The following is a 51,110-nucleotide window of genomic DNA, read 5'->3' as shown; positions in this document are numbered from 1 at the left end:
ACTCAGATTATAGTTCATGAGGACTACTTTTATGGTTATTTTATGGTGTTGGTTGGTCCTTATTGGTGATTTATAGCTGTGATCACTATGTGCATTTATCTGATGAAAATAACGTTGTTACCGATAGTTCCAGTACCCTGACATCGACCCCAACCTGCCGAGTTACTGACAAGCACTATCTCCCACATATGTCCATCCGACATTGCATAAATTCAAATGATGAGCGTGATTCAGAGGTTGCATTTTCCCTCTAAGATTACATTTTTCCTGTAGGCTGGGGTGTGGGTTAGGACGCACTGTATGATTAATGAAATATGCATTGCTGTTGACTGTATTACATCATTTCCATCTAAAAACAACTTGCTTTACAACTCACTTTTGCCACAACTGTGTTGACACCAAGAAACTGGAGCTCACATGCCCATGTGTTCAACACTTCCAGCTTCAGCCACTGGGCGCAGTGATTGGAATTTGAGGAAATAATGGAGTGAGGAAACAATGACAGAATTTGTATTTTTGGGTGAACTGTCAAGTCTTTAAGTGTGAGTTCACTCTGCCTTGCTCTCTCTTTCTCTCACTCTCTACCTGCAATTCTTCTGACAACCTACCTGTATGAAACAAGAATGTTAAACATTTCCACAAAAAAACAAAAAAAAACAAAAAACAGGACATTTTGTTTCCCCAAACTACCACAGGCATAATCCTAAAGTGAAATCCACCAATAAGAGTTGCTGGAATAATGGCCAAGCAGGGTTAATGGTTTTGTAGGCTAGCGAAGACTAGTTATCTAATGGCTAGCAATTCTAGCAAGTTAGCTAACTACTGTAGCTATTCTAATACCTAATGTTAGTTAATGTGCATTGTAAGAACATTAAAGGCAGTAATCATTTTTTTCAGTAAGAAAATACAGTAAAACTGGGGTTTTCAAACTGGGGTCAAAATTTCTGAAAAAAATACTGGTTAAAATTTTTTTTTGCAGAATTCGATACTGTTTCATTCAGCTTTCTAAAATATACAAATAAATGTCAATTGAATTAAAAAATTCCAATTAAAAATTTCTTTAGGTTTATGCACCTAACATTTCTCTAATAGTGGGCAGAAAAATGCACTCTAATCTCTGTGTGGCAGCGGGGGCGTGGTCAAGCATCTCTCCGGAGAGAGAAAGCGGTAAGGGCGCTTACACCTGAGCTAAATTATGTCTAACACCTGTCTCTAATTTCAGTGAGCGTGGGGAGAGCGGCATAAATAGAGCGACACAACACTCAGTCGGGAGAGAGACTGGATACGACAGAGCCGAGCAAAGATTTTTCTAGTAGTAAAAGTTTGTTTATGAAAGCTGTGTGTGTTAGGTTAGTGTGTGAAGGTAAACTGTAAATTGGTGTCGCCAAGAGGGGAAAATAAAGCCTGACCTGAAGAAGGAAAAACTGCTCCTCGCTTCATCTTTTACACTCTGTTTTGGCTAATAATTTTCGAATGCAATTGAAACTTTGTAATGCAGCACTTCTCATACAACTACCTCCTAAAGATGAATCGCTTATGTTGTATCCTTCCTCATTTTGTAAGTCGCGTTGGATAAACTGTCATTGCGGAGTTCTATTGTAAGGGACCCATAGTTCCCTTTAAGGATCATTGGAGTAGGGTAAACTATATTTCCTCAGACACTCAGCCAACCAAGTATGTCCACTTTGCAAAAAACAATAATTGAAGTGGCATAACAATGTGTGTGTCAAGTGTTCCTTGAATACTGGCAAGGATGGTTAGTACTTAGTGTGCTCAGAGCAACTGGATTATGAAACACCAGTTTCTGAGGCAAATATTGTTTTCTCACCATGGAAACATTCCACATGATCTATTTGATTTCATATACTGTAATTGAAAATGTTAGCACACAACTCATCCGGTACCAAGAAGCAGGGGCGTAGATTCCGAGGGGATGGGGGGAGGTAATCAGCACCCCCCCCCCACACACTCACACACCCCACACCACCCAATCAGCCATATAGAACACACTGCATACAGTATAATCTATTCATGTCAAGACTTTAATTGAAATAAATACTCAATCTGAACAATTATGGCTGTTAAATCAAATAAATAATAAATACAAAACTATCTCTAAATAAGGGAAACAATAAATCATAAAGAACTTCATATTAGCTTCACTTTCATCAATGCTCATCTCTGAGACAATGAATACAGTCAGATAGCTACAGATCACTACAGTGTCTGCCAAAACTGGACAGGGCCAGAAATTAACCAAATTAACCAAAAATGCCTCATGATATTACATCAAAATGCCCCTATAGAAAATCACCATGATGGCGCAGCGGATGGCTTCTTCGGTGTGGAGCTCCTCAGTTCTTTTGTTGTTTTTGTTTGTTTGTCTTGTGTTTAGTAATCTTTTTTCCAGTCAGTTTTAACAGAGACGAACTGCTGAACATTCGACAGCATGTACCGGACAATTTTTTCCCGGTTTTTGAATGTTCAGACATTTTGCTAGACATTTTAGTTGGAGGCGCGGCTTTGTTGTTCAGGAGATGCAGGCGAGGGAGACGAGCCGGTACGCTGGTCAAACTCCGTCGGCGCGGATTTCGAACAGCGCTGCCGAGTATTCACTTAGCGAATCTCCGCTCTCTTTCTAACAAAATGGAAGAACTACATCTCCTCACCCGAACAAACAAGGACTTTTCAACCTCTGCTGCCTTGTGTTTCACAGAAACTTGGCTGAGTGAAGCCATTCCGGACAGCGCGTTACATCTGCCGGGCTTTCAGCTGTTCAGAGCGGATTGCATCACGGAGTTAACGGGGAAAACGAGAGGCGGTGGAACATGCTTTTATATCAAGGAAAGTTGGTGTACAGATGTAATAACATTAAAGAGGATGTGCTGTCCTAATTTGGAAGCGCTCTTTATTAACTGTAAGCCTTTCTACTCGCCGCAGAAGTTTTCCTCGTTTATTCTGGTGAGTGTGTACATCGCGCAAAAACGCGTTTGAACACAGCGCTGCAACAGCTGGCTGATCAGATCACAGACATGGAACAACAATACCCGGACTCAGTTGTTATTATTATTCTTGGGGATTTTAACAAAGAAAATCTCACATGTAAACTGCCCAAATACAAACAGTACATCACATGCCCCACCAGAGACAGGAACATACTGGATCATCGTTACAAAACAATAAAGGATGCATGTCTCTCTGTCCCTAGAGCAGCTTTGGGACTCTCTGATCACTGTCTGGTTCATCTTCTTCCAACCTACAGGCAGAAATTAAAATCAACCAAGCCAGTAGTAAGGACTGTAAAGAGATGGACCAGTGAAGCAGAGCGGGAACTACAAGCCTGGTTCGATTGCACGGATTGGAGTGTTTCTGAGGCTGCGGCCACAGACCTGGACGAGCTCACAGCTACTGTTACATCATAGATCAGTTTCTGTGAGGATATGTGCATTCCTACTAGGACTTATTTAAAGTTCAACAACGACAAACCGTGGTTTACAGCAGAGCTCAGGCAGCTTCGTCAGGCCAAAGAGGATGCTTACAGGGGTGGGGATAATGTCTTGTACAATCAGGCCAGGAACACACTGAACAGGGAAATCAGAGTGGCTAAAAGGAGATACTCTGAGAAGCTGAAAAACACGTTTTCAGCTAACGACCCTGCATCAGTGTGGAGTGGCATGAAACAACTCACAAATTACAGGACTCCTACCCCAACCCTGTAGGGATCCAACAACTGGCTGACGACCTGAATGTGTTCTACTGCAGATTTGAAAGGCCCAATCTCACACCCCACACCCACTCTGAACTTCACTTCACACAAACACCTCCTGCAACCCCCCTCCTCTCCCCTCCTGCTACTTAACCTGCACTTAAGATCTGTGAAGATAATGTGAGCTGCGTCTTTCAGAAACTAAAGACGAGGAAGGCTCCAGGCCCAGATGGCATCTCACCAGCGTGTCTTCAATCCTGTGCTAACCAGCTGGCCCCCATCTTCACACAGATCTTCAATAGATCACTGGAGCAGTGTGAAGTCCCATGCTGCTTCAAATGCTCAATCATTATTCCTGTCCCAAAGAAACCAAAAATCACAGGACTTAATGACTACAGACCTGTCGCCCTGACGTCTGTGGTCATAAAATCATTTGAGAGACTGGTGTTGGCCCACCTGAAGAACATCACTGGACCCTTTTCAGATCCCCTTCAATTTGCTTATCGAGCAAACAGATCTGTGGATGATGCAGTCAACATAGGATTGCATCATATCCTGCAACATCTGGACAGACCAGGGACATATGCATGGATCCTTTTTGTGGACTTCAGTTCAGCTTTCAACACAATCATCCCAGCTATACTCCAGAATAAATTACACCAACTCTCTGTTCACATGTCTATCTGTCAGTGGATTACCAGCTTTCTGACGGACAGGCAGCAGCTTGTGAGACAGGGGAAACTCACTTCTAGCACCTGTACAATCAGCACTGGTGCCCCCCAGGGATGTGTGCTCTCCCCACTACTCTTCTCCCTCTACACTAATGACTGCATCGCCAAGGACCCCTCTGTCAAGCTCCTGAAGTTTGCAGATGACACCACTGTCATCGGCCTCATCTGAGATGACAATGAGTCTGCATACAGAAGGGAGATTGAACAGCTGGCTGTCTGGGGCAGTCAAAACAACCTTGAGCTGAACACGCTCAAAACGGTGGAGATCATTGTGGACTTTAGGAGAAACACACCAACACTGACCCCCCCTCACCATTCTAAACAGCACTGTGGCAGCAATGGAGTCATTCAGGTTCCTGGGCACTACCATCTCACCAGACCTGAAGTGGGAGACCCACATTGACTCCATTGTGAAAAAGGCCCAGCAGAAGTTGTACTTCCTTCACCAGCTGAGGAAATTCAACCTGCCACAAGCGCTGCTGATACAGTTTTACTCAGCAGTCATTGAGTCTGTCCTCTGCACTTCAATAACTGTCTGGTTTGGTTCAGCTACGAAATCATCAGACATCAGAAGACTAAAAAGGACAGTTCGGACTGCTGAGAGGATTATTGGTTGCCCCCTGCCCCCTTTTTCCCTCAGGCTATTCATCTCAGGCTATTCAGTGAAGAAAAAGGCTGGAAAAATCACTCTGGACCCCACTCACCCTGCCCACTACCTTTTTGAACTGTTGCCTTCTGGCCGACGCTTCAGAGCTCTGAGCACCAGAACCGTCAGGCACAGGAACAGTTTTTTCCCTCAGGCTATCCATCTCATGAACAGTTAAATTGCCCCATTGAGCAATAACTATGTGCAGTACACAGTTTAGTCTTTTTTTATATTTATCCAACACATTCAACCTCTTCTGCCATTTCATTCCTCTGGAAAAAACAAAAAACAAAAAACAAAAAACAAAAAACAAAAAACAAAAAACAAAAAACAAAACAAAACAAACAACAACAACAAAAACAAAAATAATAATTTGTACTGTACATAACAGATTTGAATTAGATTTGCACTACCCATGTGTATGTGTGTGTGTTTGTATGTGTGTGTGTGTACGTATGTGTATAATTAGTTTTATTTTATTTTTTATTATTATCTATGTCTTGCTGATGTTTTTGTATTGTTTTTGTATTGTTGTACACTGGAAGCTCCTGTCACCAAGACAAATTCCTTGTATGTGTAAGCATACTTGGCAATAAAGCTGATTCTGATTCTGATATAGTGAATTCATCTATTGTTTTATCTGTTAACTAACATTTGATGTTTCAGATTACTCTATTAAGCCTATCAGTTATTGGTTTAGTATGAGTTTAGTGTTTATTAGACTTAAGTTATTAGCTTCAATTTACCTTGGAGCAAATGTAGGTGTCCTTAGTGATTTTATACATGTTTATTTGGGAATGAGGGCTGACATGTTTTAATCCATAGCATGCTCTTCTCGAGATTTATTTAAAGATTTAAAAAAATAAAAAAATAATAATAAGGAAAAAAACACTTTGTGTATCCTCTCTAGATACCCCATGTCACTATAACAAGTGACTCAGCAACAAAGTTTTTTACATTTTTGTTATTTTATTTTATTTTATTATTATTATTATTTTATATATAATTTCTATAAAATTCTGCTTAAAACTACTCAAACACACATTAGGCTCATAGACTCTGGAAAAAAGCAAGCGCTTTTGGGGGACGGCAACAGTTGCTAGGATTGGTCAGAAAAACGCTTTTAAGGCAGGGCTCAGCGAAGGGTCAGTTCACAGAAATATATATATATATATACACACAACTGTCCTAGTTGTCCTTTGAAAAAATTGCTGACAATTTTGTTGACACGCAAAGTCAGTATTTAAACGAACATGCTCTTTGGCCACTGATATTAAAACTGCAGCATCCTACTTTATCAATTCATTCTTGCATTGGTGCATGTGAATGCGTAAAGGCCTGTTTCACATAAAACAAGTACGCCATATGACTGATCACCCTGGAGCAACAGGAAAATGATGTTCTCACAATGCTTAGTAAAAAAAAAAAAAAAAAAAAAAAAAAACGGTTGTTGGCAAAACATCTATAATATTATGAAATATTTTCAATTTATATGTCAAATGCAAAAATTTACTCTTTTAATATAGTGGGTCTTTTTTTATTATTTATTTATTTATTTATTTATTTATTTTTACCTTAGTCAGACAGGCAGAACCAGCGATCACAACTGACCACAGATGTGTTTTCTGGATAACCTTTGAGCATTGATTTATAATTCACAAAGAATGGACATGTTGAACATGATGCTCTCAATCAAATTCCAACAAAGTATATATATATATATATATATATATATATATATATATATATATATATATATATATATATATCAAGCTTTCTTGTGAACTTTGTAAACTTTGCTTACAAGCAAGCCGCTGAGAATGTTTCACAAATCAGGCAAATGGACCTGAAACACACACCTTTCAAGTGAGCTGTGTGAGATATCGCTGTTAAACGTCACACGGACGCAACACTTGAGCGGCCGAGGAAAAGATCAGTGGAAATCAGCGCACGTCTTCCATCGTGTTTTCAGTCAGAAGCAAGATAATTTTGTCAAACATATAGCATTCGAGTGCATGATAACTGTTTCTCGCCATTGTGATTTCTAAAACACCAGTAATTCATGACATTACATGACATGGCATATTTCAGGGTTCGTTCTGGAAGAGAGATTCAGCTAAATGACAGTGAGAAAAAGTGCAGCACTTTTTTTAAAAGTACAATTGACAACCGTACAAGTTTAGTAAAAAAAAAAAAAAAAAATTGATTTTTGGGGATATTTTTTTTTTTTTTTTTTTTTTTTTTTTTTTACATTTCCCTTGTGATAAACACTATTTAGCCTACTTCCAAAACAACGACACTGTAATCCGAGGAGAAATACACTATTTCATGTTAAGCGTTTTCTCTCCCATATAATGCATGGTTACTAATAAGAAAATATATTTTTTTTTTTTTTTTTTTTTTTTTTTTTATCAAACTAAATATAAAATACTATTTCTGACACATCATATAGCCTACTGTCTACAAACTGATTTCCCACATTTTTAACAGGAAGCCGGTTAAAATGGAAAGGATTAAGTTAATTATGGGGAAGAAAATACTTGACAGAAAAATATTGTCTTTATCGATTGCAGCTTCGTCCTTTTGGCAAAAAGTCGTGTTTATTAAAAGTATTATTTGTGTCCGTCCGCCCTGTTTTTCAAGTGTTTTCTATGTAAACAAGCTTTAGGTGGACCTCTTTAACCTTTGCGCAGCGTCTCATGCTGGAGCCCCTCTGGAAAAAAATAAATAAATAAAAAAATCCGTATTTAAAGCTGGAATGTCCCGTATTTGGCTGGTAGAAAGTTGGCAAGTAGTTTTACCTCTTTTGATCCTTACTGAGTTCTAACTTCTAACTACTAACTTCCTCTGGAGAGACAGGCTTGTGTCATACATTACAGTCTGTAGCAAACACAGAACAGAAGCTTGAGTCAGATAGTAGATGACTGGGAGCAAAATGGCCTGCACTGTTGTCCATATCTATGAGAGTCAGAGTCAGAGGTTCCTGGATCACCCTGTGATGTGAGTTTTTCTAAGTTTCCCCTGCAAACAGGACAGAATAGTGTTTGGGGGGAAAAAGTATTCATTCATGAATACACAGACTGACTGGTGACCAATGGAAAATGTTATCAATCTCTTATGCTTGTAAAGGTAAAGGTTACTGAATCATAATTCAATAGAAAACAACACTCAATTCAATATCTCAAGGAATAACATCTTATTAATTGATTCGGTGGGGTGTGCTGTGAAGCTATTATCTGTATTATCTATTTGGCTCTATGGAAACACTGTTTAAGAGGATGGAAAATACATATTTTGTAGGATATAATGTCACAGTTTTTATGGTGTTCTATACAAGTTTAGATTCATAAGACACTATGACAGGTCCTGCAAAGTGGCTATCCAATTTGGCCATGAAATAGGATAATAGGGTATGAAAACCCTAATAAGTTACTCCACTCATTTGATTGAGTAAACTCCTTTTTTTTAATCGATTGAGTAATGGTGTCTACAAAACGTATGTAATTAAGTTCAATTAACTTGGTGGACATATAGAATGAACTTAACTATTTAGGTTAAGTTGACTAGATGCAAATAAACTTAACTCAGATTTGCAATTTATTGCTGTTTCAACTATTGTTAATAATTTTAATTGAATTGATACAATTTTGGATCAAACCATAGCACAGCTCAAATCAAGATCATAACTGATTCAGTCATTAAATAAACTTAATTCTCCAAAGAAATGCATATATACCTGCGCTTTCACTGCACATGCATAAAGAGAATTAATCAACATGAGTCCAAACTGACCAAATGGGACACTGATTACCCTAATGGTGACATCACACAAAACAACTTTTTGCAACAAAACAACATAAATAATACTACAAAAGAGCTAAAACCTCTAAAAATTCATAACTTCCCTTTGACCAAGGAAGCATAATTCAATAATTCAAGCGCAAAGCAATATGGATATTCCTCATAGCATCAGTGTTGTACTCAAACGTTTGAGTTATTAACACTTAAAATCTCAAGTCAATGGATTTTCAAGATAAATAATTTCAACGAACTTAATTATTTGAGTTATTTGCCCAAAACCTGACATTTCAAGTAATACTAAATTAAGACAACTTGATATTTCCAGTAATGACAACTTTATGGTTTACAGTGTGAGGAACATCCAGACTTTGATACTGTCTTCACAGTCAGGCTGGGTAAAAATAGCAATTTTACGTTTAATCGCAATCTTCATTTGAACGATCCGATATCAAATCTTAAAATCCCAAGATTGATCTTATACTCTATGCTCAATCCTTTACAATGTGATTAAATCAGTCGCATGTGCAAACAAATTTCACGCTATGCCCCTAAAAATGTGTGATTAGCCAAGGGATGGGACATTTTCAGATTTCAGTGAAGTTCAGCACTGAGATCCTTTTACTGCATTTTATAAGTAAAAGTTTGGTTTGACTCGTTCCGTGTATGTGTGTCCAAAGATGGGATCCACGCAAACCATTTTTTCATAAATCATGTCTCTTTTAATATACTTTCAGTTCTTCAAAAACAAGAAAAATATATTTATTTCTAATCACATATAGCACGGATGCGGTAAAGAAGCTGTATGACTGCACTCTGGTTAATATTTGCTCAACCAAAACACTTCTGTGAGACGCTTGCTGAGCTGCCGCTATTCTTTAAGAGACAGTACCATTTTAGTGCCTGTTTGACACATGAATGTAAATACTTGTAAATAGTATAAATTATACATAACAAAATAAAATGTAACAATATATATATATTTAACATTTCTTTCATATGTAAGCAAAATGGACAAAACCTAAATATGCCCAAATGAATCAGAATGAAATTGAAGCGAGAGTTTGTGAATCTAATCGAATCTGGAAATCTATAACAATTCCAAGCCACTCTTCACAGAAATATATATTATTTTAGAAGTGTGTGATTAAAAACATAGCTGTAAATTTTGTATTGGTTAGATCATAAGTCTAACAAATATTCAGGGGTAGGCTGTTTGTTATTCATTCAGTATCATTCAGCCATTATTCATGCTTTTCGGAATTAGGTATTTTGCTTCAGATGCACCTCTACTATGCATATTTTTTTCACTTGAGGTAGCCTTCTATTTGTTATTAGCTACTTTAAAGGTCAAAATTATCCAGAATTTGATGCCTGGCCAAAGCATACTCAACCCCTCTTTCCCCAAATACCCGGAACCATCAGCAGACCAGATGCACTATGATAGAAAGAGAAACCTTCATGACAGCTTGTCTGACTTTTTGAGAGGTAAGAGCTTGTTTGTTTTGGCTAGACTTTAAACAGTCTCAGTCTGGCAGCGATAAAAGTTTGTGAAATTGAGATTGTGGGTGGAGAGCCATTTTCATTTCACTTCAGATTAACATTGGGTTTTGAAGAAACCCTTACTGCAAATATTGTTCTTATTAGAAGTAATTATAATATTGTTAATATTGTTAAATAGCATGGGGTAGCATGCATTTTATGGCAAGCATCTAGCTATGTTTTATTTGATATAACTCATTCATATTTTTTAGACACACATGTTCTTGTTCAAAGCAAGTGCAAATGATTTTAATTTTTTTGTCTTACCCCTGACACATGTCTATCTATATTTGGTCTGCAAATTGTTTCATTTATCTTATTTGTCTGCTGAGGCCAAAGATAGATATTTCTAGATAGTTTCATTTTTGTCTGCAAGTTTTCTACTAATAGCTTCCATTTGTTTCATTATAGACATTTATCTGATGTGATAGGGAAATCTAAAGAGGGTAAAACATCAGAAAACTGTAAACACATCGGATTTCAAGTCTAACAATTGATCAAATTACATAATAAATGCGCTAAAAGCAACTGGCCAGAGATACAAATGAAAGAGCACATTCTGAAATATACAGTACTCTCTGTTGTCAGCTTTTTTAATACCGGAGACTTACAGGTTTACAGATAGATGTTTTCCTGTCTATTGCTATGAAACAAGAGCTGTGAAGAGCTTCTGGCTGATCTTTTTAAAACAGACACGGTGCTGACACACATTATAAAGAGGCCCACTAAGAGGGCCAAAAAGGACTAAAGCAAGGTTCGTTGGGTTCACCGTGCTCTAGTCAAGTTTTAAAGATCAAAATATTAACGATATTATTTCCCTGTCTTGCAGTATGTGGTGAATTACATGTAGCAGAGGGGCCCTCATAAACACTATTGGATTAGGGAGCGTGCTTCTGGTGCTTTCTCCATCATCTTGTGCCAGCAGATAATGCAGCGCTGTGATTTATGTGTGGTGTGAAAACTGAGGCGCAGAGAGCTAAACAATTGGACACTTAAAGGAGTAACTTAACAGAAGCTAAAACACATTAGTGGAATGTTTACCCACAAAAAATAAACCAAACAAAAGCCACAATCCTCTTTAATAGGCTGTACTGATGTTTAAATTGGTCTTGATTGTTCAGCTGAAAATAAATCATAAAACATCTTTCCAAAAAATGTTTGGTATACAAAAACTCCATTAAAATGAGATGTGATCTAAAACATTTATACAGCTTTATAAAAGGCATGCCATTGAAAGGCTGCAAGTATATCCCTTACAGCCTCATTTTCATTACCGTCTGAGATTAAATACGGCTCTACTCTGAATAAGTCCTTTTGGGCCTACCCCAGCCCTATAGATATTCTGGGTTTCTCTTATCTTACATAACCAGTTCAGGCCATGGAGCACTCTACTAATTTGTTGAATTTCTTTTGACATTTGTAAAAAAAAAAAAAAAAAAAAATGTCTCCTCCTCTGTCCAAAAATGTGTTTTTTAGCTTGACTTTTACCAGGCAGCTGTCTGTCTCATAGCACTCACAATTGCTCATATCGTATTGCGCATATATTAACGAACAATGGGTATTTTGAATAAGCTGTTTGCATGACGCAGAATTCCGACTAGTAAAGGCATGTGCCAGTTGTCTTCAGAATCGAGAAATTGGTTAAAGTTCACCCAAAAATTAATACTCTCTCATTATTTACATGTTGTTTCAAACCTATATAAATTTCTTTCTTCTGGTGAACACAAAAGGAGATATTTTAAAGAATGTTGCAATCCCTACTGTACATTCCATATAATGGTGGTTAATAGTGAATCACTTTAAGCTTAAAAAAAAAAAAAACTTTAAAAAGCTTTTAAAAGCATTCAAAAGTGTCAAAAAAGTAGTTTATCTAATTTGTGCATTATAATCCAAGTCATGTTTAAATGACACATACGTAATCAGTGCTAAAGAAGTGTGTAATGGTTTCTTCATCCCTGTCTTTATATTTTTTATCGGATAATTGGGGAAAAGGTTTTAGACTTCAAGACAATTTGTGCTTTATCTCATTCGAAGCCTGCAATGCTTCAACTTGCTAGCTATACATTGCTGTCTGACAATGATGACTAATGTGTCCCACTGAAATATTATCCAGAAATGCACACATGAAATTGGAAGGTTCATCACTTCAACCTGATGTAACTGTGTAGTGCAATGGAATATCTGACAAAAGACGTGTTTTGATTAACCCCTGGCATGGTGTCGATTTAAAAGAGGCATAGTCTTTAGCATGTTCTGCATCTGGAATGTCACTCCATGTCACTATTTCTAATGAATAACTATAAGAGTGTTATTTAAAATACAATGAAAGCAGCACACATTCTTTCAGTTTTAACTTTTTTGTTGAATAATGAAAAATGTAACTTTGTCACTAAACCTACATTTGTTCTGATATTTTTGGTATACTTTCTGTGTAATAAAAAAAATAATAAAGCATTTTAGTAATATTAAAATATCAAAAAATAAAATAAATAAAAAGGTGACATTGCTTTGCAGTAGCTATGTTAAAGGAAGGTTACCCAAAACTTCTGTCATAATTTTCTAACCCTCAGGTGAAATGTCAAACCATCAATTTTTTCATCTGTGTGCAAGATTTCTATTCCCATAATAGGTTCTGAATATAAAAAAAAAAGTAAATAGTTTGTCCTTATAATTACCTAGTTCTAGATGACCAGCATAGGGATATTTAACTGTGTTAAGGCAAACTATGTTATTTTGTCTACACTTATGCTGTTTTCTTTTTGCTTTGGCATAAAAGAGCAACTGTTTTGTCTTTAGTCTGTTAGCATTTTGGCAGTAGTCAAGTGTTGCCAATAGGCTATTTAACTTGATGGTGAAATGACCTGTTTAGCCTAAATCCTCCTTTAAACAAAGTTTTATCTGTACTTCCCTTTGCTGATGAGAATAATTGATAGCATTTGGCCTTTTAAAGGGACTAACTGCCTGCTTTCAATTTCAATTTTTTGCTTTAATCTTGTATCATTTACCAGTGACTCAGCTATAATTTGCTCAGTACAAAGGGAGTGATGAGGCCGTGGTAGGCCATGCCTGACTGCTGAAAGATAACTCTTCAGCTAAAGGTTCTTCTGAGCATTAAAGATTATTTGTATGACACCGAGGTGTAGACAGTATACACTCTTACTGAAAAAAGTCTTCCTCATCAGTTCCTTTTTGGATTACCACTGACCATCACAGCAAACCCTGTTTTGCTGAAATATTTAGCACTTTTCTGCACTTGTGTTTGCATATGTGCAAATTTAGTGTGCATACATTGTGACTTTGTTTATAACACATGCTTTATGTTATTAAAAATGTGAATATGTTTCATCATATTTAAAGAAATGGATGAGATTGACTCGAGGAAACGCATCCAACAAGTGGCCATCATAAAAAGATACTCCCAAAAATGTACAAACGTAAAAAAAACATAATTCCCATACCATTTGTTATTTCATAGTTTTGATTTTTAATATTGTTCTTAAATGCGTAAAATAGTGATAATAAAGGAGTAGGTGTCTCCAAACTTTAGACTGGTAGTGCATAAGGGGTGCAACATATCTCTAATCTTCTAATCTTAGCAAGTTTAAAGAATTTTTTTTATTGAAATAAGCATGCCTTCATTGCAGTCAAGTGTACACTTGCATGACACAAATAGCCTGCTCAGTCTACTGCCGAATCCAGCAAAGGCTGTGGTCTGAATCCATCATTACTCTCTCCCATGTGGCTGCCGGGCAGTTTACTGGCAGCAGTGAGAACAGATTAAATGAATACCTAAAGGGATATCATGACCTTGCAACTTTACCTAATCTTGACGGAAAAATCAAACATGCAATTTCTCTTTCCCTGACTAAAATGAATTGGACCTATCAGCAAACCATCTTAGAAATACCTCTCACTCTGGCGTCAGACGTCAAAGCCTGCCTGTTTGTTGAATTGCTTAATAAATCTTACACATGATGAATCCTTTCTTTTAGAAAAAGATTGCTCACTATCTACTATTTATTGAGCAGGTTTGAGTCAACCTGGGCCACTGTTCTCAGTGTTTGCATGAAAGTTTGGTGCCCTCACTTGCTTTTATGTGTCAGTAGAAGGTCTTTTGAGGTCACCTCTTGTCAATTTCAATTAAAATAATAATAATAATAATAATAATAATAATAATAATAATAATAATTTTTAAAAAGCTTAAAAAATTATGATATAAACAACTTTACAGCTCAAATAATACATGAGTTTTAGCAGAAGAATTCATGTAAGTGTTTTTATAAAATTATAAGCTTCACATTTCTGCCTTTAAACTCTCCAAAAATTGGCCCCATTCACTTCCATTGTAAGTGCCTCACTGTAACTTAGATTTTTGCGTATTTTAAAGGAGGGACGAGATTTTTTTTTTGTGGTAATCAACATTATTCCACAAATGCCATCGATTGAGCTTAACTTGTGTTGACCCCAGAATATTCCTTTAACATGCAAGAACAATTCTTTAAGGACAACAATATATTGTTTGGATCCAACATTTCAAAACTATTCCAAAACATAAAAAATGTGGTGGGTTTTTGAGGCTTTTACCAAGCAATCTAAGAAATAAGCAAAAAGCCTGGAGTTACAAACAAAATATAGAATTACACACAACCGCAATTCCATTCAAATTGTACAGCTTTTCAGAAAGGGGCCTTTGAGGAAGAAGTCTCAGAAAATCATAATTTTGGAATGTTTTGCCTCTCATTCTCTTTTATGATGTCAATCTCTTGTTTAGTACAAGCTGGATGCCAAAACATGGGTCTTAAAAAGAGAATTTAAATCTGAAAATAATTTATGAGTCTTTTTTTTTTTTTCTTCTTCTTCTTTCTTGGTTGACCTCTATTTTCAGTACATTTTGAAGCTGTCACATTCAATTTCAATAGAGTGAAAGCGAACAACTGGGGGAAAAAATGACAAAAAACTGTCTCCTCAAAATTAGTGTAAAGCTGTGCACAAGTTCACATTTCTTTCTTTCTCAAAACTAAAGTAATTTCACATATTTACTTTTAATGTAAAATATATATTTCAAAAGAAAAGTTGCTTGATATAGTCTATCAGTAAGGAATTTTAGAAAAATTATACTGCTGAAGATTTTTAAAAGAGAGAAAAAAAGAAAAGAATGATGAATGAGTACAATATCTCAAAATGTTTTGAGTTTAGACTTAGAATCAAACTATTAAAGAAATTCACCAGTATTGTCTGAGATTCCTGAAATACCTATAGAACACTACTATTATACAAGGTATGCCTGGTTCTCATTGACTGTGAGGGCTGCCCCAGAAGCTATTATCTACGCATTCCACACTAGCTCTGTGCAGGTTTTAAGTGTACACGATATGCTGACTGGCAACACAAAACAAATGTATTGTTAGTTCAATTTGAAAACAGTTTGAATGTTTACTTTAATTCCATTTTAAGTGCATAAGCGCAGTTTGTTGTTCCTTTTCCAATTTGTTTAATTGAACTTCAATTGAATCTTGTAGAGTAATTAAGAAGAACATATGCTAAAAAAATAAAAAAAATTAACTTTTAGAGTTAAAATGGCTGTCTGTCTTAATTTGGTCCAAGAGTCTTGCTTCAATGTAGTGAAGAGGCACAGGCTGAAGTTCAACTCTATCTCTGCAGACACTGGACAGAACAATGCTACTTGAGTAATAAGTATGCAGGCATGCCCTCTTCTGGGTATACAGTGAAGTTGTATAAAAAGTCCTGCATTTGTAACACAAGCATTCTCATTCCAAGACTTTGTCTTCAGAACTTGAATAAACAGAGTACATTGACCCTCATGAATAAAGTAATATGTATAAGACATCATACTTAAAATGAAATAAATACAGTATTTATAACATTTCTTGTTTGAATTTTCTTTTTCTCCATAAACAACACTAAGATACTTTTGTGATGCCATGGTACAGAGACGAAATCAGGTGGTAATATTCATAGCACCTTGATTATAGGAATGCCATGGTAAGACTATGGTATATGTCCAGAAACCATGCAAGGACCACAGTACGGCAAAAAACAAATAAACAAACAAGCAAACAAAAAAACAGCAACAACATGGTAGTGACATGTTACTTTTTGAAGGGCATTATGCTACGTAAAGTCACCCATCTGACACCAACAATCATGCCATGGTCTAAATCACTGAGATCACATTTTTTTCCCCATTCTGGTGGTTGATGTGAACATTAACTGAAACTCCTGACCCAAATCTGCATGATTTAATGCACTGCAGCCACGCGATTGGCTGATTAGATAATCGCATGGATGCTTGTTGATGCCAGATGGGCTGGTTTGAGTATTTCTGTAACTCCTGATCTCCTGGGATTTTCACACACAACAGTCTCTAGAATTTACTCCGAATGGTGTCTCTGTACAACTGTGGTGAGAAGAATAGCATCTCAGAATGCTATTATGAGATGCGGGTTGGCGCTGTTTTGGCGGCACGAGGGGGACCTACACAATATTAGGCAGATGGTTTTAATGTTGTGGCTGATTGGTGTAATTCACTGCACTGAGTATCAGTTAGCAAAATGTTTGTCGGAAAAAAGAAGTCCCGTAAATAGTTGTCGCTTCATTGATGACGTACTTCCGAGTTTGGTAGTTTATTGTAACACGTGGAAATCTGTAGTGGACTGAACCCCATGCTTTATTTCTTTATTTTACAGTACAAAGCGGGTTCCCGGTCAATCGGTCACAATGGTTAAGCCACAATTCAAGGGGAAAAGCTCCATAAATCCCTCAAACTCCAGCAGCAATCCCGGTAAGATGAAATAAAGCACTAGTCTCTGTGTGAACAGCTAAAACATTTGCCAAATCTAATCAAGTATATAAGTCTTTCTACTGTAATGTTTTCTCCCTTGCATGTTGTAGTATAGGTGAATAATGCATGTATTCTGGTAGCTAGTTGATTTTGTTTAATTACGACTTCTGTCAAAGCTGTCAGTGATCTATCAGGCGCTTAAATAGGCGCTGCTGGCAGTTCTTCTGGTGTGAAGACCAACGAGTCACGGTGCGCCATACGTGGTGCTGTGCCTTTACAGTCACTGTTAATCCATGTTATTATTTTGCCTTTGCATGGGTAATAAATGTATTACAATATATAACTACATTTCCATCAAACTGTTGTCATTAGTAATGCTTTCAAAAATGCTCAGGGTGCTCATTATACACTATTTATTAAACTCAAGGCCGTTTCTCTCTTAATTTGTTTAGCAATTTATGTCAATATGGCATTAAAGGGATAGTTCACCCAAAATTGAAAATTATCTCATCCTTTACTCATCCTCATGCCATCCCAGATGTGTATGACTTTCTTCTGCTGAACACAAACAAAGATTTTTAGAAGAATATCTCAGCTCTTTTGGTCCTTACAATGCAAGTGAATAGTGACCAGACCACTGAAGCTCCAAAAATCACATAAAGGCCACATAAAAGTAATCTGTAAGAAACAGATCAATATGTAGGTCCTGTTTTACTATAAATCTCCACTTTCACATTTTGAAAGTGAAAGTGGAGATTTTTATTTTTTTTTACTGTAAATCTCCACTTTTACATTTTGAATACCTGAAGCCACTGGAGTTGTGTGTATTACCTTTATGCTGCCTTTATGTGGTTTTTGGAGCTTTGCATTGTAAGCACCAATAGAGCCGAGATATTCTTCTAAAAATCTTTGTGTTCTGCAGAAGAAAGAAACTCACACATCTGGGATGGCATGAGGGTGAGTAAATGATTAGAGAATTTTCATTTTCGGGTGAACTATACCTTAACTCAACAAGTTAATTTGTATATCATAATGATACATAGGCCAAATGATCAAATATGTAATACACAGCTAAAATGAATGTACTGTATGTCTGCATGTGTGTAAATCATCATCCTTAACATTCTCTGTTCTGCAGACCGAGTTAAGGGAGCTGGAGGTAACAACATGAGGGACCGCGCCACCATCAAACGCTTGAATATGTACAGACAGAAGCAGAGATGGTAACAGTCTGATCTTACAAATAAAAAGCATTTTCTAAATGGCCTCTGTCAATAGTAGTAACAAGCACTAGTCATGGGGGACTATGATTTTAGCTAGAACAAAATTATTTAAGTTGTAATAAAGCATTCACTCCTGTTTTATTTCTTTTTGTGTGTCCACAGCAACAATCGAGGTAAGGTGATCAAGCCCCTGCAGTACCAGAACACAGTTGCTCCTGGGACTGTTGCCAGAGTTGAGCCCAACATCAAGTGGTTTGGTAAGAGCAGCACATCTTAATGTGTGTGATCAAATATTAAAGGCAATTAGCCTTTGTCATTTTTTCCAGTTGTTTACAATAGGATGACAAACCACTTATTTTGAAATCATACTGTCCAAAATCCATATTGATACAGATAAATATAGCCTATCACAGCTGCTGCCCTTGGTTTCACAGATATCATGGTGTAGTTGTGAAAATATATCTGAATATGCTAATCACTCCAAACTTTTTCCTCATGCTGTCTGTACAGCCAATACCCGCATCATCAAGCAATCATCTTTGCAAAAATTCCAGGAAGAGATAAACGCAGTAAAGAAAGATCCTTACAGAGTAGTGATGAGACAGAGCAAGCTACCCATGTCCTTGATGCATGACCGAATCAAAGCACATGTGAGTATGCAAACAAATGGATTCATATTTGTTAATTTTCTGTCTTTTTGCACTTGGTGAAAGAGAATTGCAAATTGCTTGAAAGCCTTTTGAATACGCATTTAATCTATTGATCATTATGCTCAATGCACACTAAATAAATAAAAATTTCACAGTTGATGAATTACAGTTGCCTTTCATACTAAAGGAGAATCTTTATAGCATTGTTGTGAGCATTGTTGGGTTTCTCAATGTGAAATCAGCAGGTGGCTCTTCATAGCGGTGTACTTTTACCTGGGATTGAACTTGCTCTTTGGCATCAAAGGCCCTGCCGCCTGCCAGTAGTAAAGAACAGAGAAAATGTGCTCAAAATAAAACATAATGCTTTGCTCAGATCTTTGTGTTCCTTCTGCGAATGTTGTTGTCTCGCACGATTTTTCTTCATCTAAACTGTTCCATGTGTGGGCAAAACCTTTTAGGACTTTGTGAAATCAAAGTCCCACTCTGCTTTTGTTTTACCTCTCAGGACTGTCACATACTCGCATTTGGTATTCTACCTTACATGCAGGGATCTATGAAAATAGGCATTGCTGTTTCAATCACTAATTTTCATCCTCCCTATTTGATTTGTGGGGCTTGATCAACTGATCCAGTGTGAGTTGTAATGCCAGTGACCCATTGTCTGAAGCTATGTCCATGTGTGTACGCTGTTCTTTGCATACTTCTTTCTCAATAATATTTTGAACATGTTGTGATTTGGTTGATCAGGTTGTTTTTCATCATCCACTGCAATTTTTGGAAATGCAATCTTACCAGATGTAGGATTTACTAACAAGAAATATTACTAGTTTTGACAAGATCTGTAAATTGCTTGTTTTATTCCACCCTCTATTGCAACATTGATGTGGCTTCCCTTTTGTTTTGTTTTTAAAGTCATTACAGATTGCAATTTGGCCTGGCACAGTTGTAGACCTGAACTGGGATTTTGTTCGATTCTGCCTTGATAAAAGGCAATTTTCTTCATTCACACAATAAAATTAGCAACCATTTATTTCTCAGTGCAGGTTATGTTTGCTGCATTCTGCATTGTTGGTTCACTTTGTACTGCATGCTTTATAGTGGCATATATTTAATTTTCTATTGTGTAACTATGCACAACTAATTTATGACATACTGTACTAGGGATGGGTATTGATACAGATGTCCAGATCCGATTCTGTTCCGATTCACAAGCTTTCGATTCCAATTTGATATCAGTTCATATGGGTATATTTCAGTTGTAATGTCCCTTTTGCTTACATATGAAATAAATGATCTACATTATTAAATGACAAATGGGTTGCATGGATCTCGTCTTTGGACACACATTACTCGGAACAACTTTTACTCTCAGCACACAGTGAAAGGATCTCGCTCTTGAATACTCCACCACTATATTTCACAGTCACTGGTAAGTGAAATCTGAACATTTACCAGCCAGTTGCCAAATATATACATTTTAGTCGCATCGCGGGAAATTTGGTTGCAAATGCGAGTAATTTCATCTCATTGTAGTAGAGGGTTGCGCATAGAGTAAAAGATTGATCTTGGGATTTAAGAATCGATATCCAGATCGTTTAATGCAGCGAAAAGTCTTTATTCTTATCCACCCCTTCGCTGTAGCCACCAGCCAGTCTTAAATTGTGTGGATGAGTATACTATTCTCCCATGAATCACGTGGGCTTCTTTTCTCTCAGGGATGGACCATGGAGAGCTTTACATAGTATACGATAGACAGCAAGCTTTGCTTGTAATCTTGCTACCTTTTTCCCCATTGAAAATGTATTGGGAAGTGGGAACTCGTTGTTACCATGTAAAATAGCATTTGTAATTATGAAGAAGGACGATTGTGGTAAAGAGGATATAAACAAGCTTTCATGACACTCGTTCGAAATAGATATTTTCTTGGGCTGTATCTTCAGTCTAAAGTTAATTCAGTCTTTTGATAATAACTGAAAGTGCCATGGTTATTAAACACATAGGTTAGGGTAAGGATGCAAGTTATGATTCTAGATTTAGGATTTTTCTTTTATACATCACCTGTTCCTTTTCTTTTTTCTTTTTAGAATTCCAAGGTGCACATTCTGGACACAGAGACTTTCGAGACCACTTTCGGGCCAAAGGCACAAAGAAAGAGACCCAACTTGTCTGTGGGGGAGCTAAAGGACTTTGCTGAGCAGGCAGATGTCTCAGCTCAGAGCTACAGTGCTGAGAAAGACCGTGACCTGGTGACTGTGGACAGTGGAGTGAGGTGAAAAGAGTATTCGAGTTTCTATGGCTACTTTTATTTAGCAAAAGAATACAGTCATCGTTCCTTATTAGAGTGCTAAATACAGTTCTGTTCACACAGTTTACTAATGAAAGAATTTAACAACTGCATTCTATCATTTTTAAGAGACTCCCTTAAATTTTCAGGACTCAAAACCAAATTTAAGAGCAAGTTTGGTAATGTGCTGTATGAACGGAATCGACAATTTGAGAGTCCCATCTGTTTTTTACATTTAGTCATTTAGCAGACGCTTTTATCCAAAGTGACTTACAAATGAGGAACATAGCTAGCAATTTGTCATACAAAGTTTAACAATATCTACAGTGTTGTACTGCTAAGCTCTCAAGGTGGCTGGAGTAGTATAGGTGCTAGCGCAGAAGAAAGAGACAGAATTTTTTCTTTTTTTTTCTTGTGTGAGTACAGTAAGTGCAAGTAAGGTCAATCATAGTGCAATTAGGGTGGATTGGTTAAGTGCTCGCAGAACAGATGTGCTTTCAGCTGGTTCTTGAATGTTGAGATGGTATCAGCAGATCGTGTGGAGATTGGAAGCTCATTCCACCACAGTGGAACAGTGAAAGTGAAAGATCGTGAAATAGACTTTGAGCTTCTTTGTGATGGGACCACCAGGCGTCGCTCGTTCATAGACCTGAAGAAGTGAATTGAAGTAAGAGGGTGCGGTTCCATTGGCTGTCCTGAAGGCCAGAGTCAAAGGCTTGAATTTGATGCAAGCAGCTACAGGTAGCCAGCGAAGTGAAATCAAGGGTGGGATGACATGAGCCCTTTTTGGCTGATTGAAGACCAGATGTGCTGCTGCATTGTGGACCATCTGCAGTGGCTTAATTGTGTTAGATGGGAGGCCAGCCAACAAAGCATTACAGTCCAGTCTTGAAATGACCAGAGCTTGGACCAGGAGCTGTGCAGCACATTCAGACAGAAAAGGTCTAATTTTCCAGATGTTGTAGAGCGCGAATCTGCAAGACCGGGTGGTTGATGAAATGAGGGTGGTAAAATTAAGCTGGTCATCTACCACCACTCCCAGGTTTCAAGCTGTTCTGGTTGGTGTTAATGTAGTTAAACCAAGATGAATAGTGAGGTTGTGGTCAACATATGGGTTGGCTGGGATCACGAGGAGTTCTGTCTTGGCAAGGTTGAGCTGAAGGTTGCATTTCTTCATCCAGGCCAAAATGTCAGAGAGGCAGGCAGAGATACGAGCTGTGACAGTAGGGTCATCAGGCTTGAATGACAGGTAGAGCTGCATGTCATCTGCGTAGCAGTGGTAGGAAAAGCAATGTGCCTCGATCGGTCCGAGTGATGTTGTGTATATCAAGAAGAGGAGGGGTCCAAGCACTGATCCTTGAGGAACACCAGTGGTCAGCTGGTGTGATTTGGACACCTCTCCTCTCCAGGAGACCTTGAAAGATCTGCCAATGAGATATGATTCAACCCATCCAAGTGCAGTTCCTGTGATGCCCAGGTCAGAGAGGGTGGACAGGAGAATCTTGTGGTTCACTTTTTTAATACCGTTGTACCAAATACTGACTGTGTGAACATTGCCTTTATTATTCGGCTGTCCTGTTTTCTCAGAAAACACAGATCTGTGATGATGTAAATAGGCAAATGAACAAGAACCATCACATTTACCTTTTATTGCAGGGACGAGGCTCGGGAGGAAATCTTCAAGAAGGGGCAGTCAAAGAGAATTTGGGGCGAGTTGTATAAGGTGACAGTGACCATTTACCACCAGAATTCTTAATGGAAAGTTTTAATGGTAACCATATTGTTGTAACTTTATGGCACATCCTCATTTTTATACAGGTAATCGACTCCTCAGATGTTATTATCCAGGTGCTGGATGCTAGGGACCCTATGGGCACCCGTTCTCAGAGCATTGAGACCTACCTGAAGAAAGAGAAATCTTGGAAACATCTCATCTTTGTGCTTAATAAGTGTGACCTGATTCCCACTTGGGTCACGGTAGGATATTAAAGCAAAATTTCATTTTTATTTATTTTTTAAGTTACATCTTTTAAATGTTATCACATTTTATTAAATATTACACATAAATAACACAAACTATTAAATAGATTCCCTCTAGTGTCTAGCCATTGTTAGGCATGGACTTCATTAGACTCTAGCACTACATTTTCTTCTGTGTTTCTTCTGTGCTTGTGCATTGCAGAAACGCTGGGTTGCAGTGCTGTCGCAGGAATACCCCACTCTGGCCTTTCACGCTAGCCTTACCAACTCCTTTGGCAAAGGCTCCCTTATCCAGCTCCTGCGGCAGTTTGGCAAGGTGAGAGTGTAAACGTTTACTATGTATTTTATGTCTGCTACACATCATGCCTTGGAAACAAAGGGTGAAGTGTTTAGATACACAGCAGTTGCATTCCGTGGCATTTCTTTATATAGGCTGCAGTTTTATGACAAGGTCATGCTTGTTATCTGGTCTGTAATGGCAGCAGGTGTTTTAAAAGTAGTAGTCTGGCCAGGTACCAGGTGAACCCACCTCTTATTACCAGCTCCTCCCATGCTGTTGGGCTCTATTCCTGTTTTTACATCTGCCTTGATGGTATTTTTAGGACCTCAGCCGTAAACAAAAATTTGGAAATACTAAAAAGGACAGAGGGCTTAAAAACATAAATTTTGTTGAGAGTTATATGACAAGACTCTCTTTTAGAGTTAGAAAAAAGCAGCACTAAAAGATCCTAGTTACCATGCCTGCAATATAAATCTGCAGGTGTAATGACATTTAAGAAGCTTTTATAAGACGTGGATCAACTTTCCATTTCTTAGTTCTCGGTTACCCTTTTATTGTAAATAATAAATTTGGGGGATGTTCTCAAATTGTCGGGGTCAGAGTTGATCCAAGTTTTTTGAGAGAGAGAGAGAGAGAGAAACTTTCAGGGCTCAAAATATTTCAGGATGTTTAATTATATTTTTTCTTTATTTATTTATTTACAAAAAAAGCTGTTATGTATTTCTATGACAGTTACAAATTCATTAACACACATTTGCTGGAAAACAATGGCATACTATGCAATTTTGATCCAGCTAGATAATGTTACCATAGTGAAATTTAAACCAGCAGAATTTGCAACAACTGTTGACACTTCTTTAAACTCTGCTCCACTTTGTTACCATTGTTCGCTCTTGAGAAGCTTTGCAGAACATGCCATAGTAATCTATAAGAGATTGCTTTGAACTCTGTGGTTTTTGGCCACATATTCTCAGAAACTTTTAAGAAATTAAAAAAACACCGTAATCTGGTTAAAAACTGTAGAGACTGAATCAGAATCGAGGCAAACAGTTATCACACACCTGAAAAGAGAAAAGCATTAATTTTTTTAATCTAGTGAACAGAAGTGTTCATAACACACTCACTATGGAGCTGTAAACTCTTTATTTACTATTGCCTCTACTACGACCTGAATCAATACATACAGTAAATTAATTAAAGGGATAGTTCACCCAAAAAATAAAAGTTTCTCATTGTTTACTCAGACTCATGCCATCCCAGATGTGTATGACATTCTTTCTTCTGCTGAACACAAAGATTTTTAGAGGAATATCCCAGCTCTGTTGGTCCTTACAATGCAAGTGAATGGTGACCAGACCTTTAAAAATCCAAAAAGGCCACATAAAAGTAATCCATAAGATTCCAGTGGTTAAATCCATATCATTAGAAGAGATATGATAGGTTTAGGTGAGAAAATGTGAAAGACTGTGAAAGTGGAGATTTATAGTAAAAAAGGACTTAAATATTGGTCTGTTTCTTACCTATCATATAATTTCTGAAAATATGGATTTAACCATTGGAGTTTATGGGATTTTTGGAGTTTTAAAGGTCTGGTCACCATTCACTTGCATTGTATGGACCTACAGAGCTGAGATATTGTTCTAAAAATCTTAATTTGTGTTCAGTTGAAGAAAGAAAGTCATACACATCTGGGATGGCATGACAGTGAGTAAATGATGAGAGAATTTTTAACATTACTTTATTAGCTTTAATTGACCTTGGAGCAAATGCAGGTGTCATTGCTGATGTTATACATGTTCATTTGGGAATGAGGGCTGACACGGTCTCATCTACAGCATGCTCTTCACAAGATTTATTTAAAGATTGAAAAAAGGAAACAAATCCTCTCTGGGTACCTCATGTCACTATAAAAGTGACCCATATTTTTGGATAAAATTCTGCTTAAAACAAATAACAAATGACTCAGAAAACAGCAAACGCTTGTCAGATGAAAATGGTGGATGGCATGGGGCCAAGTGTGGGATCAATATCCAATAACAAATGTTAGGTTTGCAAAACATAGAAATACATATACATTAATGTAAAATGTATTGACAACGCAGCACTGGCCCGATAGAGCAAATGACAGTTACATCAGCTGTCTGGAAACACTCTTACACTGTTGAGCCATGACTTTTCTTTCAATGTTGCTTTTCAAAATGTTACATTTGTCATTTGCCTGGTATTAAAATGTCCATGTTGATTTTTTTATTAGCTCCACTCAGACAAAAAGCAGATCAGTGTTGGCTTCATTGGTTACCCCAACGTTGGAAAGAGCTCTGTTATCAACACCCTACGCTCCAAAAAAGTCTGCAATGTGGCACCACTTGCTGGTGAGACTAAGGTAAGACCCAAGAATCTTGCAGGAAGTAATATTGACTCCCTTAAAGTGCAGTCAATCTTTATATTTCGTGCTCGGTTTAAATGTTCTATACACGTAATATCCATTTGCACTCATTGTCTACTGATTATGAACATCAGATGCTTTAACGACTCTTATACGTGACCTTAAACTACTCCGACTTTGTTTATTTCAGAATCCACTAGCGAGTGGAAGATTACATGCAAGCAAGATGTTCATGCCAGCTCCTAACATGTGTTAACAGTTTAGACGTCTTAAGATTCCAGCAGTTCAGTTTTGGCCACAACATGTGTGAATTTGGGTTTTTGTGTGAAATGGCTTTGTTTTACATCATCCTCTTGTCAAAGTTTTCCTCTCATTGTACAAACATGGAACTGAGTAATGGTTCTTAGAGAGTGAATAAAAGTGCAAAGCCAAGGAAAAAGTTGATAACTGCAGCTAAATATTTTATTTCTGGTAATTGTATAATTAAAGACATTTTGTCAAACTATGTCATAATTCTAACACAGTAGATAAGGATAAGACCTGTTTAAAAAAAGTGGTGTTTAAAAGACATTTGATATGTTTTAAACAAGCTACTTTTCATTTGTGTTTATTTTATATTAGATATAGTTGTTTCAGCATAAAAGTTCTCTCCCCAAAGAACATGGCGTTTGTGCCTGTTCCATGGAAAATGGCATTTATTACTTTGAAATGTTTTTGGTCTTGCTGTTTGTTAAATGGAGGAATTGGTTAAGCTTTTGGCGCTCTCTGTGAGATGGCTTGAACTTTTGTGCCATAACCAACCGTTTTATTTCTTTCCAAGGTCTGGCAGTATATCACACTAATGAGACGCATTTTCCTGATTGACTGCCCTGGCGTCGTCTACCCCTCCGAGGACAGTGAGACTGACATTGTGCTGAAGGGAGTGGTAAGATTGCTTTAAATCTCAAAGTGTACCATTCACATTTGTTAATCCCAGCGGCTTTGTCCAGTCACTTTGCACCTGTTGCATTTTCTCGTAGGTTCAAGTGGAGAAGATCCGAAACCCAGAGGATCACATCAGAGCAGTGTTGGAGAGGGCAAAATCAGAGTACATACAGAAGACATACCGCATTCCGTCCTGGAGCTCTGCCGAGGACTTCTTGGAAAAGCTGGCCTTTCGCACCGGAAAACTGCTTAAGGTCTGGCCTGATTATGGAACACATCTGATAAGATGTACAGTCATCTTGGAGTTCGCTTGGCATATTTGTTTATTCTTTCCTCTAGAGTGTCAGATTAAGTTGAGTTGTGACAGGTTGCTTACTCTGAGCCAGTGGAAAAAATTAGTGTTAGCATCTCATTTCTTGTTAGAATAGCCAATTTCTTATACTTTTGCTAAATCTCATGCCAAAACTGCTAAGATTTAGTGTCTCAAAATCAGATAAAAGGGATAGTTCATCCAAAAATGAAACCCTCATGTTGTTCCTCATGTTGTTCATCCAAAAATGAAACCCTCATGTTGTTCCAAACCTGTATTACTTTTTCTTCATTGGAACACAAAAGGTGATGTTCGGCAGAATTGCAGGATTGATAGCCCCAGTCACCATTCACTTTTCATTGCATCTTTTTTTTTTTTCCATACAGTGAAAGTGAATGATGACTAAGGTCTTCTTTTGTGTTCCATGGAAGAAAGGTCATATTGGTTTGAAACAACATGAGGGTGAGTAAATGCTGGGTGAACTGACCATGAACTGTCACTTGAAGGGTCTTGCATTGAAAGTTGGTTGTTACTGGTTAAATTATTTTCATTGGGTACATTGTGTATTGTTCAAAATTTTTAATCTTTGTCTGAATACTGTAAATGTCTGTAATGACTGGTAATTTGTACCTGTAATACAGGGTGGAGAGCCAGACCTGCCTACTGTCTCTAAAATGGTTTTGAATGATTGGCAGAGGGGACGCATCCCCTTTTTCGTAAAGCCCCCTGGAGGCGAGATGGATGAAGAGGTAAATGGAAATTGCTCCTACTACCTCAAAATATATTACAGAAGTTCCCATAAAGTTTAGATTCCTATAACCAAATCAAATGCTCAGACTTTGGAAACTACATTTGAATATTAAAAAAAATGGGTTCCATGAAAGGCTTTTTTCAGTTCATAATTGTTTTTGCATGCATTGATATATTTGGTGCTTTGTTTATTATAAACCACCTCAGAAGCCATTGTTTATATGTGCTACCTTAGTCTAAATATTCTAACTTCCTTTAATTCATATTTCCTTACTTGATGCATATACATTTTCTTTTAAGAAATGAATGTGGCCAATATTATTATATAAAAAACATGCCTTTTTCATCTTTGAATGTTTGGGATCCATTTTGGCCTTACTGACCCATTTGAAAAAAAATTTACTCTTAAGTTGACAGTTAATTTTTTCTCAGAGCAAAGCACAACCGCAGCTGGAAGCACCTGAGATGGAAACAGAAAAGTCAGAGTTTGAAAACAGACTTGATGCTCAGAACGTGGAGGGGGCATCATCCAGCGAACAGGAAGTACAACAGCTGCTGAAACAAAAACAGGAGGAGATGCAGAAAATTTTGGTCAATGTCAAGCAGAACTTCGGCAAAATAAACGTCGCCCCAGAGTTCAGCGAGGAGGACCTTGTACCTGTTGAGATGCCTGACATACTGGATCCCTCTGGTTCAGAAGGTGAGAAAGATAAGGAAAGTGAGGAGGAAGATGACAAAGAGAAAATGGAAGAGCACAATGGAGAACAACAAGATGAAGTGACCACTCCCCCTACCACGGCAGAGAGCAAGAGCACACGTGAAGTGAATAAAGAGCTGGATGAGAAGATCGCCAAATTAAAGCAGTTTCTTAATCAAGCCAAATCAAAGCGCTTCTCTGCCATACGGTTTGTTTACTCTCATATGCATTGTTTTATGAGGAGGTTCTGAGAGGTTAACAAGCCATCTTTCCACCCAGGGCCTACAGATTAGCTGAGGCACTGACCTATTTAGCTGATTTATGCTACATTTTTCCACTATTTGATCTTGACATTGTAATGAGTCTTGACGTCTCCTTTATAGCATCCCCAAAGGCCTTTCTGACAAAGTATTCACTGAAACCAAAGCAAAACAGAATGGTGCAAAGAATATGCAACAGAAAGGTAAGTAATAACCAATAATGGACTGTATACCCAAGAATCCAGGTTGGTGCTAATTATTATGTATATTAAGAGATTTGGCCAATTCAAAGTGCATCAAAGCACAACTATTCAGGTACACAAATGTTCTTAAAGGAAGCTGAAAACAATATACTGTATATTTAAATATACATTCTCTAATTATATACTGTATACAAGAAATACAGGATGTGTATACATAATGATATATTCTAAATATTCACACAAATATACAAATAATCCGTAATCATCAAAGATATCCATAAATTATAAAGCAAGTATAAGCATGCAGTCTTTAGAAGTATGAACTGACCCTCTGCCTCTACACAAACTGTTTAGTATTTTTATAGATTTGCAAAATCTGTTAAACTTCGAGTTAGAAATGTATGCAAGAAATGATTTTCCAGAGCCCTTTTTTGCTGTTTCGTGATGGTTCGATGATAAAAGGTCAGCTGGTGCTTTAAAATAGTAAGTAATGTCACTCTTTGTTTTTTACCAGCAACACAGTTAGGCAGAAAGAGGAAAGCTTTGGAAGATGAGGAGCCTGCACAGCCTACCAAGCTCAAATCTAAAGAGGTATGCACCATTTCCCAGGCTTCACTGCTACTGTCAGTCATTCTTATTCATCTATGCAAACATCTCCAATATAGTATGTGAGTTTCTCAGACCAAATATGTCTCTATTTCTTTGTAACTTCATCCCCTAAACAGAAAAGAAGACTGGAGCGTGCCCAGAAAGTGAAGAAAGTGGGCGTTCGCTATTATGAGACGCACAACGTCAAGAACAAGAATAAGAACAGAAAAATGCCCTCAGACGGCAAGAGAGCCAAACAAGCCAAGCGATAAGACCTGGTCCAACTCCCTGTCACATTAATCTCCATTTCCGTAGTCATGTTGGTGGCTAAGTTGGAACATTTGGATGTCAATCGCAGTGATTTGAATAAAGGTGAATGTCTGTGATCTGCCATTCCAATGCACTTTATAGATACTGTGACACCAGCCAACATCGTGAACATTATGACAACAGTCAGACAAGTAATTAATTTCAGCACTGCATTTGCAAAGCTTTTAACTTAAAGGAATATTCCCGGTTCAGTACAAGTTCAGCTCAATTGACAGCATTTGTGGCACAATTAATTTTGACTTGTCCCTCCTTTTCTTTAATAAAAGCAAAAATCTAGGTTCCAGTGAGGCACTTACAATGGAAGTGAATGGAGCCAATCTGTAAACAATAAAATGCTCACTGTCACAAACAATATGGGTGTTTACATGATTTTAATGTGATAAAATCATTACTAACCTTCTTTGTAAAAAAGGAGGGAGAAGTTGAATAAATTTTTTGTGGTAATGAACATTATGCCACAAAAGCTGTCGCTTGAGCTTAACTTGTATTGAACCCAGAATATTCCTTAAAGAGAATGTCCTTATTTGGAAATATTGACAAAAGGGTCATGTACCTGTGTATCTGTGACTGTTCTCATACTGGTGTTTGGGGGGTGGGGGGGGAATACAATAAATAAATACACAAATAGCTGAAATTTGTATTTTATTTTTTGGTTTTTTTAAATAATTTTCTGAATAATATTCAGGCTTTATTCTTCAGGGTAATTATGCCCTCCAGCTGCACCTATAAAAAATAAAGAAGAGCATTACATTTTTTAAAATAATTCATCATAATGCCACAATGATGTCATCTATGTGATTTGTTGTACCTTGAGCTGCTGATTGGTTCGTTTGAGGAACTGGACTTCTTCAGCATGCTTCTTATCCTCAATTTCCTTCCGCTCTGCTTCCCGTTTCTCGATGGCCTCGCATTTAGCCTTCTGCTCATTCACCTGCCTCTCCAAATTCTGCTTCTCATTCTCCAACTCCAAAATCTACCAATCAGGTGTAAAGTTGTAACTTCTCAGAACAGAAAATGCTAATGCTGTGTGACTTGTCAGGCCTTGCTTTACAGATAATGAAAGTAAAAAGTAAACACATAATTGTTAAAGGGATAGCTCAACCAAAATGGAAATTTGGTCATTTACTCACCCTTTTGTTTTCCAAACCCGCATGACCTCAGCCACCTTTTTATCGTATAGAAAAAAGATAAACGTAAATGGTGACTGAGTCTAACCTTCTACCTAACATCTCCATATGTGTTCCACGAAAGAAAGTAATCTGGTTTTGGAACAACAAGAGGGTGATTAAATGATGACTACATTTTCATTTTTGGGGTGAACTATCACTTTAAAGGGGGGACACATTTGTTTTCAATTACAATTAAACAACTGTGTACCCTGTTCTCCAAGTCAGACTTTCCTTGCTCCCCCTGCAATGCTTTTCTCATGCCGAAAGCCACGCTACTCTCGTACAGTGTTTGATAGGCAGTGATGGTCATGCAAATCTCATCCCTTACTTGCAGCAGCAGAAGGCCCCTCTCAGCACAGTTAATGGTAACCTGTCTGATTAACTCATCTATGAGGGAAAGGGAAGGTCACATAAATCTCAAGAGCCATTTATATAATATGATAATCTAACTAGCACATGTGTGGAAAGCCTGTCAAGAAAATGTTCTGGTCTTATTTTACTCCAAAATCAAAAGACACAAATATGAAGATATATTTTGCAAATTTAAAATGAAGCCAATCTTAGGGCCATTTAGATTTTTTATATTGTGACATTATTTACATACATGTTTTTATGCACATTTTATCCCCCAATTCTCATTACTGCAATGCGAAAAAAAGATTATCATTATAATATTGTCATTACCGCAATGAGAAAAAAATATATATTTAAATTGGATTTGGTCAGGATTGGGAAGGTTACTTTTAAAATGTATTCTACCACAGATTACAGAATATCTGCTGAAAAATGTAATTTTTAACATATTCTGTTAGATTACTCATGGTCAGTAATGTAATCTAAACACTTTGGATTACTTCTTCAACACTGGCAGATTACTTGCTTGTTTTGACTATAAATAAGTTAACAAGTCAAAAAAAGTGAGACACATGTTAAAAATACATTCTCTGAAAAAAGCCTAAATATATTATGCAGTGTTGTTTCTAAAACAAGATAAACCAATTTATTTATTTTTAAGGCTTTTCAGATATTTTTACAGTACAATACAAAAATTCTCAGCAAGAATAATATTTTTGTAGTACATCATTGCCCTAATATTAAATGTCTTACTAGAGAGTAAATATATAGACAGTTGTGCTCAAAAGTGTGCATACCCTGGCAGAAATTTTGACATTGATTTTGAAAATATGACTGATCATGCAACAAAACTGTCTTTTATTTAAGGATAGTGATCATATGAAGCCATTTATCATCACATAGTTGTTTGGCTCCTTTTTAAATCATAATGATAACAGAAATCATCCAAATGGCCCTGATCAAAAGTTTACATACCCTTGAATGTTTGGCCTTGTTACAGACACACAAGGTGACACACACAGGTTTAAATGGCAATTAAAGGTTAATTTCCCACACCTGTGGCTTTTTAAATTGCAATTAATGTCTGTGTATAAATAGTCAATGAGTTTGTTAGCTCTCACGTGGATGCACTGAGCAGGCTAGATACTGAGCCATGGGGAGCAGAAAAGAACTATCAAAAGACCTGCGTAACAAGGTAATGGAAATTTATAAAGATGGAAAAGGATATAAAAAGATATATAAAGCCTTGAAAATGCCAGTCAGTACTGTTGGGGATCTCCTGATACCAAGCCAAGATCAGGTAGACCAAGAAAGATTTCAGCCACAACTGCCAGCAGAATTGTTCGGGATACAAAGAAAAACCCACAAGTAACCTCAGGAGAAATACAGGCTGCTCTGGAAAAAGACGGTGTGGTTGTTTCAAGGAGCACAATACTTGTTGACCCCTCTCCAACATAGCGCTTATGGTTGTGACCATAAAGCTTTATTTTGGTCTCGTCACTCCAAATTATAGTGTGCCAGAAGCTGTGAGGCGTGTCAAGGTGTTGTCGGGCATATTGTAACAGGGTTATTTTGTGGCATTGACTTCTTTCTGGCAACTCGACCATGCAGCTCATTTTTGTTCAAGTATTGTCATATTGTGCTCCTTGAAACAACCACACCGTCTTTTTCCAGAGCAGCCTGTATTTCTCCTGAGGTTACCTGTGGGTTTTTATTTGTATCCCGAACAATTCTTCTGGCAGTTGTGGCTGAAATCTTTCTTGGTCTACCTGACCGTGGCTTGGTATCAAGAGATCCCTGAATTTTCCATTTCTTAAGTGACTGAACAGTACTGACATCTTTATAAAGTTCTATTACCTTGTTACGCAGGTCTTTTGACAGTTCTTTTCTGCTCCCCATGGCTCAGTATCTAGCCTGCTCAGTGCATCCATGTGAGAGCTAACAAACTCATTGACTATTTATACACAGACAATAATTGCAATATAAAAAGCCACAGGTGTGGGAAATTAACCTTTAATTGCCATTTAAACCTGTGTGTGTCACCTTGTGTGTCTGTAACAAGGCCAAACATTCAAGGGTATGTAAACTTTTGATCAGGGCCATTTGGGTTATTTCTGTTATCATTATGATTAAAAAGGAGCCAAACAACTATGTGATAATAAATGGCTTCATATGATCACTATCCTTAAATAAAAGGCAGTTTTTTTGCATGATCAGTCATATTTTCAAAATTAATGCCAAAATTTCACAATTTCTGCCAGGGTATGCAAACTTTTGAGCACAACTGTATACAGGTGCATCTCAATAAATTAGAATGTCGTGGAAAAGTTCATTTATTTCAGTAATTCAACTCAAATTGTGAAACTCGTGTATTAAATAAATTCAGTGCACACAGACTGAAGTAGTTTAAGTCTTTGGTTCTTTTAATTGTGATGATTTTGGCTCACATTTAACAAAAACCCACCAATTCACTATCTCAAATAATTAGAATATGGTGACATGCCAATCAGCTAATCAACTCAAAACACCTGCAAAGGTTTCCTGAGCTTTCAAAATGGTCTCTCAGTTTGGTTCACTAGGCTACACAATTATGGGGAAGACTGCTGATCTGACAGATGTCCAGAAGACAATCATTGACACCCTTCACAAGGAGGGTAAGCCACAAACATCCATTGCCAAAGAAGCTGGCTGTTCACAGAGTGCTGTATCCAAGCATGTTAACAGAAAGTTGAGTGGAAGGAAAAAATGTGGAAGAAAAAGATGCACAACCAACCGAGAGAACCGCAGCCTTATGAGGATTGTCAAGCAAAATCGAGAATTTGGGTGAACTTCACAAGGTATGGACTGAGGCTGGGGTCAAGGCATTAAGAGCCACCACACACAGACGTGTCAAGGAATTTGACTACAGTTGTTGTATTCCTCTTGTTAAGCCACTCCTGAACCACAGACAACGTCAGAGGTGTCTTACCTGGGCTAAGGAGAGGAAGAACTGGACTGTTGCCCAGTGGTCCAAAGTCCTCTTTTCAGATGAGAGCAAGTTTTGTATTTCATTTGGAAACCAAGGTCCTAGAGTCTGGAGGAAGGGTGGAGAAGCTCATAGCCCAAGTTGCTTGAAGTCCAGTGTTAAGTTTCCACAGTCTGTGATGATTTGGGGTGCAATGTCATCTGCTGGTGTTGGTCCATTGTGTTTTTTGAAAACCAAAGTCACTGCACCCGTTTACCAAGAAATTTGGGAGCACTTCATGCTTCCTTCTACTGACCAGCTTTTTAAAGATGCTGATTTCATTTTCCAGCAGGATTTGGCACCTGCCCACACTGCCAAAAGCACCAAAAGTTGGTTAAATGACCATGGTGTTGGTGTGCTTGACTGGCCAGCAAACTCACCAGACCTGAACTCCATAGAGAATCTATGGGGTATTGTCAAGAGGAAAATGAGAAACAAGAGACCAAAAAATGCAGATGAGCTGAAGGCCACTGTCAAAGAAACCTGGGCTTCCATACCACCTCAGCAGTGCCACAAACTGATCACCTCCATGCCACGCCGAATTGAGGCAGTAATTAAAGCAAAAGGAGCCCCTACCAAGTATTGAGTACATATACAGTAAATGAACATACTTTCCAGAAGGCCAACAATTCACTAAAAATGTTTTTTTTATTGGTCTTATGATGTATTCTAATTTTTTGACATAGTGAATTGGTGGGTTTTTGTTAAATGTGAGCCAAAATCATCACAATTAAAATAACCAAAGACTTAAACTACTTCAGTCTGTGTGCATTGAATTTATTTAATACACAAGTTTCACAATTTGAGTTGAATTACTGAAATAAATGAACTTTTCCACGACATTCTAATTTATTGAGATGCACCTGTATATAATGTGAAGTGGATTTTCTTGATATATATATATATATATATATATATATATAATCGTGCCTGGTAACAGGTGCATGTAAAAGGACTAGAAATAGAATTTTAGCTGAGCATTAAGCTAAATGTTCCCATGACAATTCACACAAGGTTAACTATTTCTGCTGCTCCAAACTTGCTTCAAATCCCCACAGAGTGTACACAACATCTTCTGATTGCATCATTTATACAATTGTTTTTTTGTTTTGTTTTTTTTTTTGTTTTGTTTTTTTCAACTGAATAGACTAAATACTACATGAAACAAATAATACAATGCAAAGTAACCTCTTTGGTAATCAAAATACTTTTTGAATGTAACTGTATTCTGATTACCAACTATTTAAATTGTAACTGTAATGGAATACATTTAATAATATTTTGTATTTTAAATACTTAATCCTGTTACTCCCCAACCCTGCCCTTGGTACTGGCTTCCATCTTTACAGTAATACAGTTTAAAAAAAAAATTTAAAAAAAATTTGCAGTACAGTGTTGCGGTAATGAGAATCATAATTGAAAACAATTGGAGTAGTAATAGGAAAAATGTCCAAACACTTTAAGGTAATGAGAAATGAGGGGTAACGTGCTTAAGTGTTAAGTTGTTGACATATTTGACAAGAACCAAATTTTCTTACCAAAGCACTGAGAGTATAGCTCCCTACGGACTGGACAAATGCCCGTCTCTCTCGCCTGCTTCTGCTGCAGTTTTTGATCCAGCTCTTTTTGCAAGTTAATAACTTCCATTCGTGTGCATGGCGCACTGGACACTGGTTGCACCCATAACTGGTTGTCCTCAATCCATTCCCTGCAACAAAATCATCTGCAAGATTTTATATACTATGAGTAAACAAATATGCAACTAAACTACAGTGTGCTGGTAGTCAGATGGTTAAGGATGAGGTGTGTATACTTTGGTGGTAGGATAGCATTTAGGATCTCTTCAGTTTGCTGCTTGTTGGCATCTTCTGAGGGACTCTTGGGTTTGGGTGGAGGTGGGACTGGGCCTTTGACTGCCATCTGTTGAGGAATCACTTTCAAAGGGCGACTCTGAGTAAAGAATGAGAGCACATAAAATTGTTTACTTTTTTTTTTTTTTTTCTATTTTGAACTTTTTAACAGCCATCTAAGATGTAATCATCACAGTGGCTGCATGCGAGCGGTAGCTGACAAATAACATGGAACATTTTTCTTTAAAATTAATACATGTATGAGGGAACGTGTTTATTTCTTTTATTAGGTGCTGTTATTGGTGACCATTTGTTTTTTTATCATTTTTAATCACCGTTTTAGTTTTTGTTGTTGTTAAATTCTCCGGCGGCGTGACATTTTATTTTTTTATGTGTACATATTCCATGAGGTCGCTCAAGAATAGTAATTATAATAGTAATTTCTAATTATATAATTATTAGAAAAATGTATTTTAAAATATAATGTAAACATGTAAATGAAGTATAGCATGAATGTCATATTGCTGTTGTTATTTGTTCGGCTAGCCAAGCATACTTTTTATTTACTAGTAAACACAAGAGCACTGTGCTCACCTTTGGTGATTTCCTCTCTGTATTCTTGCTCACTAACAGTGGATAATCATACTTTAACAAGGAGTCTTGAGAAATCATGCTTACAGTGTGACGATGTAAATTAAATGTACAGAAATTTAGCACTTGAAGTTCCGTCGGCTGCGCTGAAGAGGTTTCGGTTGATTGTTAACGGTTGCCGTGGCAACAGCTTGGGCTTACAGCACGAAATGATCAGGGAGAATATATATTCTTCTGTTGATCTGTTTTGGCTATAACTATCTTTATGGTAAATAGTCAGGGTTCCCTGTTGAATTGACATTTCCAGTCATTCGTGAATAGTAGATATGAATATTTAAAAATCATGTTGTAGACATAGCGATCACAACGATGAAAGTGTTTTGCAGAGAATAACTAGAAATCTCTTAAGATTTTATTAAATTCCATGACTTTTCCAGACCTGAAAATAGCTATTTTAAAACTCTCATGATATTTCCATGCTTTCCATTGCTGTGGACTATGTATGGTGTTAGAAGGCCAATGCACGAATTACAACTAGTAGGCCTAATTAGTATAAAATACGTTACGTTAAAGAAATATTCCGGGTTTAATACAAGTGAAGCTTAATCAAGAGCATGTGTGGCATAATGTTGATTACCACAAAAAATTATTTTGACTCGTCCCTCCTTTTCTTAAAAAAAAAAAAAAAAAAAAAGGGGGGGGGGGTGGGAAGCGAGGCAATTTCAATGGACGTGAATGGGGCCAGTTTTTTTGGAGGGTTTAAAGGCAGGCATGTGAAGCTTATAATGTATTATTTGAGCTGTAAAGTTATTTAAATCGTTATGGCACCAAAGTTGTAAAATTAGCTAGGCTATAACTTTACACAGAAAAGGTAAGTTAGTGATTGTATCACACTTAAATCATGTTAACACATACAGGTGCATCTCAAATTAGAATGTCGTGGAAAAGTTCATTTATTTCAGTAATTCAACTCAAATTGTGAAACTCGTGTATTAAATAAATTCAATGCACACAGACTGAAGTAGTTTAAGTCTTTGGTTCTTTTAATTGTGATTTTGGCTCACATTTAACAAAAACCCACCAATTCACTATCTCAACAAATTAGAATACATCATAAGACCAATAAAAAAAACATTTTTAGTGAATTGTTGGCCTTCTGGAAAGTATGTTCATTTACTGTATATGTACTCAATACTTGGTAGGGGCTCCTTTTGCTTTAATTACTGCCTCAATTCAGCGTGGCATGGAGGTGATCAGTTTGTGGCACTGCTGAGGTGGTATGGAAGCCCAGGTTTCTTTGACAGTGGCCTTCAGCTCATCTGCATTTTTAGGTCTCTTGTTTCTCATTTTCCTCTTGACAATACCCCATAGATTCTCTATGGGGTTCAGGTCTGGTGAGTTTGCTGGCCAGTCAAGCACACCAACACCATGGTCATTTAACCAACTTTTGGTGCTTTTGGCAGTGTGGGCAGCTGCCAAATCCTGCTGGAAAATGAAATCAGCATCTTTAAAAAGCTGGTCAGCAGAAGGAAGCATGAAGTGCTCCAAAATTTCTTGGTAAACGGGTGCAGTGACTTTTGTGTTTTTTGAAAACCATGGACCAACACCAGCAGATGACATTGCACCCCAAATCATCACAGACTGTGGAAACTTAACACTGGACTTCAAGCAACTTGGGCTATGAGCTTCTCCACCCTTCCTCCAGACTCTAGGACTTTGGTTTCCAAATGAAATACAAAACTTGCTCTCATCTGAAAAGAGGACTTTGGACCACTGGGCAACAGTCCAGTTCTTCTTCTCCTTAGCCCAGGTAAGACGCCTCTGACGTTGTCTGTGGTTCAGGAGTGGCTTAACAAGAGGAATACGACAACTGTAGCCAAATTCCTTGACATGTCTGTGTGTGGTGGCTCTTGATGCCTTGACCCCAGCCTCAGTCCATTCCTTGTGAAGTTCACCCAAATTCTTGAATCGATTTTGCTTGACAATCCTCATAAGGCTGCGGTTCTCTCGGTTGGTTGTGCATCTTTTTCTTCCACACTTTTTCCTTCCACTCAACTTTCTGTTAACATGCTTGGATACAGCACTCTGTGCACAGCCAGCTTCTTTGGCAATGAATGTTTGTGGCTTACCCTCCTTGTGAAGGGTGTCAATAATTGTCTTCTGGACAACTGTCAGATCAGCAGTCTTCCCCATGATTGTGTAGCCTAGTGAACCAAACTGAGAGACCATTTTGAAGGCTCAGGAAACCTTTGCAGGTGTTTTGAGTTGATTAGCTGATTGGCATGTCACCATATTCTAATTTGTTGAGATAGTGAATTGGTGGGTTTTTGTTAAATGTGAGCCAAAATCATCACAATTAAAAGAACCAAAGACTTAAACTACTTCAGTCTGTGTGCACTGAATTTATTTAATACACGAGTTTCACAATTTGAGTTGAATTACTGAAATAAATGAACTTTTCCACGACATTCTAATTTATTGAGATGCACCTGTATGTTTACATCTTGTGGCCATTCACTTCCATTGTAAGTGCCTAACTGGAACCCAGAGTTTTACTTTTTTAAAGAAAAGGAGGGGAAAGACAAAAATGATTTTGGTGGTAATCAACATATGCCACAAATGCTGTCGATTGAGCTTGGCTTGTATTAAAGCTGGAATATTCCTTTAAGAGTTTTCGCATTTTCATAGTTTTTTCGTCCTAGGGTCAGAACCGATAATAATCACACCACCAGGCGGCGCTGTTCAGTAAAGCCCTGAAGAAAGCGGAACCAAAAATATCCTTTCATTTTTCAAGGAGGGACAAGTTTAATCAACGTGCAAGCTTCAATCCGGAAGTGCACAGGGAAGTTTCGTAAATGCTCTTCTCAGTGTGTTTTGATCTTTTCAGTTAGTATGAACGACTCTTACGTTTTAGGAACTTTATAGGCAAGCTCAGTTCGCAATGGATCACAAGAGACGACGCAGAGAATCTCCTGCCCGGGACACAAAGATAAAAATCAAACAAGAAAATGTGAGCCCCGTGCGGCCTCAGCGGTCACGCCGAGCCAGTTCAGGCTCCAGCCGCGGCAGCAGTAGCCCACCTCCGAGAAGACGGGACAGCAGGTGAGCGCCTTTATTCCTTATACGGTGGAGTAAAGCGATCGCTCACATTTCTCGTCTCGTCATTCCATTAAAAAGTATTGTAGTATTTGGGGTAGGGATCAACAATTAATTTAGTTTGTTGTCAGTAATTTTATGTTGGATGTTTCCCGAACTTGTAGATCACCTGTTAGAAGAAGGGACAGATCGCCAGCGAGAAGAGATCGGTCATCGGGCACACAGCAGAAGAGATCACCTCGACCCCGGAGGAGCAGAAGCCCGCACCGCGGGACAGACGTTAGGTTAAAGCGGGCGAGTATAATTGGAGAACATTTTATTTGGAAAAAAAAAAAAAAAAAAAAGCAAACAAACAAAAAAAGAGCTGACCCTCTACATAACCTGATGAATCAGTGCAAGTTAAGGAGTAATGTTGCAACATCATGAATGGGTGTGAAAGCTGTCAATTATTCTGTCTTTAATAGTGTTTTTCTTTATATGTAAACTGAGTGCTGAAAGGCATAGTTCACTCAAAAACGAAAATTTCTCATCATTTACTCACCCTCATGCCGTGCCAAATGTGTATGACTTTCTTCTGCTGGACACAAACGAAGATTTTTAGAAGTATATCTCAGCTCTGTAGGTACAATGCAAGTGAATAAATTAAACCACTGGAGTCGTATGGATTACATTTACCAGGGCTCGACATTAAGCATTGTCATGTGCTTGTCCTACGGACAATTAAATTGGTCATTCGGGTGTCCGAGTATAAAAGTTAATTGCCTGGAGAGAAAAAAGGCCATTTAAGTTACATGCTCAAGTAACACGTCAAAGTTTCTGTTGTATGTTTTCTAAACTTTCGACCGATGCCCAACCTAACAGTGTACCTATGCAATCAACTTAATTCTCTGCGACAGAAATGTAAACTGCACTGGGTAGGGGATGAGTATTGTCTTATGGTAATTATGTTATGTTATGTTACGTATGGTAGTCAAATAAAGAAAAGTCTCCATCGCCATCATTTACAGCAGGGGTGCTCACATTTATATGGATTGAGATCTACATTTTCATCATGTTATTGCAGCAAGATCTACCATGTACAATATGGGCTATACATTATCACAATACTAAAATTTCAGTAGCCGAATTCAGTAGCCAGTAGTAGTGAAATTTGATGATTCTCAATACCACAACAAATAATAACACTAACTAATAAGTTAATTATGGAAGAATGGTTTCAAGTTCTTAATTATTTAAGACTAGTAAACAGTCAGTAATAAAATAACAATAAAAAACAGCAATGAATAGAAATAAATTAAAAATAATAGAACAAAAAAATACAAATTAAGAAAATTCAGTGCTTTTTTTAACAGCTTTAGAAGTTTTTAACAGCAGTATAAAGTATTCATGGAAACATTCAGAATGAAATGCAACATAAAACTACTTTTGGTCTTCACTGTATAATTATAATGCATTAATACTTTTTAAAGCTACTAAAGTTACCCAGTCAAGAGCAGTGAGTGGTTTTCTCATTTTTGGTTGTTTGATTAATATATTAACACACTGGACGGCAGCAGGACTATTAGCATACATTTATACTTACAAGTCTGACATTTTAATACAACTCCGCTTTTTTCTTCACTGTTTACATTCACTGTAGACATAACTCTTCGTGTTTACATGAATACCTCACCAAGACGGACATTTTTGCGGAATTTTGAAATGCATTTGACCGTTCAGGCGCGCATTAGCGCAAGCATTCTCGGAGCACACGCATTTTCAGCACAACACATACGCTGCCTGTCAATCAAACATGGTGTAGCTGTTACTAGATACTAGCAAATTATCAAATTATGTGCTCTTGATTATTTTCAACAGCAGAATAAGAATATGAAATTTGTAATAAGTGACAAAGGCCTAGGCTATCACAAATATTGCCAGTTATTTTATTTTCATTATTGACGTTTTAATCAGTCTGTTTGTCCAGTTGGGCAAGTAAAATTCTCTTTCACTTGCCCCTTCAAAAATCCACTTGTCCCGGACAAGTGTTAATGTCGAGCCCTGCTTTTACGCTATCTTTATATGCTTTTTGAAGCTTCGAAGTTCTTGCCACCATTCTCTTGCATTGTACGGACCAATAGAGCTGAGATATTCTTCTAAAAATCTTCATTTGGGTTAAGCAGAAGAAAAAAAAAGTCCTACACATCTGGGATGGCATGAGGGTGAGTAAATGATAGGAGAATTTTCATTTTTGGGTGAACTGTCCCTTTAAATCTAAGTTGCAATACAAGCTCTCATGACTATTATGTTTCTTTGTATATTTGAAGTTGTGGGTATTTTAGTTTTGTGTGCTTGCTTTGCAGTTTTATCGCAATTTTGTTGTTGTTTACTTAAAATTAGTTACATAACAAACCCAGTCACCCATTATTGCTGTAAGTTACCAGTAAGGCATATTAATAAGAATTTTCATTATAGGATCAAGAGGATCACAGAGGAGCCGAATGTCATAGGCATCGTGAGAGAAGGGATGATTCAAATGACCGCAGGGTAAAAAGGGAGGGAGAACGGCCACGGCAAAGAGAGCGAGACAGAGAACAGGAGAGGCAAAGGGGAAGAGTAAGGGATGCCCATATACAACAGCAACAGCAAGCTGAAAGAGAAGAACATAATGAACGGCGGCGAGAGAATCGCCTTAGACAGGAGGCTCGGAGCGGTAATGGTGATGATGCACAAGAGTTTGGTGGTGGGCAGGATGGTGATTCTCCCCCTGCTGCTGAGAAGGAAAAGCCCAACTTTGAATTATCAGGTGCCTTGGTGGAAGATACCAACACATACAGGGGGGTGGTCATCAAGTATAATGAGCCTCCTGAGGCCCGCATCCCTAAAAGAAGGTGGCGTTTGTACCCTTTTAAAAATGATGAGCCACTCCCAGTCATGTACATCCACAGACAGAGTGCGTATCTACTTGGACGACAGAGGAGGATAGCAGACATTCCTATTGACCACCCTTCTTGTTCCAAACAGCATGCTGTTTTTCAGTACAGGTCAGAACAACATGGAGCACATTGGTATATTTTTCAGTAGGAGATAACAGACTACATTAATTGAATTTATTATGTTATATTAGAAAATGTGTATAACAATCATAATTATAGCTAATAATGGAATGGTCAGTCTCCCTGTGTATAATGTTATTATTAATGTCCAGGACCTGACTGCATGATTGCTTTTAAAGGAGTGAGGTCAGAAAAGATTTAAGTTAAATAAAAAATGGAAGTGACATTGGGAGCCCTTATCATAAAAGCATGCTTTATATCAGCAGTGGTGGTATAACAAACCCATTGGTGAGAAGTTATTGTAAGGGTCTACTCTTGAAATATTACTGAATATAAGTGGTAATTAGTTTTCATAATGCTCTTTTCTCTCTCCAGATTAGTGGAGTTCACACGGGCAGATGGCTCCACAGGAAGAAGAGTTAAACCATACATCATTGATCTGGGATCTGGTAATGGCACCTACCTGAACAATCAGCGTATAGAACCACAGCGTTACTATGAGCTAAAAGAGAAGGACGTGCTGAAATTTGGCTTCAGCAGTAGAGAATATGTGCTCCTTCATGAGTCCTCTGACACAGCTGAGGTTGATGCTAAGATGGAGGAAGATGAGGATGAAGGCCTTGATGAGTAGTTCGTACCCAACTTTTACCAAAATACCTGTTTTGTGCTGGGCTCTTCAAAAGAGTTTGGCCCGTAGGAACAGCACTGTCCGTTTCACCATTTTGTTTTGGACAATGAAACAATCATGATTCATCCTGCCCTGGTTGCTCTGTATGACTCTATTCTCAGGTGGATAGCTTTTGTATAAGACAGTTTTCTGTCAGACTGTCTACAGTGTTGTGTCTCAAAGCAAGTGCTCAATGCCAGAACTAATTACTCAATATGTTAAAAAATATATATATTTTGGATACTGTACTTTTGAGGTAATGGAGATTATGTGTAGATTTGGTTTCTGTAAATATACTGGATGTATTTGATGCGAGTGCTTGTTTCATGTGTTTTAGTTTGTAGTCTTTCTGATTAGATGAGTACTGTTTACTGGTTAATCGAACCAGGCTGTCAGCACTCACAGAGCAGCGAGTTCTCATCCTTGTGGATATTCAGAAAAATCAGACTAATTTGCAAAAGTCTAAATATTACTTTACAGAAGATGACTTCTTTGTTTAGACATTTTCTATTCTCTCACAGCACCTTCATATTTGATTTTTAGATGTTTTGTATTGTAAAATAAAAACAAATAAAATGGAGTTTCTTGTGTTTTTCATTGACTGCACATATTTTGAGAGCAAATGGGGAGATCTGCAGTTGATGGAGCCCTACTGGTGAGCTAAATTACATCTTCAAAACTTGCCTGAATTTGTCAAATTTAAGTACAAAAATTCAGAAGAGGAAATTGTATTTTCTAGATGCACTGATTATTCATATATTGCTGAAAAGCAATCTGAATTATTTAAATATTTTGCGAGAATTGATTTGTACTGTATCAGTAAATGTACTGTAGGCTCAAGGATGCTGATAAATTGATTGTGCATATAAAGATGCTGACATACCTTTATATTTATATATATATATATATATATATATATATATATATATATAACACACACACACACACACACACATTTTGTCCTTAAAATAACACCATTTGCTCACTATATACAGTACTGTGCAAAAGTTTTAGGCACTTAAGATGTTTCACAAAAATATTTGTCTTAAGATGGTTATTTATATCTTCAGCTTTAGCATGTCAATAGGGAAAATACATTTTAGACTCCCAAACATTTCTTTTGCAAATAGAATAGAAGAACAGGGAGCACTGCAACAGATGGCATAGTCCCCACAGAGCCCCCCATTGAACATCGAGTCAGTCTGGGATTACAAGAAGAGACAGAAGCAATTGAGACAGCCGAAATAGATAGAAGAACTGTGGCAAATTCTCCAAGAAGTTTGGAACATCCTATCTGCCAACAACCAAGAAAAACTGTGTCCAGGAGTACCTAGGAGGATTGGGGATGTTTTAAATGCAAAGGTGGCCACACCAAATATTGATTTAGCTTTTTTATGTTTACTGGATTTTGTATGATGTTAATTGATAAATGAAAACTAGTTATGGCATTATTTTTGAAGACATCCTCACTATGCAACATTTTTCACATGGGCCTAAAACTTTTGCACAGTACTGTATATAGTGGCACAAGATTTGATGAATGTATTATGCTTCTTGATTCATGTCAATGTCCTCAGCTTTCTACATATTTTTAATGCTTTTATTTTGAATTTAGAAACATTACAGGGGATATAAATACAGCAAAGAGCCAGCCTATTACCTAAAAAAATAAAATAATAAATAAATAAAACTTTTCTTTTTTGGCGCGCAAATGTTCGATCCAGGCGTAAATGGCTGCATAGGAATCGAGGCGAAAATTCACGTTTGTTCTAAAAAAAAAAAAAAAAAAAAAAACTTAATATAACATATAATAATTAAAAAAATAAAATAAAGGACATAAATACGTTCAAAATGATAAAACAACAAAATAAAATTACAAAGAACAAGAACAAATCAAAAACACAGTAAGACACGAACAGTTCCCTTTCCAATGAGTCAGTAATTATTTTAAACAACAGATATGTTTTGAATGCTTTTGTGTATAAAGTAGAACACAGAAAATCATAAAATAATTTTTACATCAATAAAAGGGCTTTATTCTTGAAGTCCGTTTTACGATACTTTTATTTTGAAATACTCAACATCCGGTTTTTATCACGTTGATACCATCATGGGTTTTAGAGGTTTGTGCTTATGCCTATTGTTATTATTCATATTTGTCCCATGTTAACAGACGCTGTTTCATCTTTGTGCCATACATTCATTCTAGCATAGCTGGCCTTTGTATTATGGGTCTGGATTAGTTTATGTTTATGCTTACCTGTACTCATATCTCAGCACCAGACCGCACATAATACTTAATAAAATATGCCATGTAATATTTACAGTCAGATAAGGATAAAAAAGATTGCCTGTAATTAAGATGTTTAAATTGAATTATTGCAAGAACTCATTACATTGTCCAAATGGGCGAAGTTTGTTCGTTTTAATTTCTCTAAAGAGCTCTTATTAATGGTATTAATCTTATCACTTGCTTATAAATTGTCTCTTTCTCTTTTATATGTAGCCTAGTTTGTGTATTTGCATAGTAGTCAACCGGTGCCTTCGTCACAATGTCATCACAGCCTTCAGAATCACCTATACATTTCGGCCAGGTTGTGATCGGTCCACCTGGTTCAGGTAAAACCACCTATTGTCGAGGCATGCAAGAGTTTTTGAGTCGCCTAGGACGCAAGGTGGTGGTTGTTAACCTGGATCCTGCCAATGAGGGATTGCCATATCCATGTGCAGTGGACATATCTGAGCTTGTCACTCTTTGTGATGTGATGGATGGTCTAAAACTTGGCCCCAATGGTGGTCTGATTTATTGTATGGAGTATTTAGAGGCCAATTTGGACTGGTTAGAGGACAAGCTGAAACAACACCGCGACTGCTATTTCCTTTTTGATTGCCCGGGACAGGTGGAACTTTACACTCATCATAATTCGGTGAAGAATATATTTGCACAGCTTTCCAAGTGGAATTTCAGGGTAAGCAGGTGATCAAAACTTTTCTTGTACTTCTCTCTTATTTGTCTCCTGTCTCACTTCGTCTTATTTCGGCAGATGACTGCAGTGCACCTGGTGGATTCCCATTACTGTGCTGATCCAGCCAAGTTCATCTCTATCCTCTGTACGTCCCTGGCCACCATGCTGCATGTGGAATTGCCACATGTCAATGTGCTTTCAAAAATTGACCTTATTGAGCAGTATGGAAAACTTGGTGAGTTGATCTAGCCCAAGCCTTAATGAAAGAAGATACAGGTGCAGATGTAAATACTGTACATACAGGGTTGGGGAGTAATGGAATACATGTAATGGGGTTACTTATTTAAAATACAAAATATAAGTAATTGTATTCCACTACAGTTACAATTTAAATCATTGGTATTTAGAATAAAGTTACATTCAAAAAGTATTTTGATTACTGAAGAGATTATTTTGCATTTTATTGTCATTTGTTTCATTTAATATTTAGTCCTTTCAGATGGAAAACATTTATACATATAAATGATGCGATTCAAAGTGCATTTGAACAGCAGTGAAACACTTTCTTATGATGTGTTACATTCATACGAGCAGACAGAGAAGTACGTTTGAAGTAAGTTTGGAGCAGATGAAATAGAAATAAACCTTGTGTAAATTGTCAGCTTTACGCTAAGCTAAAATGCTTTTTCTAGCCATTTTACATGCACGTTACCAGGCATGTTTATATTTTTATCAAGAAATTTCACGTTGGATCATAATTTCTTTTTTTCTAGTAAGACTTTTGATATTAGGGCAAACATTATATTCTTGATAATAATTTTTGTATTGTTTTCCTGTAAAAATATCTAAAAATCCTTAAAACAAGATCAATTTGATTTATCTTCTTTTAGAAACAACATTGCATAAGATATTTAGGTTTTTCAAAGAATGTATTTTTAACATGTGTAATTTGTCTTACTGTACTGGCAGAGTTTTTATAGTCAAAACAAGTGAATAAATCTACCAGTGCTGAAGAAGTAATCCAAAGTATTCAGATTACGTTACTGACCTCGAGTAATCTAACGGAATACGTTACAAATTACATTTTACAGCATGTATTCTGTAATCTGTAGTGGAATACATTTCAAAAGTAACCCTCCCAACCCTTTGTACATAGTATTTTACTATACTATTTCATCAGATATTGACCCCCATCTTAAGTTATTAGGTATAATTGGATTTGTTGCAGCAACATATCTGTGTTAGATGATATTTCTGCATTTATTACTTTATTATTATTATTATTATTGCAAGCATTCAACCTGGACTTCTACACTGAGGTTCTGGACTTGTCTTACTTGGTGGATCACTTGGCCTCAGACCCTTTCTTCAAGAAGTTCCATCACCTGAATGAGAAGTTGGCTGAAGTGATCCAGGACTACAGCCTTGTGTCTTTTGTACCTCTTAATGTGCAAGTTAGTGCTCACATCTTTTTTGTGTTATATGTTTGCGTACTTGTGATGAGATTTGCAGCATGAACTTTGATCATTGTTATTTTTCTACAGGACAAGGAAAGCATGACACAAGTTTTGCAAACTGTAGACAAAGCCAATGGCTACTGCTTTGGGGACCTAGAGGAGAGGAACCTGCAGGTCATGATGTCTGCTGCTGTAGGGGCGGACTTCCAGTTCAGCTCGTATCCTTATTGTACTGTCTCTTTTTTTTTTGTTTGTTTTTTTTTTCATTGTGTTAACTCCCCATTCATTTCTGTAATCATTACCTTTATCAAAAAAACACAAAAATTGCTGAAGGCACACTAAATAGGGATTCAGACTAGAAAAGAGATCTTGCAAAAATGCATTTATTTATTTTTGAATTTGCATAGTGAAAAGGTATTTTGTATTATTTTCTTGCAACATAAGCCGCTTTTCCACCATTGGGCTGAACGGTTCTCGTTATGGAACCATGCTGTTCCATACTTATATGGGTTCTTTGGCACGGTCGTTTATTGTTTTCCAATGTGGAACCATTCGGTCTGATGGTGGAAAAGTGTCTATATATTTTTATTAGGGCTTGAACGACTCTTAGCAAAATTAGATAAAATTTAGCAATTCTATGCTATGTTTGGCTACTATACACAAATAATGTGTTACTCTTTTCATGGATTGCTGCTCTGAAATGCGTAAAATGTTCTGTTTTGGGGGGACGTTTTTAAACCTTTTATTACCTGCGAATGTATTTTGTCCTTGACAATAAATTTCAGAACTCTTGGAGTACAGGAGAGATATCTGGAACCCACTAAGAAAACTGTGGATGAAGAAGTTATGGATTTGTGACCCTATTTATATAGATACAAAAATAATAATAATAGTAAAAAAAAAACATCTAGTTTGTAGAGCTGTCTGACCTCATAAGCAGACACTGATGGTATCTTAAGAAATGTTGGATCATGTTGGATTTTTTCTTTTTTTCTTTTTTCACAAAGCAAATTACAAAAAACATTTTTACAAAAGAACAATTTTTTTAGCCCCAAAGTTAAAATGTGTGTTCACATAACACTTTAAATGTTGTTATAGACTTGTACTGTTTATTTGCAGCTGTAACAGTAAATGTAGTCAGTGTCTTTAACAAAAATGCAGAAGATGAATCATTAAAAGAAGTGGTGTTAAATACCTGTGTATCCAACACCACTCACACTGAGATATCTTTATCTTCTATTGGTTAAGATCCTTTAATTGACTCACTATTCATCTGAGTTCACAATAGACAACCTTTTTACAAATAACTGCTAATGTAACTAATACACAGCCAAGGGGCTCTTTAAATTAAAAGTATAATTAATAATTGTGAATAATAATATACTAATATAAGAGAATGAATGGTTGGATGAACAGGAATAAAGAACAAAGTTTGTTTCTGTATCTAAAGCACAGTACCACAGATTTACAGTAAACCTAAACTTCATTACGTGGATTTGAGTGCACTGAAGGATGAAGATAAAGCTAGATTCTTCTCAGATTTATACATTTTCATCTCAGTAGGGGCTTGAACGAGTTTTACGCGGTGATCTGGGATAGGTTGACCAGATTACAATGACAAATAAAATAAATAAATAAACGGGGCGCAATAGTGTGCTATTGATATAAAATTTAAGTTACTGGTTTAAGTTCCTGCTTTTAAATTAGTTAATGTTTTCACTTTTAAAGCTACCCAGTATTAGCTTACAAGCGAAGCTCACGAAAAACGCTTCGCTTTCACCTGCTTAGAAAACACAGTGTAGGTATTTTAATGGGATCACCAGTAGAGGTCACTGTCGTATCGGCTAATTGTTCACGCCGCATAATAGTCAACTTTTCCTCGTTAATCATTTAATTCTGGGAATTTTATTTCTGCTGTCACATTTTTTTATTTCCGTGACCGAATGGCTAAAGCAAATGTAGTATGGTGACACACAAACAAACAATTACGTTGGTGTGATGAAAGTGGAGAGTTTTTTTTTTTTTTGGAATCAGTCAGTGCAATGTTTAATTAATCACACCCCCTTGAAACAAATAATAATAATAAAAAAAAAAAAAAAAAGCCTTGTTTGTTTTATTGGTTTGGGCATATTCTCTGTCCGCTCTCATGGAACTGAGCGCGCATTTTTCTAACTTATGGCAGACAACTCTTCTCAAACTGGAACACCTTTCTAATCATGTGCAGTCTGGACCTTGAAAAGGCCTTTTCACCCGCGGAAGAACACAGGAATGCATTGTACACGAGAGGGAGACATGGCAACTATGTTAGATAGTGCTCAATGTTTGCATACGTTATATTTAAAGTGAAGTTTTTCTTGCCAGTGCTAGTTAAATGTGACATAAACAATTAAGTTTGAGCACGAAACTGTAACAGCATCCCTCAGGGGGGGTTTACCGAAACAGTCACCTCACCTTAACGCATACTTGTGCGATCCGCGGAAGTATTTCGGGGACAAAAAAAAAGAAAAAAGAAAAGGCGTGCTTCGCCTCTTAGCGCACTCTGTTTGAGAATCCTGGAAAACACGGCAATGAACAGGAAACGGATCATGCGGTCTTTGCTAATATATAATTCTTAGACCCATTATTGGCGATTACAAATTTTCGAATCAGTTAACACATAACTTAATTTCTAACAATATAGCAGGACAAGATATTTCTTTTAACTGCTGTGTTGGAATACTCTAAAATTGGTGATGTTTTTTAAATCAGTAACAAATACATCACGTGCTTTGCTTTTGCAAGAAGACAATATTGTGTTCAGGGTACAGTATGTTAAACAAAAACATATGTTA

The 51,110-nt window shown here is 37.1% G+C and overlaps 4 protein-coding genes across 4 annotated transcripts; 3 read left to right on the top strand and 1 right to left on the bottom strand.

The window, feature by feature from the left end:
* The first annotated feature begins 17,038 nt into the window (after positions 1-17,038).
* Positions 17,039-30,682, top strand: gnl2 (guanine nucleotide binding protein-like 2 (nucleolar)). Its single transcript, XM_051721914.1, has 16 exons — positions 17,039-17,225; positions 18,364-18,448; positions 18,611-18,705; positions 18,959-19,098; positions 21,183-21,367; positions 23,039-23,105; positions 23,201-23,359; positions 23,565-23,678; positions 25,897-26,025; positions 26,849-26,953; positions 27,048-27,206; positions 27,904-28,011; positions 28,445-28,917; positions 29,093-29,172; positions 29,687-29,763; positions 29,898-30,682. Exons 1-16 carry the CDS (start codon positions 17,162-17,164, stop codon positions 30,030-30,032), a joined length of 2,175 nt encoding a protein of 724 aa, XP_051577874.1. The 5' UTR covers positions 17,039-17,161; the 3' UTR covers positions 30,033-30,682.
* A 36-nt stretch (positions 30,683-30,718) lies between these two features.
* LOC127454613 (axonemal dynein light intermediate polypeptide 1-like) lies at positions 30,719-37,189 on the bottom strand. Its single transcript, XM_051721934.1, has 6 exons — positions 37,062-37,189; positions 36,431-36,567; positions 36,156-36,325; positions 31,468-31,646; positions 30,899-31,063; positions 30,719-30,813 (listed from the first exon to the last, which is right to left on the bottom strand). The coding sequence occupies exons 1-6, from the start codon at positions 37,137-37,139 to the stop codon at positions 30,772-30,774; spliced, it is 771 nt and encodes a 256-aa protein (XP_051577894.1). The 5' UTR covers positions 37,140-37,189; the 3' UTR covers positions 30,719-30,771.
* A 2,671-nt stretch (positions 37,190-39,860) lies between these two features.
* Positions 39,861-44,431, top strand: snip1 (Smad nuclear interacting protein). Its single transcript, XM_051721928.1, has 4 exons — positions 39,861-40,160; positions 40,319-40,448; positions 42,609-43,177; positions 43,565-44,431. Exons 1-4 carry the CDS (start codon positions 40,000-40,002, stop codon positions 43,818-43,820), a joined length of 1,116 nt encoding a protein of 371 aa, XP_051577888.1. The 5' UTR covers positions 39,861-39,999; the 3' UTR covers positions 43,821-44,431.
* Positions 44,432-45,931: 1,500 nt separating this feature from the next.
* Positions 45,932-49,503, top strand: gpn2 (GPN-loop GTPase 2). Its single transcript, XM_051721932.1, has 6 exons — positions 45,932-45,979; positions 46,363-46,825; positions 46,901-47,057; positions 48,116-48,276; positions 48,367-48,497; positions 49,065-49,503. The coding sequence occupies exons 2-6, from the start codon at positions 46,409-46,411 to the stop codon at positions 49,135-49,137; spliced, it is 939 nt and encodes a 312-aa protein (XP_051577892.1). The 5' UTR covers positions 45,932-45,979; positions 46,363-46,408; the 3' UTR covers positions 49,138-49,503.
* Positions 49,504-51,110: the final 1,607 nt, after the last annotated feature.

Source organism: Myxocyprinus asiaticus, chromosome 16 (assembly GCF_019703515.2).
Source record: "Myxocyprinus asiaticus isolate MX2 ecotype Aquarium Trade chromosome 16, UBuf_Myxa_2, whole genome shotgun sequence".
In the NCBI taxonomy this organism is placed as follows: Eukaryota; Metazoa; Chordata; class Actinopteri; order Cypriniformes; family Catostomidae; genus Myxocyprinus; species Myxocyprinus asiaticus.
This window is presented reverse-complemented; position numbering and strand designations above follow the sequence as displayed.

Coding starts and splice junctions, on each gene's coding strand:
- gnl2 (XM_051721914.1), top strand. CDS start 17,162: ATGGTTAAGCCACAATTCAAGGGGAAAAGCTCCATAAATCCCTCAAAC. Junction 23,679..25,896: donor TCCTGCGGCAGTTTGGCAAG/GTGAGAGTGTAA, acceptor TTTTTTTATTAG/CTCCACTCAGACAAAAAGCA. Junction 26,954..27,047: donor ACATTGTGCTGAAGGGAGTG/GTAAGATTGCTT, acceptor ATTTTCTCGTAG/GTTCAAGTGGAGAAGATCCG.
- LOC127454613 (XM_051721934.1), bottom strand. CDS start 37,139: ATGATTTCTCAAGACTCCTTGTTAAAGTATGATTATCCACTGTTAGTG. Junction 36,568..37,061: donor CAGAGAGGAAATCACCAAAG/GTGAGCACAGTG, acceptor TTCTTTACTCAG/AGTCGCCCTTTGAAAGTGAT. Junction 31,647..36,155: donor GCTATACTCTCAGTGCTTTG/GTAAGAAAATTT, acceptor TTTCCCTCATAG/ATGAGTTAATCAGACAGGTT.
- snip1 (XM_051721928.1), top strand. CDS start 40,000: ATGGATCACAAGAGACGACGCAGAGAATCTCCTGCCCGGGACACAAAG. Junction 40,449..42,608: donor CAGACGTTAGGTTAAAGCGG/GCGAGTATAATT, acceptor TTTTCATTATAG/GATCAAGAGGATCACAGAGG. Junction 43,178..43,564: donor CATGCTGTTTTTCAGTACAG/GTCAGAACAACA, acceptor TTCTCTCTCCAG/ATTAGTGGAGTTCACACGGG.
- gpn2 (XM_051721932.1), top strand. CDS start 46,409: ATGTCATCACAGCCTTCAGAATCACCTATACATTTCGGCCAGGTTGTG. Junction 46,826..46,900: donor TTTCCAAGTGGAATTTCAGG/GTAAGCAGGTGA, acceptor TTATTTCGGCAG/ATGACTGCAGTGCACCTGGT. Junction 48,277..48,366: donor TTGTACCTCTTAATGTGCAA/GTTAGTGCTCAC, acceptor ATTTTTCTACAG/GACAAGGAAAGCATGACACA.